General features: G+C 35.4%; 5 protein-coding genes and 1 pseudogene across 7 annotated transcripts; 4 read left to right on the forward strand and 2 right to left on the reverse strand.

Annotated features, from left to right (window-relative positions):
* Positions 1 to 4,748: 4,748 nt before the first annotated feature.
* On the reverse strand, positions 4,749 to 8,803 carry LOC106376610 (autophagy-related protein 18h). 3 transcript variants are annotated; one of them, XM_048744922.1, is made up of 10 exons: positions 8,294 to 8,803; positions 7,649 to 8,071; positions 7,151 to 7,582; positions 6,799 to 7,044; positions 6,020 to 6,715; positions 5,785 to 5,942; positions 5,651 to 5,715; positions 5,366 to 5,577; positions 5,143 to 5,272; positions 4,749 to 5,061 (listed from the first exon to the last, which is right to left on the reverse strand). In XM_048744922.1, the coding sequence occupies exons 1-10, from the start codon at positions 8,486 to 8,488 to the stop codon at positions 5,057 to 5,059; spliced, it is 2,562 nt and encodes an 853-aa protein (XP_048600879.1). In that variant the 5' UTR covers positions 8,489 to 8,803; the 3' UTR covers positions 4,749 to 5,056. The 3 variants fall into 3 exon arrangements, with proteins under 3 accessions (XP_048600879.1, XP_048600880.1, XP_013672157.1); XM_048744923.1 differs by having other exon boundaries at positions 5,143 to 5,577; positions 7,649 to 8,172; XM_013816703.3 differs by having other exon boundaries at positions 5,143 to 5,577; positions 8,294 to 8,802.
* A 5,690-nt stretch (positions 8,804 to 14,493) lies between these two features.
* LOC106373611 lies at positions 14,494 to 25,135 on the forward strand (annotated as a pseudogene).
* A 13,396-nt stretch (positions 25,136 to 38,531) lies between these two features.
* Positions 38,532 to 39,921, forward strand: LOC106376613 (UPF0603 protein At1g54780, chloroplastic). The gene is made up of 3 exons (XM_022700784.2): positions 38,532 to 39,119; positions 39,198 to 39,390; positions 39,581 to 39,921. The coding sequence occupies exons 1-3, from the start codon at positions 38,706 to 38,708 to the stop codon at positions 39,826 to 39,828; spliced, it is 855 nt and encodes a 284-aa protein (XP_022556505.1). The 5' UTR covers positions 38,532 to 38,705; the 3' UTR covers positions 39,829 to 39,921.
* Positions 39,922 to 48,562: 8,641 nt separating this feature from the next.
* LOC106374717 (increased DNA methylation 2-like) lies at positions 48,563 to 50,223 on the reverse strand. Its single transcript, XM_013814680.3, has 3 exons — positions 50,070 to 50,223; positions 49,031 to 49,789; positions 48,563 to 48,958 (listed from the first exon to the last, which is right to left on the reverse strand). Exons 2-3 carry the CDS (start codon positions 49,785 to 49,787, stop codon positions 48,705 to 48,707), a joined length of 1,011 nt encoding a protein of 336 aa, XP_013670134.1. The 5' UTR covers positions 49,788 to 49,789; positions 50,070 to 50,223; the 3' UTR covers positions 48,563 to 48,704.
* A 14,367-nt stretch (positions 50,224 to 64,590) lies between these two features.
* LOC106392979 (alpha-crystallin domain-containing protein 22.3) lies at positions 64,591 to 66,090 on the forward strand. The gene is made up of 3 exons (XM_022700786.2): positions 64,591 to 64,745; positions 65,168 to 65,523; positions 65,601 to 66,090. Exons 1-3 carry the CDS (start codon positions 64,741 to 64,743, stop codon positions 65,846 to 65,848), a joined length of 609 nt encoding a protein of 202 aa, XP_022556507.1. The 5' UTR covers positions 64,591 to 64,740; the 3' UTR covers positions 65,849 to 66,090.
* A 3,917-nt stretch (positions 66,091 to 70,007) lies between these two features.
* LOC106392387 (NADPH-dependent aldehyde reductase 1, chloroplastic) lies at positions 70,008 to 71,561 on the forward strand. The gene is made up of 4 exons (XM_013833203.3): positions 70,008 to 70,188; positions 70,480 to 70,856; positions 70,950 to 71,308; positions 71,397 to 71,561. Exons 1-4 carry the CDS (start codon positions 70,078 to 70,080, stop codon positions 71,417 to 71,419), a joined length of 870 nt encoding a protein of 289 aa, XP_013688657.2. The 5' UTR covers positions 70,008 to 70,077; the 3' UTR covers positions 71,420 to 71,561.
* Positions 71,562 to 72,089: the final 528 nt, after the last annotated feature.

The raw sequence follows: 72,089 nt of genomic DNA on the forward strand, positions 1-72,089 counted from the left end.
AGAAATCGTCGGTGACAATCGAACCAACTTGTCTTCCTACCATTCTTCAGTTGAAACACATCTGTCATTCCATTACAATATGAACAAGACAATCTCCCATGTGTAGTCCATCCTGATAACATCCCATAGGCAGGAAAGTCACTTATGGTCCACAGAAGCATTGCTCGCATCGTAAAATTCGTCTTCATGGAGTAATCATACGTCCTCACCCCTGTTGACCACAAATCTTTAAACTCTTTTATCAGTGGTTGTAGAAAAACATCCAGAGACCTTTTTGGATGTTTCGGACCAGGTATTAATATGGTCAAGAATAGAAAATCCCGTTGCATGCACATCTCCGGTGGCAAGTTGTATGGGGTAAGAAAGACTGGCCACAATGAATATTGTCTCCCTGACATTCCAAATAGACTAAATCTATATGTGCAAAATCCAAGATACACATTTCGGCTATTGCTAGCGAATTCTGGATGTACTTTGTTAAAATGTTTCCAGGCTCTTGCATCTGATGGATGAGTCATCTCACCTTTCGTCTGAGTATGCTCGGCATGACATCTCATCCCTCTAGCAGTCTGCTCAGATTGGTACAATCTTTTCAATCTGTCTGTAATTGGTAGGTACCAGATCCTTTGGTACGGTACCCTGTTACGTCCTCGTCCTTGCGGTTTGAAACGTGGCTTCTTGCATAATCGACATTCTTCTAACTTCTCATCATCTCCCCAGTAGATCATGCAATTATCGATGCAAACGTCTATCATCTCCGAAGGCAACCCAAGACTATAAACCAGTTCTGAATCTCATAATAAGAATCAGCTAACACATTGTCTTTCGGAAAATACTCTTTAAACAAGTCTGCCCATGCATCCATGCAACTTTCAGGTAGATTGTGATCATTTTTAATATTCATCATTCTAGGAGCCAACGACAATTTAGAGAGACCTTCTCTACAACCACCGTAAAGTGGTTGATTCGAAGCATCTAACATTTCATAAAACTTTTTTGCATCTAAGTTAGGTTCTTCAACTTCATCATGAGCTACAAATGCATCAGCTACCATATCATGATATACCATCTACACCTCTTGATGGTAACTATGTTCATTATGCAAATGATCAACCGGTTCATCCTGAAAATTACTATTACTACTACTAGCTTCATTCACATAATCATAACTTTCTCCATGTTGAAACCAGATATAGTAATGTGGCGTGAAACCTCTATTTATTAAATGCTTCCGTACATTTTCACGAGTTGCCAATTTTGAATTGTTTCATTTTCAACAAGGACAAAACATCTTATTGCTTTCCTGAGCGAGCGGTGTAGAATCTGCTTGATGCATAAATGTCTACAGCCCTTAGAGATATTCTTTCGTCACTCTGCCGTTAGTATCTCTGTGCGTATACATCCACTAATTCGACTATATTTCGATCACCCGACATTTTTTTCTCTCTCACGTTTTTAGTTTTTTCTTTCAATTTGGTGTACTTCAAATGAAACACAAATGCCATATTTATAGGAAATTTTTGAAACTGGTAGGTGAAATTTTACTAGGAATTTACGGGGAAATATAGTTAGGTAGCCCAAACAAAAAACATGTTTAAAACTAAAACGTTGGTGCACTCAAGATTTCGACGCTAAATAGACGTAAAATATTTCGTCGTAAATTCCTAGTAATATTTACGTCCACTTTACGACGAAATATGTTTTCCTCGTAAAAACCACGTCAAATTGCGTCTTTTTTACGATGAAATTTATTGTCGTTTTTTTAAGAAGAAATTACGTTGATTTGTTTTTTCCTCGTAAGGTTCTCGTAAATAAGACGTACATTTCCTAGGACTTATTTTCCTCGTTACATTTCGTCGCTAATTTTGTGTTTTCTTGTAGTGATGAGAACCATATGATAAAAAATCTGCAAAAAAAAGATAAATTAGTGAGATGAGACAAAAAAATGAAAAAAACATATAAAGTATGATGTTTTCAAGTTCAAAAGATTAGAGAGAGGTTGAAGAATTTTAGTCAGAATCATTACATTTCCGTTGCAGTCATTTGAGAGAAAGAGAAAGAATGCATGCATTTGTTTATATGGAGACAAAAATTTCTATTTAGGTTAAATATTTTTGATTCAGAAGAACTTCAGGAACCTTGAAGTATCCTGTCTCTAAATATACTACTTGCCCATAAGACTTGTCGTCTAGACCGTAAATTTATACCCTAAACTTTATTAACTAGCCAAATAGAAAGAAAAAAACACTTCATTAAACTTAAAATAAACTTTCAAAGTGTTTAATATACATGAAACTAAACACATATATGTTAAATTTTAATTTTTCAAAAAAAATGCTAAGCTTCCAAAATCTAACCCTAAAAATACAAACCAGTACATTCTGCTTTTTTTGTTGGTCATACGAGGCTACTTATAATTTCACTAGCCTTTTAGGATAGTTTTGCATTTAATTCAAGTTGGGGTATACCTTTGTGTTTAAAATAAAGTTATGGATCATATTTGGCAATTTTCTCTTTTAATTTAATCAGTAAATTTAAAATATTTTATGAAAGATCTATCAAATTTATGGTAAAATTTCCTTTTTTTTTGAAAAAAAGAAATTTCTTAGGATAGTAAAAAATTTATTTTTATCACAAATATAGGGGGTATTCAAAGGTTAAAATTACCAAAATAAATTTCATAAAAAAGGTAAAAAATATCTATACTCTTAATTCCTAAGATAACTAATTTATATTTAGAGTTTAAATCCGAGGGATAGAGTTTGGAATAAAGTATAGAATTTTTTTTCTTAAAAATTATTTAAAATAAAAAATTTAAAATTAGTTTTTTTTAAAAAAAAAAATTGGAATTTCAAAAAATAGTTCGAAAAAGAAGTTTGAATTGGAATTTTGTTTTCCTATTTTAATATTTATTTATATTAATAAAGTAAAAGTATATGAGCCTTTACCGTTTTATAAAATATCCTTTAGTTATTTTCCTATAATGGGTTATTTTGATTAAAAAAACCCATTTAAATCTTTGAAGAGATTTACTCAAATAGATAAACATTAGATTAATGACAATAGCATTGTGCAATTCAGAGAATACAACATGATTGATGTCTGAAGTATTAAAACTTAAACGAAATAATTTTTTCTGTCTCGCCTCTTTTCCCTGCTCTTTGTCTCACCGATATACCTTCTGTTGTGGTCTCCCTCTCTTCACTAACGTCACTGCTCGGTGGTTAAGGATCTGGAGCGGTGGCAGTGCCGGCCCTTGGACCACGTGGAAGAACCGATTGCTTCCGGCCGTTCAATTTATAAAGAAATTTCGGCCACAAATAATTAACATTCCTTTTAGTCAAGTGGTCTAGTGCCTGTGTCTACAGGCTTACCAACACGGGTTCGTACCTCATCATTCACATATCAGCTAATAATTTTGTTTTTCTGTCTTTTTCTTTAAAAAGTGGCCACTTTTTTCTATTTTTGCTAACAACCACTAATTTTTCCGGACCGGCTCTGAGAGGTGGTGAGGTGCGTTATAAGGGTGGGGCTTGGTGGTTCTTCGAGGGTTAACTTCGAGGCATCGCTCAGATCTGGCCAGATCTGCTTTCAATAGAGGATGATTGTGCTTTGGTGGTGGTGATCCGGTCATCGCCGATCCCTCCGGTGTCTGTTAGCTGGTGTCGAAGACAGGTTTCCTCGTTCTCGGTTGGAGGGCTCTCTTCTCTGAGATCTCTACTTCAGATTCATTGCTGTTTCTCACCAGCAATGAGAAACTGATGCATCAAGAGTCGATTTTGGGTCTCAAGCGAGCTCCCTGGCGGTGGTGGTAACTCTCTGTTAGTAGTTTCTCCTTTTTCGTTGGTGCAGGGATTCTTGTGGCTAGAAGGTGTCGCAGTCACGCTTATGAGGAGGGCTGAGTTCTTCTTCTCATCTTAACCAGAGGTGGCGGTCTGGTGAACTGATTAGACTTAGCTTCCATGTTCGATTTTTGGCCAGGCTCTGGTTCTCAGAGTCAGTCGCTCGTGCGGATCAATGTGGTCTTAGTCTGTTGTAGTCCTCATTCCCGGTGACAGCGAGTGTCGCTAGCATCTCTGTAGTAAGGGTTTGGTGTTTCGGTTCTTGCCCTGTGGTGTTACCTCCTTTTATCGTGCAGGGTCTGGTGGAAGTGGCGGGTTTATCATCCATTAGTCTCTCCAAATAAGAGCGGTTTTGGGCTTGATGTTGGGGTGTTGGTGCTGTCGGTGAGGGTCTTATGGGTTGTTAGAGTATCCTGGTACCTTTGAACTTCAGGAGGGAGGAGCAGAGGTGGCTGTCTGCGGTGATTGGTGTCTTGGGTTTCGACAGGCTCTGGCTCGTTGGTTTCGCTGCTTCGGTGCGGCCCATTGTCGTCTGCTGCGAGCTCCGAGTTCTCGCTGGTATCTTTGCTCTCTGCAGGTGATAGGGCTTTGTTGTGAGATCATTTTTTGGAGGCGAGTGTCTAGGCAAGCCAATATTATCGACTCGTGACTCATGTTATAACTGATGCCTTACTATGGAGTTTCTGATCTTGCAAGATGCATACTCTTGGCGACTTTCTCAAGTTTCTCTCGAGTGCTTTCTCTTACATCTTTTGATATCTGTCCTTCAATCGTGTTTTTCATTACTGTATTTTTTTGTTATGTTAATAGTTTCATTTCGGTGTTTGTATTCTCTGCTACAACTATCTCTTTGTATCGTCTGTCACAAACTCAAAAATTGGTAATTCAATCTTAACAATATTTACCAAAAAAAAAAATTATTCTTTTTCATGCCTGTTTTGTTTCTTCTTTTTTTTTCTCTCTTTTTTCCAATGAATGTATAAAGGTACACGTGAATTACAAAGAAACCAAGAAAACAGTCCATACAAATAGAGAGACCGTCGATAACGAATAATCCATTTACAAGCGTTTACAGAAGCAAATGATAAAAGGGAATTGATTTTGAACGTTTTCTTTAGGGTATTAAGATCCATCTGTGAGTAATTTGCAGCGAAAGGGATTCGTAAGCGAACTTCCGTTCTCCATTAAAGATTGGCCATAGTTGAACTAAAAACTCAACCTGCAAATAGAATATCCATCAAAAACTGATGATTCAATTAATTAGAAAATAGAACAGATCAGATAAACAAGCCCTTCTCACCTTCTTCGGAGAAAGCAAAAACACCACCAAGCATGTCGTCATCGTCGTCATCATCATCATCATCATCTAGTTTTCTTTGATCAGATGGAGCATTCTTGTTCTCTGCTTCTTTAGCAGTTTCCTTAAAAAACTGCTCAAAGTTTGGGTAGCCATCATCAACAGGTCCCTCCTCACTTTCGTCCGTAGCATTCATGCTGAGATCAGAAGTTTGGGTAGAACTTACATTTGAAGCTCCGCTTGTCCCGCTGTTGTTTACAATTGTTGTTTCAGCGGGCAGGGAGGCGTTCTTTAGCAACATATGAGCGTCGTCTACAGTATAATCAGTGTCTTTCACAGCAGAAGAAATGGAAACCACTGGTTGTTTGAATGTTACAATTCCGCTATGAGGGTCTTGGTTCGGAGTTAGTGCAAAATGGGAGGAACTACTTCCTCTACCTGCAAAGTTCAGTTATAGGGTTTGAGAAACGTCGACATGCATCTATTAAAGGAAGTTAATTTGATTACCTACCTTTAACTAGCCCAGGATCAGAATAAGAAGAAGAAGAATCTGAATCTCTTTCAACAGGAAATCCTCTGAATGCAAAACAAGGATAAGGGTTATTGACAAACGCAATTCAAAAACATGTGATGCAGTAAGTTTACCTGTTACGCATACTGGAATACACACTGTGAAAATTATCGAACACAGGCAGCAGATCCTTGCGCCTGATATCAACCTCATTTGCAGATACTTTCTCGATTTCCATCTCCCCGTGGTTCAATCCAGCGGAGTCCGGTCGAAACATGGGATAGAAAGATATCTGGATTTTTAGGGGTAATGTTAGCGACATGATGTTTTTTTTTTATTGTAAGGAAATAGCAGACAAGTAAACAGAACCTCTGAGTTCTGCCAGATTGGTTTTCTTCCCGAGTTTATTAGAACCTCTGCATTGGCAACATAAACGTGGTGTTTCTCGAGAGGCTTCGCTAGATCAGAAGCATCAACGCTGTCCTCTGCAACTCTTCCGCATATATTCTCTTCTCTCTCTGGCCAATCTGTTCTCCGGCAGACATCCCAACACTGAACGGGTTCGACTTTCACTCTTAATTCCTCTTCAGCTGCTCCTATTCGCGAACTGCTCTCAGCCTGGTCTCCTCCTCCAAGAGATGGAATGAGTTTGTATTGAACTACATGACCCGATGGAGTGTAAACCAGTAGATAGTCTAAAGCAGGAGCTGACACCTGCGGGACTGCCTGATGGAAAACAGCAGCAAGACAGCCAGAAGGGAAGGACGGTTTTCCTACAACGGAACTGGCAGCATGGAAGAAATTGTTGCATTTGATTCGGCTAACCACAGAAAGAGTTACCGATGCTGGTGGTGGAAACGTAAAATGGGTGGTGCTAAGCGATGGGCTCGACCACCACGGCAGGGACAATGTCGGAGCAAGCGTTGGTCCATCGACATGAGAACTCCGTATCTCAATAACATTTTCTCCTCCAAACGGGGACAGAACATAAATATGGCAAGTACCCTTAGATGACACGATTGCAATCCACTGGCTGTAGCTACTAAAGCAAATATCTTGTATTACCTGTGGGAATACAACAGCAACGTTCACAGTAGCTAACAGAAAAAAATAATAATACAAGAGAATAAGGAATAAGGAAAACATACAGCTGATGTCATGCCACGATGCAGTTTGTAAAGAGGCACATGGGAAGAGCTCCAATCATAGCTTTGGGGACCTGGTCCATTCTTTGAAGGCGATGGCATAATCCGGAAAACGTTAATATTGTTACCGTGGATCGAGGCCGTCACTAATAGAGTGCCACTTTGGTCGAAGCAGAGCGCCGATATTGGACTGGTGTGAGCCCTGAATTGTGCTATAATAGCCCGGGATTCAAAATCCTTGACAATAACCTGATCGACATGATAAGAGAGACATTAACGTTATAACATAATTCACTAGCGATAGAAGACATGATCAGGTTTCATAACTAATGATGCTTTCTCAAGGAAGACTAACCGTTCCAGCAACATCTGAATCTGCAGCAGAAGTTGCGCCCCGACCAACTTTCTGGCCAGGACTGGACGAAAGAGAGGAACCAGGAACGTCATGTTTTAGATCTTGACAGTATTTAGATATAGTCTTGTAACCTTTGTCACCTAAATTAAGTAAACCCGCCGCCAAATGCTTACTAGATTCCATGGCGTATCTCGCCACTAGATTACCACCGCTAGGGGAGGTAGATGGACTGACTCCAGGGGGAGTAACATTCTGAGGGCTAAGGCGACCTATACTAGAGGACAAGGGATTATTGGAAGCATAAGCTAACCATCTAGATCCGACAGCCATTGGTCCATATCCGACATTGACCCCTTGGTTTCCAAGATGAGGAACAGGATATGAGAGGACACTGAACTTGATTTCAAGAGTTAGCGCATCAAAACAGTATATCTGCATCAAAATGCAAAATGAGGTAAGCTATCTACCATATAAAAGAGATAGAACGTAAAAGCTGACCTGTGAACCGAGGCCAACAGCTACAATCCGGGGACTGCATCTGACCATATAGACAGTAGATCGGAATCTCAAAACATGAACATAGTTGTGAGATCTAAGTGAATAGAATCGTACAGCCGTGGGAGATAGGGCAAGAGGATCATCATAACCATTTCTAATAGGAGGAACTGAGCCCTTGGCTTCATCAGCAACTGCTATAAGCATGGGATGCGAAGCACTAAATCCTTCGATTCCTTCACATTTAGCAGGTAAAGGCTGCATCTGTAGAAACGTAACTGGATCATCCCGCCTCGACACAAGTTCGCTGACATCACTTGCATCGTCGATATCAAGGACTTGAAACCCGTTGGCATAACCTAGTAAAAGAAGGTTCTTGAAAGAAGATTCACTTGTATGTAACCTATCGAAGGAAGACCACAGCACCTGCTTGATCAAAGACATGAAAGTTAGGCATCGTTGATCCCATCAAACCGAACTTAACTTGTAGAATCTCAATGCCATGATCATTCTCGTACAAGTCAAACCTATAACAAAAAAAAAAGGTGATATTCCTAAATCTAATCATAAGAACATGAGCCCTATTGGAATTGGAAGAGGAAGATGAATTAATCAGACTTCAATTAAAAGATCAAATTGAGACTAAACCTGATCCTTGAGCTCGTGGGATTCGGGGGAGAGAGAAGCAGCGACGGAAGCGCTAGCTGAGCGCACGCCGGAGGAAGCGGTTCTGATACAGGTTGATATGAATTTTAGGGAATTAGGCAAAAAGCCATTTGTACCGTTTCTCGTCTGATGATTATCTCCGTTGTTGATATTGACCTTGCTGCTCCTGCTCTTCATAATAGTGATAAATAAAATCCTTTTGAAAGAGATTTTAGGTCACCGGAGAGGAGAAAGCGAACGGGAATAAAGCATAAACCGTCGGCAAGGAAGGGATAATAACAAATATTAGATCTTTCAATTCTTGAAACAGTGAAGCCACCCACACCTTTGTTATTAGTCGGATTAGCGGTGGAATTTGTATTATAATTTTTTTTGTTGCTTTTGATGACCTTATTCACGGGGAAGAAGACGAGACCAAGAAGATGAAGTAGTAGAAGAAACTGTTCTTTTTTTTTCGATTTCGTCTTTTTTTTTTCCTCTCTCTCTTTTTTGTTTTCTTCTTTTCTGTCCTGAGGCTTTAGTTTTTGGCCCTGTTCGGAACTACGCTAGGCGCTAGTCGGACGGTCGGCTCACGTCTAGCGAATTAGAGAAAAATCGGGGATTAATCGGGGAGTATGCGGAGCCTAGTTTTTGTACTTTTATTATATTCATATATCGGCATGTTCGTGTTACAACAAGAATCTGATGTCCCCTAGTGGTTTAGTACCTTGTACATTTGTTACGCAATCCGACTTCGACATCCACTCAGTGCATTGTTTATTTTAGCATTATTAATTCTCAGGACAAAATCTCACATCGGCCAGAGAAGAAAAAGAGGTAAAATCTTGCTTCTATATATAGAGACATACATCCTTGAAAAGGGATTAAATCGTTTGGACTTTTTGTAAAGCCCGAGTACTATTATAATAGCTTGGAACTTGGATTTTTTTTAATATTCAATTGGGCCGATTAATAGGAAATTGGGCCGATTAATTGGTTTAATGGGCCGATTAGTCAAGTTTCGATTTTGTGATCCGCCTAGGCTAAAATCGCGGCGGAGAAGGTCTGAGTAGCGATTATGCGGACGCCTAGGCGGCCGCGTTTTTGAATAGAGGTTTTTGGTTATTATTTTTTTATTTTCACTTCGATTTTGTAATATTTCAGAGCGTCGCTGTCAGACGCAAAAAAAAGAGAGTTACTGTCGTGCCGTGTGAAGGGTGTTAGATTGCTAGAGAAGTAACAGTTGAGCAATTTTCGTTGATACTTGTTTTTTACGCGAAATGTTTTGGGCCCAAGCGCATCGAAGACGAGCCATTTATCCAAACTCGTCTCATAATCCATCTTTTACCTGGGATGGGATTGCTTCTCTCCTTGTACGATTCCAGTTCACTAATTCATGCATTCTAAAGCCGCTACGTGTCCGGATTTTTAAAACACATCGTTTTATTTAATTTGGTAAACAATATTTGTAAGCTTCGATTAGAATTGGATTTTATGTTTTGCTTAATAAAGCTTTACTCACTACAAGAAAAAAAAAATTGATATCTGACAATCATATTAAACAGAAGTTTATCGGAACGAGTGTTTCCTATCATTTTTTGACAATCCTAATTTCATCGGAGTTTGGATCTAAAAAATCACCATTTGTTGGAAAATTCTCGGTAAGTTACGATAACATATATTGTCGAAAATTTTCATAGGAAAATCATTTGAATGTACCGATGACTTTTTGTATAATCCACCTCCGGTTTAATTTCTGGCAGCTGAAAATATTTATACAAAAAAAAATTATTTTAATTAAATTATAACAAATATTAAAAAATTTCATATATTTCATTGCATAATAAATGTAAAAATTCAATAACAAAAAAAATCAAAAGGAAAGAACGGATCTCCTGTTGACAATAAATTTGATAAAATTGGTGGTGTATGATGCAACGGTGGTGATAGCGGATGAGAAGTGAGCGGAATGGAAGTAGTGGTAAACAGAGTTGTAGTGGTGATCGTGCAAGGAGTTGTGGTGGCTGGATGCAAAGAAAGAGGGCAAGGAGTTGCAGGCTGCCGGTGAAGAAGTTGCGGCAGCGGCAGCGGCGGTGAAGAAGTTGCGGCAGCGGCAGCGGCGGTGAAGAAGTTGCGGCAGCGGCGGTGAAAAAGTTGCGGCAGTGGCGATGCAAAGAGTTGGGGGAGAGGCCATGAAGGAGTTGCGGTAGTGGCGGTGAAAGATGTGCGGACAGTGGTGGTGCAAGAATTTGTGGCAGTTGCGGTGGAACCAGAAGTTTCACGGTGGTTCTTTTGCACAAGAAAGTAGATCTAAAAAGAAAAGAGAGAAATATTGGGAAGAAGTTTGAAAACCTTTTTTGCAAATAAAAAAAATGGGTAAAAAATAAAAGGAAGATATGAAATTAAATAGATAGTGCTAACAACTCTTCTCCACCACTCGTTTGATATATAGATAAAATTAAAGACGATTAATCAAAAAATAGTTTTATGCTAAAACACAACCATTTTGTCCAGAATCTTTTTTACATTACACGTTTCAGGTTGATCAAATTAAAACAAAAAATTATATATATATATTGTCGATTGCATAACTGTAAATATAGTTAGATTGATAAATCTATTTAATCACTAAACCAAAAAACCTATTTGTATGTCTGTTTGTTTTTAAGATTGTAGATGATAATTCAATTATTCTAAATCTCATTTTAAAAAAAACAGTTGTAAATTAAATTAATTTGTACATAAAATTTTGAATGAACAAGATAAAATACTATTTTGATCATATCTAACTTTTATTTGTGAAGCCTGCTTTCTTGAATATAATTTTCAGTTATCTAAATTAAATAATATTACTACGAATAATTTTAGTTCGTTCATAATAAATAAAACAAAACAAAATTTTTATTTACCTACCATAATATATTTGTTTAACTGGTTCATTGTATATTTAAGGTATATTTAAATTAATATTAAACCAAAACTTAATTTAAAATTATAGAAAACAACAAAACCTCCTTTAGTACACTTTAATGTAGACTCGAATGTCTGTAAAATGAACAACATGAAGACCATTTAAAGCGCTCACAGTATATCAGTACCACAATTTTATAACATAGAGACAACTATTTTTTTTGTTTGGACAACATAAACAAGTATTGTAAACAAGAAAAATATATCTTATTATATATAATCTCTCAAGACCTATAAATTTCTAAAAGACAAAAAAATCATTATCATACACATTTCTTGCAAATGAAATTCTAAAACACAAACCACAAAATTATACAAAAAATAATAATCTAGATCACAAGTAAATTATATCCCGCCGGCGGGCCGATCCTAGTATATTATTATAAAAAGGGTTTCCTTCACTTTTAGGCCATCCACATGGGATTCCATGTCACTAAGTCGGACTCTGTGAAGCCGACACGTGTTTGGGCCGAATGTGGTGGTGCAGCCCGTGAAGATAGAGTTATTCCGTAACCCTAATACCGAAGAGACGAAGAATTGACGTCTTTCTGATATCTATCTCCGGCTGGCTAGCAGCCTCGGTGATTACTTCACTGTCGATAAGCTTCAAACAAGTTCCTTCAATAGCTGTTCCTGCTTTTCTTGACTCTGTTCTAAGCTCCACATGCGTTTCTCCTTCCACCCTTTTCGAATCCCTCATCAAAGAGTTTCCTTTTCGTGCGGAGGTAATGATCTTTCTTCAATATAGTTTCCTGTCCATGATTGGTTTTATTGAAAAGGCTTCCATGTTTTTTTTTGTAATAGAACACCATTAATGGTGACAAGAAATTCACTTATGATGATTGCAACCACATTGCTTCGTTGGTGGCTGGAGCAGAACGCAAGTCTGACGGTGAAGCATTGATTGACACCCAACATGAGCCATCGTTCGATAATCGATTTGAGGACACAATCGACAAGAATCTTGAGGCATTGATCGGTAGTTGGGCACACAAAGACCACCACGAGAGCTTTGCGAATTCAACTGCTACCCCTACAAGAAGGAAGATCTGTGTAGTGCAGTCTGATGAGTATGGAGTATACATAAATGAGGATGGCAATGCACAAGCACTGGATGTGAGGATCATCAATGTTTCTAAGGAAGATATAGAAGCAAAATTGGAGATGGTAGATAATGCCTTGATTGGTAGAGCATTAGCATTATGCGTTAAGTTATCCAATCAACATTTATTAGAAAAACATTTAGAATACATTTACTCAATGTTAGTGCTCTCTAAATGCTCTCTGGTCAAACCTCTCAGATGAAACTTTTAGAATAACATTTACATATATAATTTATAAATTAAGGAAAATATATAATTAGTTCATTTATTTTATTTAATAATATCAAAAAGTTATTTTTATATCAAGAAAATAAATTTTTGATTTCAAAAGTAAATTTACAATAAAAATATTTTTTAAAAAAATAGAAATTTTAATTATAAAATTTATTTTCAAAATAATATTTTTCAGATATAAACATAATTTTGAAATTATTAAATAAAATAAATAAATTATCTTCTTAATTTTATAATTAATTTATTTATATATATATTAGAAATATATTCATTAGCAATAAATATATTATATATTATATACTAATATTTATAATAATTTAAAATAACATATTCATATTTCTCTACCAATCATTCTATTAAACAGTTTAGCTAAAGCATTCAGCTTATGTATCATACTCATTCTATAGCATACTGCTACTGTTTTATCATCTACTCTGCCAATCAAGACCCAAGACAAGAGGGCATTATTTGAGTTTACCACATTAGAAGGGATGTTTTTTAGATGCTTGGAATTAATCCTACACCCCCAAAATGCACCGGATGAGGATACATATAGTAGAGATGAAGTCGAAGTTAGTGAAGAAAATCTGGTAGGATCAGGATAAGATATTTGAAGACTTCTACAACAAAATTGATGTCATATATTACCCTCTTAACAACAGTTTTGCTAGGATAAGCATAACTATGGAGGAACTGGTATAAATCCATTGTGTGCCATCGCTTCTTGTGGATTCGGTCCCTAAGTATTGCAACTGTATCTCTTATTTGAGAGGGTAAAAGTCTCTCTAGGGTGATTTAAGTGATATCAATGAGCAGTGTCATTCAATACTTGGATCTCTACGCTGTTGATTTCTGCTTGGAGGGTGTCAACTTCCCTCTTAGACTTATGGATCACGCGTTCAAAATCATGTGGCTCTACAAGTTAGAGCCTTATCCCCTCGTTGCTTCTGGAACTCATATGCATGTAACTGAAACCCAAGAAAAAAATTTATGTAAGTAAACTAAAAATAAAAATGTAGACGAAATCCTACACCTAGTCTCTCTGAGTCCCCGTCAATGGCGTCAAATTTGATGTGCTCAAATTACCCCAAGAGCAACCTTCTCAAATAAGAGATCCATTGCAGTACTTAAGGATCATATCCACAGAGACTCAATATCTCACACAATAGACTTGAGTTTCAGATCAAGCTAGGTCAAATAATAGAAAGATGTAAATAACAAGAAAATAAATAGTAGGAGTTGTTTGAGACGGAAGAAGGGTTGCTAGACTTAAGGTTTCATTCAGGTTACCAGAACTATAATTTATAGATGCTAAGGTTTGATCCTAGAAATCGATTTCAGTAAGCAAGTAATTCAGCTCTCGCATGCAATTACTAATCAGATGACTAAGTCTTTGTTCTAGCTCTCACATGTTAACAAAGATCGGGGATGATCGATACTATAGAGTGAGTGTCGATCAATGCTTGCTCAGATAAGCATTAATGCTCTAATCGATGTGTTCACTAGGTTAACTAAACCAGCCGTCGCATGCGCCTAAAATAACAATAGGTTAACTAATGATTCATATATTTATCACCTTAGAAATTCTATAGTATTGGCTAATGTTTCATAACCCTAATTAACCCTAAATCTAACAAAGATAACTACTCAAACATATCAAAGTAGAACATAACAATAATCTAAATATAATGCATAGAATAAGGTTAAGAAATCAATGGAGTTCCAATACAAAGCTCTGAACGAGTCTTGAATCTTCTCTCCAAATTACTGAAGACCCTCAAACTGTTTGCTGTAAATAGTAGAAAATAAGAAAGTGTGTGTTGCCTAATATAATGGTAGAGCACATAAATATTAGGTAAGAGTCGGCCAAGGGAAGTCTTGTAATTATGTGGAACTTTGGGCTTAAGTCGGCCCTGAACAAGTCGGACCATCTACGCGGGTTGCTGTTGATCGACGACAATAGATGTTTGTCGATCGACACTCTATCCGAATATTTACTCTGGCTGGTTTCTGAACAACTACGAGTTTCTTCTATCGTTAGCTCCAAAATGCTCTGTAATCACCACATTTATCTAAAACATACCTAGACAAGTAAGGACTCTAAACAGACTATAAAAAGACTCCAAAACATAATAAATAGAATCTAAAACAACTATATACCATGGCTAAAAACTGGTAAAATCCATGGTATATCATTTGTTCTAGAGCGAACTTGCAAATTTTTTGCCTTACCGACTGGTGATGAGGATTAACTTGCAGAATTTTTATCTTCGGGTCAATACCAGGAATATCCACATGGGACCATGTAATAACCTGTATAAAGAAATGACATCTGGCCATGAGAAGACCGGTTTGATTAGGTAATAGTCAATACTTTGTGGAAGAGAGTGAAAGCTCTTTATGAGTACATACATGAAGGTTATAAATCAGTTAAATATGGTATCTCTTGTTACTCTTGCCTCCTACATCTCTGTCTACTGGTTAATTATGGTATCTCTTGTTACTCTTTGTCTACCGGTTAAATATTACAGACAGTTCTTCTAGCGATAATTCCAAATGTCTTATGAGGATTCACGTCTAACTGTATTACCCTGAACCGTCCTATAAGATCCACACTTGCCAGTACTCTTTGTTCTTTGTTAAAGATCTCTTAAGCATTTTTCTCCAATAATCATATAATTATGTTTGTTCTGAGACTTGAAACTAAGATTTCATAGTATATAATCATTAATTAATTTTTAGTCAAACTATTGGACTAAATGGCATTACTAACTACCAAGTATAATAATCAGTAATATAATTATTCCAAACAAACTTTATTAACCGGACGAAAACATATCTTTGTCAATTGTATATAGAAATTTGAATTGTTTAAAAACCTTCATATCATAAGTTCATAACATATTCTTACTGTTCAATTTTTTTTTCTTTTTGGAATTTTCGGCACACATTTGCGTTTTGTTTGCAACAAATATTCTGTGCCCCTATATTTGAAAAATACTTTCAGTAAAGACTAGCTTACAAATTAGCAATAAAATAAAACAGCATACGTCTTACCCTTATCGCTTCTCTATATACTACCCCACTGGATTCTTTCCAACAACTGTAATTTGTCTTACTCAAAACATTCAGCAGGAAAGTTAGAACCCACAAATAGAAATGGGAAATGGATCTTGCTCCTGAAAGTTCACTTATTGAGAAAGAAAATCAAGACTCATCGGCTACAACTATAACTCTATTCCTCACTACTTTGTAGCTGTGGCTGGTCCTTCGTTTTTGGCTCAGCTGTGAGTTATAACGTCTTATTAAATCTGTAATCTGTTTCATTTTATTTACGTATATATCAGTTGATTCTTGAAAAACCGTTTCACAAATTTGGCAGATAGGATACTCATCACCCGTTCAGTCCGACTTAACCAACGACTTGAATCTATCTGTGGCAGAGGTAACATAATCAGTGTGTTTGGATTGTGATAACTGATAAGTATCTATGATCCGTTGTGAAGAGCTAACGGATTGATGAAGAACTAATAAAAAATTAGAGGTAATTACAGATAATATGGGTTGACAAAAAATTACATATTATATGGCGGAGAAACTGACAGTATCAGATTTTCTAAGGATCTAAACCGTAATTCTGAAAACAAATCCAGATTAGCTAATCGATAAATTAACTATGTATGTCTAAAAATGATTACAACCTTAGTTCCATTTTTCCAACCAAGTTTTAACTTTTTAATTTTATTTCCTTTTCTTTTTTATATTTTATGAATTTATTTATTTTATTTAAATAAAATTATAATTTATTTTGATCATGTAATGAACTATATTTTTAATATGTTTTCATATTTTTCTATTTTGGATAAATAATTTAAAACGAACCAACCTTTTAAATAAATATTATGAACAACGTATGGTTGAATAAGTTTTATGAACAAAATAATATACCATGTATTAGTATTTTATGAAAAACATTGATCATAACGATATTCCATCACAATCTCAAGACATAGTCGTATCTACATTTATCAATTTGCAATATGATTTATCATTTTATTGGACTTCACATATCCATTTATAAGTAGCTTGTCCACTCACTTTCTATCTACATATCAATAGGAACCAAACAACCCAGCGATGATCCACCGTGACCCACGATTTCCGTCCATTTTCCTAACGCTTATGTAGAAAAACTATATATACGTATGAATAGTATCTAGTATATTGTGATGAACCAGAAATTGAAAAATTTCTTATGTAACTTTGAATCAAAAGTGTGTATTTGTGTAATCTTTTCGACTTTAAACCGTAACTCATCTAACACTTTGAAAGCATCCCAACGCACTGAAGATGTCATGAAATTTCAAATTGATTGTCTTGTATTTCTATTCACTTTGTATATATTTTACAAGATCAGTTTGGGTTAGCTCTGGCTTGTTTAGAATTTTGTCAGTAGTATCAACCATTTAATCCGATTTACTCCACATTTCATTGATCACCCGTTTGTCGGAATAATAATACAAATATTGTATCATGATGTGCCATATCAGTTGGCCATAATACTTTGAAAGCAAAACTTACCTAAATGCTTACAACTTTGTGAATGAATTCAATAACGCCACTATTAACTAAGTAATTTTAATAAGGGTATTGAATAGTATCTAGTAGATTGTGATGTTGAAAATGTCTTATGTAAAAGGTTAAAGATTGAGATAGTACGGATGAAAATGAAAATGACATTAAGGGTTTGAATGTTTAAATCCGCATGCACCGCCCCGCAGTTAACAGTAACAAAAATCTTTACATATACCATATATCTATACGTTTTTATAACTGTTAGAACCGCACCGCAAATGTACCGCTCAATCCGCTGTTACAACTCCGAGCCTAAGTATTGAGGGAACTATATTATTCATAGCTAAGTGATCTCACGACTAAACACATGATCAAGAATTCGATTGAATCTTCTAGTCGGATACTTGATGTCTCAGCTTTGAATGTTTCAAAATACTTGCAGTATTCGCTCTTCGGTTCGATTCTGACAGTTGGGGCAATGATTGGCACAGCTATGAGTGGACGAATTTCCGATTTGATTGGCAGACGAGGTGTAAATTACATTTTTTTTCTTACATAAAAAAAGATATAATACATATATTTGTTAAGTTGGTAAACAATCTCCATCTTTATTAGACAATGGGTTTCTCGGAGATGTTTTGCAGTCTTGGTTGGTTAGTAATCTGTCTTTCTAAGGTATCTTCGTCTCCCTCTTTTTTTAAAAATGTATTTGAAGAACAAATATATGTTGTTTGTTTTTTAATTAGGTTACAATTTGTCTTGACGTTGGAAGATTCTTGGTCGGTTACGGGATGGGCATTCTTTCGTTTGTGGTAAAATATATTAACCTTACCAACTTGAATAATGAATATTTAGTGGTTGTGTATTGTATAAACAATCATTAATGAATCATACGCCCTTTGTGTTTTCAAAAATTTAAACGGATGATGAAAGTGTTGGACATTAACTTTGTAAGATTAGGGACTTATTGATCTACAATGAATGAACTTTTAAGTTCTATACCAAACATTGACATTCTACACTTGACATATTAGATAGGAAATTATATGGTGAAATTTATAATTCCAGATTCGTTGGTTGGTAACCGAGTTAGAATTGTATCCAACATGTCATTCTATGATCCAGCAATATGTTGAATCGTTCATATACCATAAATATTGTTGAAAATTGTTGATATACCAAAATATTTTGAATTGATCTCTTCAATAGATTTAGTGTTTCTTAACTAATGATCAGGTGCCTGTATATATAGCTGAAATTACTCCTAAGGATCTTCAAGGTTGCTTTACAACTGTTCATCAGGTTAAATACAATTGAATTTCTCTTTAAACAAATACTAAATTTACAAAATATCTCCACTTGTAAAAGGTATTCTTTAAATATTTCACTGTCTTATTATATTGCTGAAATGTCAATAAATTATCTATAAGTTTTTTAAAATATGCAGTTAATGATATGTTTGGGTGTCTCCATAACATATCTACTAGGCTCTTTTGTTGGTTGGCGAATATTGGCTTTGATAGGTAATATACATATAAACATAATATTGATAAAGTAAACTTTCTAAAATAAGTATATCTTACCAGTAATACATGTCATTAATTCATGTTTAATACCCTAGGTATGATACCATGTGTTGTACAAATGATGGGATTAATTTTCATTCCAGAATCACCGAGATGGTTGGTAAGTAATTTGTTACCTATACTAAAAAAATCTTAGTGCATGTGATATAACAAATGATAATGAGGTAATCATACGGTTCCTATAGTTACCTAATAATATACTAATTTTATGTCATAATGTTTGGAAAAGGGTTTTGTGGTTTTGATAAACGAATGGTAGTAATTGTTTGCAAGTATTTTCAGGCAAAAGTTGGCAGATGGGAAGAATTTGAAATTGTATTGCAACGATTAAGAGGAGAATCTGCAGACATTTCTTATGAATCTAGTGAGATCAAAGTAAAACATCACTAATTCTAGTTTCTTGAACTATATTTTTTTGATAAATGTTTTTTAAAATGTGTAACATTCTTGGTTTTTTGAAGGAGTATACATGCAGACTGTCACAAATTTCAGAAGATGGTATATTTGATTTGTTCCAAGAGCAGTACTCAAAATCTCTACTTGTAAGTTAAACAAGTCAATAATTTTATATGGTTGAATGTCCGATAATCTATGATATTCCATGATGAAATGTCAAATGAGTTTAGATGGGAGTTGGTTTAATGGTATTGCAACAATTTGGAGGTGTTAATGGAATTGTCTTTTACGCCAGCTCTATTTTCGTATTTGCGGGTACATACACAGATAATATTAATGTACACACACAAGATTAAACTTAAATGTAAGTAATCATTTTAATTTTATTTTCAGGGGTTTCTTCCAAAATTGGAATGATTGCAATGGTTATTGTACAGGTAAGTTTTTATTTATTTATTTGTTTTCATTGTTTTACTCTTATCAGTAAAAAAATGTCTTTCTCAACATTAAAAATTTAAATATTTGGAATGGTAATCTAATAGAATAATATTTTTAAAACTTAAAATCATCAAAAATAAAATACCATTAGCCAGAAAATGGTAGCATTTGTTTAAAAAAAAAAAATTAATACTGAAAAAAAAATTATTTCGGATATCAATCCACATTTTCGTTATTTAAAAAATATTGACACACAAGAAGAAATGTTTTTTTGCACATAACAATAAAAAATGGTAATGAACCAACAACCAAATTGTTGTATCCATCGCAACCAAATTATCTGTGGTTGATCCTATTTAATTATTTTCAGATACCGATGACAACTATAGGCGTAATTCTGATGGATAAATCAGGCAGACGACCACTACTTCTTGTAATAAATAATTTTTTACATATTTATTCTAGGTTATTCCTCTAATTTATATCTACACAATTCAGATTTCTGCTGTGGGCACATTTATCGGGTGTTTACTCGTCGCCTTATCATTTTATTTACAGGTTCTCTCCTCTTTAAAATACATAATTTTATATATCATAAAGCTTTATATAATGTTAATGAAAAAAATTCCCCAAATCAAATAAGGTTATCCAATTGATTTGTACATTGGAATATTTTTTCATCAGCTGTAAACCAAAATTTTGTTGGTTCTTTTGGGTTGGTAACCGAATGGATATCAACTATGAACTTGGATAAGGATTGAATCGAACACGGACTCATTTTTATTAAAGAGTGTTTTGATCTTATTCTAAGATTTGGATTACACGAAATCTCTTTATGTGATAATATATAGTCTCATTTCTGTTCTATGCTACGATACAATAATAAAAATAGAATTTTAGTGTTTATATATGTTTCTTCAAAGACTTTTAATGATCTTTAAACAATTAATATTATTTCTTTCTAACAATTAGTTTTTAATTTTTTGTTCATATTCTCATTTTCTAAAATCCACAACTCATTATATTGAGTACTGAGGGTTGCAATTGTTAGCACTAACAATTGAAATGATTAGCCAATAGTTATTATTGTTAATACCAACAGTTGTAATAGTTAGCCAAAAGTCACAAAGGTCATCACCAACGTTTTTAATCACCTACGGGTTCAATAGTTTATTATCACCAATGGTTTCAAAGATTCATCACTAATGGTTAGAATCACAAATAGATAGAATTGTTCATACAATGCTTCACTTAAACGGTTGCAAAGATTCACTTAAATCTCCAACAATCCTCCATCATTTAAGTGTAATCACATATTCACTAAATAATTATGACATATATTAAACTTATGCATAAATAAAAATGATCTAAGAATAGAGTTTTCATCTTAGTGTATTACACATTCCAAATGTCTGAGAATCATGATGACATGCAGATTATACCTTCTCAACCCATTTGGGCACATGAAAATAACACACACAAATTTCCCCACAATTCTAAGTGTTTGCTCGACACTAATATAAGTTGTGTCCCTATCCGTTCATGAGTGATGAGTATATACAAATTCAAGTCTCATGTTAATGAACCGGCATCACTTCACACTCATAGGTAGTAAGGTACTTTTATTCATGCACCTACAAATGACTTTTTCAAAGTATCTATTAAGAAAAACTTTTCAACATATCTTTTTTCTTGTAGATCCAAGTACATACCTTGGGATGATATAAACATGTGCTTCAATCTTTAAGTATAGGCTTTACACATTGAATTCAGCCTCTAATATTGTATTAGAGGGGAAATTATTTTCTCACAATGAAAGATTGAAAATGGAATTTACTCTCATCCCTTTAACATACATAGTTACGAAGTCCCTAGCTAATCATTTCGTCAAATGATCTTGTATATTTCGTTAAGACCGAAAAAATTATGATATTGTATATTGACTCTGCCTATTTACCGGAATTTATAATGCTATAAATTCATATTCCATAGTAAAAAATTTCATGAAAGTTTACTTCTTTAAAATCCATGAAATTAATGGCACGGAAGTAAAACACTCAACCACTTGTAGAAGAATGATGTTATATGTTAGCAATCCAACTTGCATTTGAATACCCTTCTACCACCAAAGAAAAATTTACCTATGACAAACCATACTTTATGGTTTCTTTTAATTACTTAGGACCCGTCTTAAGGCTTTCTATTATTGATTACTAAGATTACAGTGTATCTATTAAACATCCATGTAACATAAGCTATATTTGGCCTAGTGCTCGTCATAGTATGTATTTAGGAATCATCAATTGTAAATACTTAAGATGTGATATTGCTTGTTTTGTGTATAGCGCAAGCTTCACACCCGTATCCATGGGAGTGCTCTCACAATTGAACCTCTTAAGAACTTTCTAAGTGTAATGAGATTGTACCAAAGATACTTCTTTACTTTTATGTATGATTCAAATTTCAAGAATCACATCCACTTCTCCAATGTCTTTCATTGCAAAACTTGATGGCAATAATGCTTTTGTAAGCTCTGCTTGTCTAAAGTCAGCACCAATGATCAACATTTCATAACATATAAGCAAATTATTATTCCATTATCAGATTCATAATTGTTATATAAACATTTCTTCTACTGGTTTAACTTAACCACTTGATATGACAAACTCATGAACCATTTAATGTCACTATCTAGGTGCTTTCTTTAGCTCATACAATGACTTGATCAAACTATATACTTAATGCTCAATACAAGGAACAATAAAATCTTAGGTTTCTTCATATGCACCTCTTTCTGAGCAATTAATCTATTTCCCATGGGCGCGATCCATAACATTGTCCATGAACAATATGTTGTACAATCATGATGACTCAGCCTCTATCGTCATTCACTTGAATCCATACGGATCAACATCATGCATGATGCAAGTAGCATCATTCTGGTAACATTACATTTGAACCCTTTCGAAACTTTTGCACCCTTTTGGTAAAGTTATGTTCACACCCTTATGGTGATGACACGTTTACACCCTCTCGGTGAAAACACGTTAACACCTCTTTGGTCACGACATGTTTGCAAATTGCACCCATTTGGCCACGAATTGTTTGCACATCTTCGTCCATGACATGTTTGCAACTCTTCCGTCAAGACTAGTTCGCAGGCCTTGGGTGTCTACATGTTAACACCCATTTGATTCCAACTCGTTTGCACCGCTTCGTTGATGACTTGTTCGCACCCATTTGGTGACAATACATTTGTACCCTTCCGGTGAACCATATGGTTTATTAATGTTTGCTAAAAATATAATAACATTATAGAAGAGATATTAGCAACTAGAGTATAAGTATCAGCTTAATCGATATCTTCTCTTAGTTTAAACCATTGAATAATTGATCGAATCTTAGTGTCAATTGTTCCATCAACTTTTTCATCTTCTTTTTAAAGATCATCTTGAAGCCTAAAGGCTGCAACATAGTAGATGATTCGATATATAAGATCCAAATATTGTTTCCATGATTGAGTTAATCATATCATTTATTGCTTCTTTATAGAGAGCGGACATACTGAGACTTTTGAGAATTTAGCCATTATATATATAATCGTCATTCTCCGTTTGATCTTCCTTGTTACATCTTATTTTTCATCTTTGAAAGTTTACTCTCTCTCGAGCATTTCTAACTTTCCAAAATTTGATGTTATCTCTCACAAATAAAAAATCATAGTTCACAAGAATATGCTCTTTAAGATTGTTGGTTATTTTTGTTGGTAACCAAATGGATGTGGACTATGAACTTGGATAAGGATTGAATCACGTACGAGGTCACTTTTCTTAAAGACTATTTTGACCCTATTTTAAGATTTTGGCTACACAAAATCCTCATGTAAGATAAGAGAATCAAAATATCATTCTTGTTATAGGCTAAGATACAAGAAAACAAATAAAGATTTAGTGCTTATAGGTGTTTCTTCAAAGATTTTTGATGATCTTTGAGCATTGAATCCCTATTTGTTTCTACCAATTTTTTTTTTATTTCTTTCTTATTCTAAGTTTTCAATGCCAAAACTCATTATATAGAGTACCAAGGATGCAATTGGTTAGTACCGACAATTGCAATGTCTAGCCAAAAGTTATAACTGTTAATATCAACAATTGAAATGGTTATCTAAAAATCACATTGGTTCATCACCAAAAACTTTAATTATCAATGGTTGTAATGATTTATCACAAAATGATGCAACGGTTCATCAATAATAGATACAATCACAAACAGTTGCAATCCTTCACTTAAACAGATGCAAACTTTCACTTAAACGGTTGCAAGGATTCAATTAAATCTTCAAATATAACTATATCAAATTTTGTGTATATAATTGCCTCATATTGTTTTATTGTTCCATATTTCTACTTTTTATTTCATGTTATTTTAATATCTATCTTGGCTCTGAGTTTAGTGCCTAGAAAAGTATTAAGGATTATTTTACTCGTTTGTTTTTTGTGAAACATTTTACTCGTTTGTTAATATAAATAATTGTAGCATATTTCAACGCTAATTATGTATATATGTATGTAATTATGTATATCATAAAATGCCGGCTCACCGCTTAACCAGAAAAATAAAATGTGAGCTCACCAAATTGTAGGGTGGAAGGACGTTTAGTGGATGGGCTTCATATATAGCACTCGTTGGCGTTCTGGTAAGTTTTTAATCCGAAACATTATTTATTGTTAGTTTTAAAAAAGTTATTCATAGTTTCAAAAGATATGATGTTATTTTCCATTTTCCCGTCAGGTGTATACAGGTTCATTTTAGCTAGGGTTGGGTGGGATACCTTGGGTCATTATGTCAGAGGTAAATAACTTCATGAAAAATTTTGTCGTGTTGATTAGTATAGTAGAGTTCCTTGTTGTGTGGTTTAAGTATATATATTTTTCATTGCCGTATGATTTTGATTGCTTTATTGAAACTTATTCCTTAATATACAAGTTAAATAAGATATACTCTATGCTTTCCTTATATTACAGTTGTTGTTTGATTTAGTTGAAATTAGATATTTGAAATTCCATTTTATGTCAAGATATTTCCAATTGATATAAAAGGATCAGCAGGAAGTCTTGTGACTGTTGTTAGCTGGGTTGGATCTTGGATAATATCCTTTGCATTTAACTTCCTAATGAATTGGAGTCCTGCAGGTACAAGTTTTCTTCCAATTTTACTTCTTTTGTTTCAGCCAATTTTCACTCTATATTTAAATATGAAATGTATTTCCAAATTATTTTCAGGAACATTTTATGTTTTTGCTACAATTTAAGGGGTTGCTGTTATATTTGTAGCAAAACTCGTACCAGAAACCAAAAGTCGAACGCTTGAGGAAATTCAGTCTTCTATTAATTATGTAACATTGTAATGTTTAGATTGTTGATTACAAAGACAATAATTATTAAAAACTAATGTTTAGATATGATATTTTATTTCTTTTGTATTTGAACATGAAACTGTTACAATTTCTTAGCCCATCTCCAATGTATTTTGATATATTTTCCTCTCAAATAGAGAATTTCTATAATAGAACTTAGAGTTTGGTGCAATGTATTTCTGTAAAATAACATTACTCTAACGTAAATTACATACCATGGATTTTACCAGTTTTCAGTCACAGTATATAAGTGTGTTAAAATTTATTTATTATCATTTGGAGTCTTTTTAGAGTCTTTTTAGAGTTTTTACAGGTTCATGCATGTTTTGCAGCAATGTGATAATTATGGAACATTTTGGAGATAAAGACAGAAGAAACTCATAACTGTTCATCAAACCAGCCATAGTCGACATTCAGCCATAGTCGACATTCAGAGTCAAACGTCGATCGACAAACATCACTTGTCGTCAATCGACAGCGAAGCGCGAGAGCTGGCCGCTTGTTCATGACCGACTTGAAGCCCAAGTTCCACATAATTACAAAACTACCAATGGCCGACTTTGTCCTAATATTTATGTGCTCTGACATTGTATTGGGAAAACACGCTTTCTTATTTTCTGTTCTACACAGCATAAGGTTTTTTAAGGTTTTTAGTAGTTTGGATAGAAGATCCAAGACTCCTTCAGAGCTTTGGAACTCCAGGTTTTATACCTTATTCTATCTATGCATTTTATTCAGACAATTGATATGTTCTGCTTTGTTATGTCTGAGTAGTTTACTCTGTTAGATTTATGGTTATTAGGGTTATGAAAGATTAGCCAAAACTATAGAATTGCTAAGATGGTAATTAAACAACCTTTATAAAATTGCTATTAATGCATGTGTTCTAGAGTAACTAACTAGGACCGCGATTTTAGGATTGTGGACAACTACGCCAGTAGGTTCTGTACCATAATAGATTCTCTTGAGCTAGGATTTCTAGAAACAAGTGACAGCTGATTTTGTTAAGACTAGGGAACATATCGATCAGCTCGCTAATGCTTGTCTAAGGTAGCATCGATCGATGCTAACTCAATAGCATCGATCAACGCTCAATATGTATCAACAAGTGACAGTTGAGATATTGGACTTAGTCAACACATATGATATGCAACGGAAGCTGGACATCTTATGCATTACTCTTTCATAAAGACTACTCTGTGTTTTCCTTGAGGACAAGAAAAATGGTAAGTCTGGGCGAGTTGATATACCATGGGTTTTACCCACTTTTAGCCATGGTATATTAGTGTTTTAGGACATAATTATTTGTTTTGGAGTCTTTTAGCATATTTACAGGTTCAGAAGTGTTTTGGAGGAAAGTGGTGATTTTGGTGCATTTTGGAGATAAAAGGAGAAGAAGCCCGTAGCTGAACATCGAACTAGTCTGGAGGTCGACATTCAAAGATAAACATTGATCAATGCACATCATGTGCCGTCGATCGACACCAAAGCGCGCAAGACCCGATTAGGTTTCCAGCCGACTTAAATCCCAAGTCATAAACATTTACAGAAATACCCCTGGCCGATTTTAACCGAATATTTATGTGCTCTGGCATTATTCTAGGCGACACACGCTTTCATACTTTCTTACTTTTCACAGCAAACAATACTTAGGGTTTTTAGTAGTTTGGAGAGAACATCCAAGACTCCTTCAGAGATTTGTATTGGAACTCAATATTTCTAACTCCATTCTATTTATGCAATGTATTCAGTTATAAGTTATGATTTATTTTGTTATGTCTGAGTAATTCACTTGTTAGATTTAGGGATCAAATAGGTTATGAGGGATTAGCCCAAAATATAGAATTGCTAAGGTGATAAATATCCTTCGAGGAATTGTTATTAATGCTTGTGTTCTGGAGTAGCTAACTAGAACCTTGAACTTAGGATAATGGACAACTACGACGGTAGGTTCTGCACCAAAATGGATTTCCTTGAGCTAGGATTTCTAGGAACAAGAGACAGCTGATTTAGATAATACTAGTGAACCTATCGATCAACTCGCCAATGGTTGCCTAAGAGAACGTCGATCGACGCTCTTACCATAGCATCGATCAACGTTCGATCCGTATCAACAAGCGTCAGCTGAGATATTGGACTTAGTCAATAGGATTGATTCAACAGCGAAAGCTGGAATACTTTCTCATAAGAAATTGATTTCTAGGATTGACAACCTAAGTATTATATATCTCTATAATCATGATTACCTGAATAGAAACCCTAGATCTAGGGCTTTCTCATATTTTTTACAAACCTCAAACTAACCAACTGAACAGCTGCGTTATTCGCCTTGCTTGCTTATTTATTGTTTTAATAATTTACCTAGCTAATCATTGCTGATTAGGATCTATTGTGTTCTCTAGCTCCTTGTGGATTCGATCCCTAAGTACTACAACTGAACCTCTTATTTGGGAGAGAAAAAGTCACTGCTTAAGGTAATTTGAGTGATATCATTAGGGTGATTTAACTAGTTCTTCATCTATTTGTTCTTATTGCTAAGTATAGGAATTATCACCCTAACTTAGATCTTAGGATTGATTAGCGCAAGCAAGATCTTGGTCTGTTACGTGAATGAAACTAGAATGATCTAATTGTCTAGATACATACAAGGGTTAATCTAGGTGGTTAGAGAACACATCAAACTCATTCTCTAAATCTTGTTAGAAGTAGTATCGAACGACACTTCCTACAAAGTACCGAATGACAGTCTCCAAGGACTCACATACGAGAGTTAGATTCCTTGGTCTAGCATTAGATAATCTCTACATAAGAAAGTTTCAAGATTATAATTCAAGTTTGACTTTGAGAACATATCTTTTAATAAACCCAAAATAACTTATTTAGTTTATATATCTATCATACAAGAGTTCACCTAAGTCTAGCTTCATCTCATCTTGATAACTTAAAACACTTAATTCTCTATTTATTGTTTTCTACTATTACTGTCTAGCTTTATTTCAAAACAATGTCTATTTTGTAATCTTAGAGCCTATGTGCATTTGATCCATAAGTACTAAAACATAACTTCTTATTTGAGAGAGTAAGTTTCTCTAGGGTTAATGTGACCATATCAACTTCCCATAGAATTTTGCTATTACAAAGCCATTTTTATCAATCAGAATATACCACAACTTCAATTTTGAAACCGATTTGGTTTGGTAATGTTAGTGTGTGATAGACCATGGATTTGACCCATTTTCGTCCATGGTTTATAGGTGTTTTTACTATCTATTATTATATTATAGAGTCTATTTATTATATTTAGAAGATCATGAGTGATTTGGAGATAAGTGATGATTTTGGAGCATTTTGGAGATATTTGGAGCAGCACCCGAGATGACCATCGAGCTCGACCATCAGTCAATATTGGAGGAGGAATACCGATCGATGTTCACACTTGAACATCGATCGATAGCGAAGCGCACATAAATCCCGTTTGGTTACAGCCGACTTGAAGCCCAAGTCTTCACCAATTTACAAGATTACCCCTGATGAGTTTTAACCTAACTATATAAGCTTTGCCACCATGTTAGAGGCAAAGTGTGCTTTTCTGTGTTTTTAGTTTTATTACTTTCAGCAAAAGGTTTTAGGATTGTGATAGATTGGAGAGAAGATCTAAAGTTATAATTTGTGATTGGAACTCCATTAACATCTATTTTACTATTCTATGAAGTTTTCTACCCTAATTGCTTTTATGAATTGTTTAGCCATGTCTGAGTAGTTCCACTGTTAGATTTAGGGTTTAAATAGGTTATGAGGGATTAGCCCAAACTATAGATTTCTGAGTTGTGGTAACTGTGTCATTAGGATTGTTCATTAATGCATGTTTCTAGATTAGCTACCTAGAACTTGCCCTAGGATTGATAGATAAAAGCGAGAGCTTCATTCAAGTGAGCTTAGTAAGCTTTATTCAATCCGCGCATAAAGCTTAACTAGAAGAGCGTCGATCGATATTCATATTGGATAATCGATCGACTGAGCGAAAGGTGTATCGATTGATATCCCTATAGGATTATCGATTGACACTGCTATTGATCGAACACATTTGTTTGGGTCATTATATCTAGTTAATAGACGATTTCAAACATGCGATAGCTGATGGACTTGTTGAATTGACAGTTGAGCTTTACATTATCATGCATGCAACTCATTAGGCATGTGTAGGATTATAATTCTAACTTTCCTGAATAGAAACCCTAAGTCTAGCTATTTCCTTTTAAGCACAAAAACATCAACCAATCAATCGAGCAATTACTTGCTCAACCAAAAGTGCAAATTTACATTTTAAATCTTAAAAAATTCCTACTTAACAAATCATATTAGATCAATTAAGTTCCCTAGCTCCCTGTGAATTCGATCCCTTAGTACTACAACTAGACCTCTTATTTCAGAGAGTATAAATCACTCCTTAGGGTAATTTGAGTGATATCAACTTTGGCGCCGTTGCCGGGGAGCTTTGATCGCCTATTGATTTAATTTTTTGTTAAGTTTCTGACATAAAATTTTTTCTTGGATTTTCAGGTACATGCCCAGCAGTACTAGAAGCAACAAGGAAACTCAACTACTTTTCTCACCAGATCCTGCAAGCTTGGAGCGTTCAATCCACAAAGAAGCACGCTCCTCATCGATCGATAACACCACTTGTTCATCGATCCATTTCTGTCAACCACCGTCGAACCAGACAATAGTCTCGTCGACCGATACTCTCTCACCACTATCGACCGAAGACACTCATCATCCGTCAACCGACATCTTCCATCCGACATCGATCGATACTTCAATCCGAACATCTATCGATACTGAGCCGCGAGACATGATTGCTACTTTGATACTTGTACGATATGACAGAGGAAACCTGCATGAACAGGAGGGTCATCTGCGTAATGCAGCAGGTCAGAGGATAGATGCTCAGGGGGCTGAAATCCCTGAGTCCGATACTGACGCTACAAGAGCCACTCTACCAGTAGATGAGGCTGCTCGAAACATAACGTTGGCTGACTACAACCGTCCAGATCAGTTCTACACCAACCAATCAACCATTCGTCCTCCCACTATTCAGAGGGATTTCGAGTTGAAGCCACAGTACTACATACTCGTGGGACAGACACCCTACTATGGGTTATATCACGAGCATCCTATGGACCATCTGGAGAGGTTCGAGGATCTTATATCTGCTATTAAAGTCGAGGGAGTCTCTAAAGACTACCTCCTGTGCAAGCTCTTCAAGTACTCACTTGCTGTAGATGCTTCGCATTAGCTTAAGCAGTTACCACCAGGATCTCTGAAATCCAGGGCGCCATCAGGAATGCATTCTTATGCAATTTCTTCAATGAAGCGCGTGTTGAAGACTTGAGGAGCAAGATTGCTACATTCACTCAAGAGCCTGCAGAGTCATTCAAAAGCTCTTGGATTAGATTCAAGTCTTATCAGAGAGACTGTCTACACCATGGATTCAATGAAGTACAGCTGCTCAGTACTTTCTACAGAGGCATCGCGGTGCAGTACCAGATGGGTCTTGATGCTTCGCAATGGGAACTTCAACACCAGGAATCCAGAGGAGGCAGTGCAGGTTATTGAAAACTTAGCATCTAGCAGTAGTACCAAGAACACTGACTTTGAGAGGAAGAAATCTGCCACCATCCTTAGGAATGATCAGATGGATGAGGTGAAGGCAAAGCTGGACAGTGTTCACAAGCTTCTCAGGAAGCAGGTCTGATTGGTTGAAGAAGTAGAGGCTGTAGGCACAGTGGGTAGAGCAGAGGAAGCAGATGTGAACTTCATCAGTGGAACTGGATTCCAAAATTCGGGGAACCAGGGAGGAAACAAAAACTCTTATGGAAATAGGGGTAACTTCAACCAGAGTTCGCAGCACCAGAAACCCTACAACAACAACTACAACAACAACAGGGGTTATGGAAGCCCTTACTACCAGAAGCCACCACCGCCAACTCAAGAGAGCAAGATTGAGGAGATGCTTGATAGAGTCCTAGAGGGACATCAGCGCATGATAGTGGACTTCAATGGGTAGATTGATTATGTCTACACCAACCTGAACACAAAGTTTGAAACTTTGAGCACTCATGTGAAGAAGCTAGAGATGCAGGTTGTTCAGACAGGAGAAGCTGTTTAGAGGCAGGGAGCCTTAACAAAAGGGGTAGAAGATGATGTGATGAGACACCACGTGAATGCCATCTTTGGGGATGATTTCTGGCAAGTGGTGAAGGAAGAGAAGCTTCAAGAAGGAGATTTCGAAATAGAAAGTCTGATGAGTTTCGCCGGATCACATTGGTGTCGATCGACGCCAAGCCACGAACATCGATCGACAGAGGTCATCCAAAATCGATCGACGTCCTCTCCTGGACATCGCTCGACAACACCTACAGAATCAACCGCATCTTGCAAAGCCGTGAGGATCATGACTCATGAGGAGTTCGCAGCAAAACACCCACATCCGCCCAGCCATGTCTACGTAAACATCGATCGACATTCTGACCCCACCATCGATCGACAACAAAAGACTGTCATCGATCGACAACCTCAAGCTCCCATCGATCGACAGCACCTATTATGTACCGAGTGCAGATGCCAATGATAGATGTTGCACGTCTTAATGCACACAGGCCCAAACCCAAACCTTCAAAAAACATACCGGAGACCGTCAGGACACCTTTAGATGATGGAGTGGATCGTATGGATGTTGATAGGGTTCCTAAGGGAAGAGCCCTAAGGAAAAGAAAGGAAAAGTGGTGAAACATCTGAAGAGGAGGGCTAATGAAAAGGAAAAGGAATGTTTCCGGAAAAGAGTCTTCAGGATTCCTCTAGATAAGCCATTAGATGAAGCTTATTATATCCACAGATTGTGGATGTTCTTCAGAGAAACTAGAGAGACAGAAGAAGACATTAGGAGAATGTTATGTGAAGCTAGAGAAAAGATGAGGATGAAGATTACATTGAAGAATAAGAGTGATCCTGGGCAATTTGCAATACCTTGCACGGTGAAGGGTATTGAATTCCCACATGCCTTGTGCGACACAGGAGCATCAGTCAGCATCCTACCTAGGGTTATGGCAGACCATCTGGGTCTGCAAGTGGAGCCTCCACAGAAATTATTCACTTTTGTGGATTGTTCCCAGAGGAACTCAGGAGGAATTGTGAGAGACCTAGAGGTGCAGATTGGTAATGCCCTAGTTCCAGTAGATTTCCACGTCTTGGACATCAAGCTGAACTGGAACTCTTCTCTATTACTTGGGAGAGCCTTCTTGTCAACAGTGGGAGCAGTGTGCAACTTGCAAACCAACCAGTTGTGTCTAACACTCATCAATCCTAATGCCCACTACGACCCCATCCCAGTCAAGAATCCACAGACGACCTCCAGAAGAATCAATGATCCAAGAATCATTGCAGCTTGCCACTGTGGAGCCGAGTACGAGACAGAATACTCAGCGTCGATCAAAACTCACACTGCAACATCGATTGACAATGCCCATCAGAAATCGACCGACACCCCAAAGAAAGAATCGGTCGACAGTAGTCAAGGAGAATGGGAAAACGACTACTATATTCCCACTATGGCAACACACACCATGCATACAGAGGAGTATGATGAAGATTATGAGTAAGAACGAGCTATAGAGCAAAGAGCGACTCTTGACGAGGAAGATAGACTTCTCCATCATTCCTCTTGGAAAAAGAAGTCGCCATCGATCGACAGATACAGTTCAACATCGATCGACACTCAACCTCACCAACCAAACCACCTTCGAGCATCGACCGACAACACCTACTTTCCATCGATCGACACTAACGTCGACGCTACCAGAGACAGAGATTACTCAATTGGCAGTTGGGCAGATATTTGCTATCACGAGAGCTACGCAGTAGAGACAGCATACCGTGATCAAGGAGATGATGAACTTAATGAGGGTTTCACATTCAAGGAGTTTCTCAACATGCAAAGACGCGATGAAACAGATCAGAATCGAGCAGCAGCTGCTTGGGAAAGAACACGTTTCAGCCATCCGATCGACAGGGAGAGCCGTCCATCGATTGACACCAATCAGTCACAATCGATCGACATCAACAATACAACATCGATCGACATCCGTCCAAAACCAAAAACCACTGTAAGCGAAAAAGATAAATCTGATAACCAGTATCTAACTCCATACGAATTTGGTATTTTCAGGGACCTAGATGGCTACGCAAGAGCAATACACGGACATACACTGCACGTATCTCGAGAGGACATCGCAGACATCATTCAGACAGCTAATGGAGCAGACAACCTGTTCATACATCAACGCAACATTCTAGAACACCAACAGAAAGAGTCCTATGACACAGCTAGCGGCATAGACAAAAGCTTCAAACAAAGGACTCGCCATCCAACTCAACCATCGATCGACGTTGACGTCCCAACATCGGTCGACAGAAGGCCAGAATTCGGCAGAAGAGCTTTCGATCTTTTGGGTACCAGGAGATTCTACTGGGAAGAGAAGGATGAGTATGGAATATACAGAGATGATCAGGGATACGCCAGAGATCTAGATGGACACACCATTCGTGTTCACAACAGAGATTTCAGAAGACTTCTGGAACGAGCTTCAAGAGATGAGCCAAGCTGCATATGTCTTCCTGAACATGCTAGCTCATTCACACAGACCAAGCTGGTACCAGAGATCTACACTAAGGACGAGATCAATGAGATGTTCTATGGAGTCTGTGGAGAACACGAGAATAACAAAGAAGCCTTCCAGATGAAATTTGATGGTGTCTACTATCCACTGAATGATAGTATCAGCTGGCTGACAAATTGCATGGAGGAGATGAAGCAAGACATAGCCAGAATTCAGAGCACGACCGACGTTGCTTGACCTACATCGATCGACAACCGCTTACACACATCGATCGAGAGTCGCTTACGCACATCGATCGACAACCGCATACCAGCATCGGTCGACGACAATCCACCACACCCACATTCGATAAAGTCTCAACCAGATTTTTACACCAGGGCAGAGATAGATCAGATAGTATAAGGGATCTACAGAGCTCTGGAATCTACAGAAGAGAGGCTTGATGGGAGATGTGATGACATCTATTTCCCAATGGATCTTAGCATTAGTGCTTTGACCTCAAAGATAGAATCTATTCAAGGGGAATTGGTGGAGATTTAGATTTACATTCCCTGTCGACCAGAAGCATCACCATCGATAGACAGACGCAACAACAAATCGACCAACATTCATCAACAGATATCGGTCGACAAAGCATCAAACCGAGGGAGGCTAGTACAAAAGATAACATCCAACATGTCTGATACACACAACCATGGAGAGGAGATCTCAGCTGACACATACCCCAGACTTATGAGACATCAGTTCAATCTGGAGAGTCTTGGAGATAGATTGCAGAAGATATAAGATGCAACTACAATAATGAAGGACAAATGGCGCAGAGGAGATGAAGCAATGAGAGACTTCACTGGTACATGGTTCAACAAGCGCAAAGAAGATATGGAGACTTGTTTCCCAACAAGTGCCAACTTTCAACATCACTAGCCCAATCACCTCCAAAGTCAAGCTAAATTACTATAACAAATCGCTGACTGGGAGGCAACCCACTATTAGGTAATATTTATTTAGTTTTTATTAATATATTATTTATGTTGGCTTTTATTTATTGCAGGTTATAAAAAAAACAGATCCGAGTAGACGATTGCCCTTAGTATCGACCGATGAGACATTGTCGACATCGATCGACAGAACAGCACCTACATCGACCGAAATCAACATCCTTACATCGGTCGACATCCATTCTGGTCTGGTATATCGTTATAACTCATTACATTGAGTACTTATGATTTATTATCACCATAACTCCGACTGAATTTACACTGGGACAGTGTAGTTTATGTTTGGGGGAGGTTTACTGATATTAGTTTATTTATGAATTATAAAAATATATTTTCAACATAAATTTTTTATTGAGTCAAGAAGTGGATAATGAACTTATTAGATTTTTGCTTGTTATCTAACCACTCTATAGCACCATTCTAGACTTACTGATTGCAGATAGTACTAAAGATACTAAAGTGGATCAACTTGTCAACTATGTTACACTTGCTGAGATTGTTTCAAGAAACCAAAGCTGACCTCCAACACTAAACTTGACACAACTGCTTGTCTTGGGGCTTGGTATACATGGGATCGGATTTTCAAACAAGTCTGGAAGATAAAACCTTGTGTAGATAGATTTATCACCCTCTCTCTCTCTATTTTTGAAATATAAAAAAAATAATAATAATAATAATAATATTTATATATTAGAGATTTATTTAGGAAGAAATTCGAACAGGACTTGGTGGCTACAACCATTAAAGCTTGCTTCATATGAATTCTATAGGTAAAAGATTAGAACATGACTTGGTGGCTACAACCATTAAGGCTTGCTTCACAAATAATCCAATGATATAGGTCAAAAAGAAGTGAACAGGACTTGGTGGCAACCACCATTAAGGCTTGATTCATGGAAGCATGTCCAATCTTGGTCAATGATATTGCAAATATAAGCAGACTTTGACTAGGAGAGAAATTAGTTGAGAGAGAGAGGATATGAACTAATGTTTACCTTCAGGTCCAGATGCTTGTTTGAAATTCCTTGCATCATGTGATCGATACTCTAAGGTAAAGCCTACACTTTTATTTATGCTAAGAAATGAGGTTGGTAGAGGGGAATGTCAGACAAGCTTTGCTAAGTTGTTGGCTAGATGAATTTGGTTGCTAAGCTAGAATATGGTATGAAGTGCTTTTGTGATTAGGACCTCTTAGATGTGGATTGCAATATTGTAGAGGTGATGATTCTAAGTTTTAAATCACGTGAGTCCCTGCTGTTTTCAAACTTCTTTCATAGAGACTGTCTGTTTGTTTTGCTTGAGGACAAGCAAAAAGGTAAGTCTGGGGGAGTTGATAGACCATGGATTTGACCCATTTCGTCCATGGTTTATAGGTGTTTTTACTATATATTAATATTGTAGAGGTGATGATTCTAAGTTTTAAATCACGTGAGTCCCTGCTGTTTTCAAGTGTGAACATCGATCGATAGCGAAGCGCGCAGAAAGCCCGTTTGGTCACAGCCGACTTGAAGCCCAAGTCTTCACCAATTTACAAGATTACCCCTGACGAGTTTTAACCTAATTATATAACTTTGCCACCATGTTAGAGGCAAAGTGTATTTTTCTGTGTTTTTAGTTTTATTACTTTCAGCAAAAGGTTTTAGGATTGTGATAGATTGGAGAGAAGATCCAAAGTTATAATTTGGGATTGGAACTCCATTAATATCTATTTTACTATTCTATGAAGTTTTCTAACCTAATTACTTTCATGAATTGCTTGGCCATGTCTGATTAGTTCCACTGTAAGATTTAGGGTTTAAATAGGTTATGAGGGATTAGCCCCAACTAGAGATTGCTGAGTTGTGGTAATTGTCATTAGGATTGTTCATTAATGCATGTTTCTAGATTAGCAACCTAGAACTTGCCCTAAGATTGATAGATAAAAGCGAGAGCTTCATTCTCATCCTGAAAACATTCTAACTGAGCTAAGTTTCTTGCTAAGAGTAAGGCGAGAGCTGATCTAGTGAGCTTAGTAAGATTTATTCAACCCGCGCATAAATCTTATCTAGAAGCGCGTCGATCGATATTCATAATGGATAATCGATCGACGGAGCGAAAGGTGTATCGATCGATAATCCTATATCGATCGACACTGCTATTGATCGAACACATTTGTTTGGGTCATTAGATCTAGTTAATAGACGAGTTCAAACATGCGATAGATGATGGACTTGTTGAATTGACAGTTGAGTTTTACATTATCATACATGCATGCAACTCATTAGGTATCTATAGAATTATAATTCCAAGTTTCTTGAATAGAAACCCTAAGTCTAGCTATTTCCTTTTAAGCACCAAAACCTCAACCAATCAATCGAGCAATTACTTGCTCAACCAAAACTGCAAATTTACATTTAAATCTTAAAAACTTTCTACTTAACAAATCATATTAGATCCATTAGGTTTTCTAACTCCCTGTGAATTCGATCCTTAAGTACTACAACTCGACCTCTTATTTGAGAGAGTATAAATCACTCTTTAGGGTAATTTGAGTGATATCAGTGTGATATGGTGTGTTCATCATACATCACTAAATACAATATGGATTCAACAGGTGATGGTCTTTGGTTTGGAATTTTATGAAATTCATGCGTTGGATAAGGTGTCAGAGGGCCGGCCCAATTAATAATTGGGCCCTGTGCTGATTTAAAAAAATTTTAAACTCATCAAATCTGTAAAGTAAGATCCTAACATGTTATTAACACACCATATCACACTAACATTACCAAACCCACTCAAAATATTTTTTAAAGTTAGAGATAGTTGAGTACAACATAACATGTTATCTCGGTGAGTAACCGAGTGAGTTTTTCTCAGTGAGCCAACATAGTGGTGGTTACTGACATAAGTGGTAGTTTGCGATATAAGAAGTTATTAGCCAAACGAGAAGATCTGGATATGAAGTCGAGCAAGGACATATCATGTTTTGAATCTACTAATGGTAAACAAGGTCACATTTTTCAATCAGAAAAATCAAACTCAATGCAAAGATGTATCTTGACGAACATTCAGAAATTTTTACGAAAGCTTTGGTTTTTTTAGGTTATGTGTTAGTATGATTTTTTCTAACCAAAAGTTGATGGAGAACACATGATTTGCATTAGAGAAATGTCAATTACATGGAAAGAAAATAATTGATTGAATGTTAAGGCTACATTTCAAAAATCAGCATTAAATTCAATTTTAATGTTATACTTTTTCACTATAAATGGCAAATATATGTGCTTCTGTAATAATTTATTGTTTGGAAATTTTGTACAGTATATTGGTAATCTCTAATGTTTATTAATGAAGTTTGTTTGTTTGCCGTAAATTTTTATAGAATATCAATGATATTTTGTTACTTTAAATATTGTTTAAAGTCTTTTATATTTGCATTGTTTATACAACTATCTCTAAATTTAAATGTCTGTTATATGAAAGTTAAGTAGCCATAGGAATACACTGCTTGTGTTGCACAAAAAAAAAGGAATAGTGTTGAGAAAAAGACCAAAATAGCATTAAATCAAGTTTTTGTTTCCAAACTAGCACTTAATGCCAAAAGTCACAAAAATAGCATTCAAGGGGTGGGGTTTAGGGTTTAGAGTTTAGGGTTTAGGGTTTAGAGTTTAGGTTTTAGGGTTTAGACTTGAGAACTGAGGTTTTGGGGATAAGATTTCAAATTTTGAAAAATAAAAAAATTTAAATTTTTCAAAAAATAAAATGCTATTTTGGTCATTTTAGTGTTTTATTTTTTATTTTTTTTTTGGACATCTTATATTTTAATTTATGATTTTATATGGATTGTCGCTTGTTAAGAATGAAACGCCACGTTGCCACATAGTTGCAAACAAAGAACAAAAAAATGTGGTTGACCTTAGCCAGCGAATAGAACATTATCCAGAAATCTAACATTTCCACCAATCCTTCACTTCCTTGGCGATCCAAACAAACACAAGAAAATGCAAGAAAATCTCCATCTCTGAGTACACTCTTTCTCTAGAAAATGGAGACCATTCTCTCTCCTCGTTGTCTATCTCCTCCTCTCATTCCAAAACTATCATCTTCTCATCAATCCAAACATGCTACTTCTTCTTCTTTGGCTCTCTCGAATCCCACCGTCTTGGGCCCGAAACACCTTTCCACTCGGTTTAGTGCTAAACCAGAATCTTGGTTAACAGATGCAAAGCAAGGACTAGCTGCTTTATCTCTTTCTCTGGCTCTTACTTTCTCACCTGTTGGCACTGCCTTAGCCTCTGAGTTCAATATTCTCAACGATGGTCCACCCAAAGAAACTTACGTTGTGGACGACGCTGGTGTTCTTAGTCGAGTTACGAGATCAGATCTGAAGAAACTCTTGTCTGATCTTGAATACAGAAAGAAACTCCGACTCAATTTCATCACTGTCCGGAAGCTCACTGTGAGTTTCGTTTTATAATATAAAAAATTATTTGTGTGAACAGAAAGTTGAACCGAAACTGGTCTGCGTAAATTGCAGAGTAAAGCAGATGCGTTTGAGTATGCAGACCAGGTTCTGGAGAAATGGTATCCTTCGATTGAAGAAGGCAACAATAAGGGTATTGTTGTTTTGATTACTAGCCAGAAGGAAGGGGCAATTACTGGTGGTCCTGCCTTCATTGAAGCTGTAGGTGAAAAGATTCTTGATGCTACCGTCTCGGAAAATCTTCCTGGTACGTTTTCCTCCCGGTCTGGTATAGAGTATGCCGCACTGTTAGAATTTCAGTATAGAGCTGCTGAGACTAAGGGTCTTCAATCTTGATTTTGATTGGGTTTAGAAATAATAGTAACTAAAATCTTACCCATTATTTTTAGTCTCGGTCGTTTGTACTGGACGTGATGAGTTTTTATATGATGGTACAGTACTAGCCACAGACGAAAAATACAATGAAGCAATATACAGCAGTGCAAAACGGTTGGTTGCAGCAATAGACGGTCTCCCAGACCCCGGTGGTCCAGAAGTGAAGGATAACAAGAGAGAATCAAATTTCAAAACGAAAGAAGAAACCGAAGAGAAGAGAGGACAGTTCAGTCTTGTCGTTGGAGGTTTGCTTGTAATTGCCTTTGTTGTTCCCATGGCTCAGTACTATGCTTATGTATCCAAGAAGTAGTGTATTGGCTCACTTTCGTATATACCAAACTTGGCCAGGTCATAATATTGCTACCAACCCGGTTGAATCATGATTTGTTTTTGTTATGGTTTATTGGTATATCGGTTTATTTGAGCAATATATTTAAGTACACAATATGACAACAAAAACGAAATAATGAATGAAACCAACCAATAGGAACATCATTTTAATTTTATGCTTAGAAGAAATGGCATTCGATTTGACAACGGTGGGTCGGAATACTTCCCGGTTAATATTTGATTTCAAACGAAATGGTTTGCGGGCTTCAGTATAATTCATTCCCAATTTACGAACTCAGAACAATTTTGCATGTTTTGGCCGTTACAGCTTTAGTTTGTCCATATGAAATGCGGCTATCGTAATTTTGTGGCGCTCCTCCGACTCCGCAACATACCATTATTAGATTTTCGAAACCTGAAACAGAAGAAACTTGTTGCTAAACCAAAATAACAAACATTTTTCAATGAATAAACAAATTTCAAATTCACACTAAAAACGAAAAAATTCTTACTGAATAGGGAATATTTAGCAATGAGACTGAATTTGACAGAGAAGATATCAATGTAATTACATTTAAATTAAGTAAATGAGCTTGAAATTTGTTGAAATACTTCTCTACAGTCTTAATAAAGGATCATTCAGCCTATTATCGTGTATGGTATCAGAGCTATCTTAAACCTAAAGCGCCATCAAACTCTTTTCAAAAATTTCTTCGATTCATCATGTTAGGCGACTCAAAATCACCGGCTCTTAGCAATGAAATAGCATACCACGGTGTTTCTGAAACCAGTAGCAAGAAGAAACGGTTGTAGTTGAGCATACAAGTTTCAGGACGTACAGAGCTTTACGCATCTTGCATACTTTCGTTGGATTGTTGGAGTCTGAGAATCCAGGAGGTTGACACATGAAAACTTCCTCCTTGAGGTGACCTTGGAGAAATGTTGTGTTGACATCTATCTGTGTAACAGACCACGAGTTATTGACTGCGAGACCAACCATAATTCTAATTATGGTAGGTTTAATAACCGGGCTGAAAGTATTTGTGAAGTCAATCCAATGTTGATGACGTTAACCCTTTGCGTCATTCCTAGGCATTGAAGCGATGCTTACTAAATATGGGCTGCATCTAATGCAATGAAAGTATGTTACGGATCTCATAACAAGAACAAACATGCTTCACTCCAAACCTGTCTCCACACCAATGGCATCCTCGACAAAGTTAACACTTCAGTCGGGTTCAGCTCTCTCAGATTCTCATGAGTACAGACGGGATGTTGGCACCCTCCAATACCTTGCGCTAACACAACCAGACATCTCCTATGCAGTGAACCGGCTGTCTCAATTCATGCACAGACCCACGACAGATCACTGGAATGCTGTAAAGTGAGTGGTCTGCTACCTCTCAGGGACCCTAGGCCATGATATCTACCTCCGCAAACTGCAACACGCTCCTCTCCATGCTTTCTCCGACGCTGACTGGATAGGAGACTCAGACGACTATGTCTCAACTAATAGATACATCATATTTCTCGGGCAGCAGCCTGTTTCATGGGCATCAAAAAAACAAAAAGGCGTTGCTAGATCCTCAACAGAGGTAGAATACAGAGGTGTTGCCAACACTTCAGCAGAGCTGCGATGGATATCATCCTTACTCACAAAGATTGGTGTTCACATTCCCACAACACCAACATTGTATAGCGATAACATCGGTGCTACGTATCTCTGCCAAAATCCAGTCTTCCACTCAAGAATAAAGCATATCGTCATTAATTATCACTTCGTCTGTGGAAAAATTCAACAACGGCAGCTTCCTGTAGCCCATGTTTCCACTCATGAACACCATCTAGACACTTCGAAGCATGATTGTTGTCACTCAGAGTCTCATCATCTTGAGGGAGCATGTAAGCCAATAAGTATATATGATAGGGACCAGTGTGTAATTATAATAAGTATAGTATACCCTAACATGTACTCTGTATAAATACTTCTATACAGTTTTAATAAAGGATCATTCATCCTATTATCTTATAAGCCATGTAATGTGCTAAAATTAATCTTCAAACTACACTCTCAAATAAGAGATTCGTTGTAGTACTTGAGGATCGAATCCACAAAGAATCAATACTTTACACAATAGATTATCGGTTTCAGACTAAGCTACATAAGTAATAGAAAACAAATAATAAAACAGTAAAGAGATTGGTTTGTAAACGATAGGGAAATACACTAGATCTAGGGATATCAAACAAGAGATTCAAAAATACAAACAATGGTGCCAAGAGTTTATAAGGTTCAATTCTATAACTCGAATATCTAAAGTAAGTTATCCAACTCTCTTTGCGATAAAATATCAGATGTCTAACTCTAATCAAATGCCAACTCTCATTGCGTATCCGATGAATCAAACAAGCGATAAACCATATTTGGATATTTTCAACTAAGATCGTAGACCAACTCTCGTTGCAACTAACAACTTAGCTCAACATGATTAGGTTCAGATATTGATTACACTCTCGTATCTCACAATGATCCTATGATTCTAGATTCGACTTAGCAATTCTAGAAACTAGTATGAATAACAATCCTGGTGTAGAATATGATGAATAACCCTAGCAATCATTGATTATCTCTTTGACACTAAGATCATGAAATCCCTAAATCTAACAGGAGATGAATCAACAGGAGTTCTGAGAAGACTCTGAAAGAGTTTTTATCTTCTCTCCAATCTAGAAAAAAGTTTAGCTGTGAACAACTCCTTTACAATAGATAATCTATACTATTAAAGCAGAATACAAATATGATTATGCCCTTGATTATTTATGTTATTTACAATGGCATGCCATTCATAAATGTAAATCTTTTTTTTTATTTTTTTTTAAATCTCCCATAACGGATATTTTCCTATAATTATGGCATTTTCTTATCCTTTAATCAATTGTTTAATTCTTAAAAAAAGTTTTAGGCAACAATCCATATCATTAAATGCGACTGATTTTGGAACATAAATATTCTACATATAATTTTCCGAATTATGGTTATAAAAATTTTTACATTTAAAAAAAAATAAATCCGGAAATATTCAAACAAGTAAATAAAATATATATTTTACCTTTAATAAATCTATCATAGTTTGGATACGATTTGAGTCCAATACGCTGAATTTTATTTTTCATATTAAACGTTTTAGTAAATGGGATTTGAGTTCGATTTAAATTTTGCAAAAATTAATAATTATTTTCACAAAATTAACATTTTAGATATTGATCATCCAAAATATATAAAACAACTATTAAATAATGTATTTTTAAATTAACTATTAAATTAATGTTACAAGACACACTATATAAAATTAAAGTACAAATTTTACGTTATAAAATTAAATATTTAATGTAAACAATTTCGCGCTTTTAAAACTCGGGTCAAAATCTAGTATAGGTTAAAACACGTTCTAGGGTCAGGGAGATTTGGGGCCAAACTGCAATACTTGAATCTTCAAAACTCGTCATACATTTGCCCCCTGTCGTTCGACGCTGGTCACAAAGTTGAATTTTCAACAGCTTCTGCTCGCACGTCAGAGAGACCACCTTTCAGTAAAACGAGCATAAATTTTGATCCAGGATTTTGATAGACCTCAAACCGATGACATTGGAAAGCTAACTCAAAGTTCTATCTTGTGTAAAAATATGAACTCAATCTCACCGTTGGAAGTCTTCCGTACGTTGCTATACTTTTGACATATCTGTTCAGTTCTGCATATGTCAAATGGGTCCAGAATCTCCAAAGTTTCCAAAACGTACCTAAACCTTTAAATGACCTATAAGAGAGATATATGCAGAAACGAAACCAGAATAAGACTACATGTTTACTCAGAAACCTGTTGGGGTAAGAGTCCATGTGTCCTTTGATCGATATCTCCAAGATGTTGCCTACACATTTATATGTAGAAATGAGGTCGGTAGAGGGGTATGTCAGGCAGAATTAGCTGAGCTGTGGGCTGGATGGTTTGGTTGCTAAGCTAACGTCTAGTACATGGAATTGCCCTTGAAGTTGCTACTAATTTGATGTGGCTTGCATCATTACACAAGTGAAAGTAGTAAGTTTAAAATTGTGTGAGTCCCTGCTGCTTTCAAACCTCTTTCACATACTATTACATTTTGTGTGAGGAGAAGCAAAATGATAAGTTTGGAGAAGTTGATATACCATGGATTTTACCATTTTTAGACCTTGGTATTGACCTATTTAGAGTCTAATATATGTGTTTGGAGTCTGTTTTAGAGTATTTTCAGGTCTATGTACGTTTTGGAGAACTTTGGTGATTCTGGAACTTTTTGAGGTGTTGAACTGCACGGATGCGTCAGAAGTTTATCTATGGATGGAGACATTCCCACGGTGAAATTGCATCCATATTTTGACACACGATATAGTTTTAGTTAGATTTCCAATGCCACCGGTTTGAGGTCAATCAGCATCCTATAGCATATGTTATGATCGTTTTACTGAAGAGTGTATGTCTGACTCGCGATAGGAAGCTGTCGAGGATTAGAAGGAGTGTCGATCAACAACACAGCCTTGGTATCGCTCGACACAGATTCCAGAATATGGGCCGAGCCTTTTTCATGACCGACTTGGGCCCAGAAGTCACCACTTATTACCAAAATGCCCATTGACGACTCTAAACCTATGTGTTTTCTAAGCCAATGTTGATGGCTACGCTTTCTATTGCTTTTTTATTCATTGTTTTAGGTTTGTAGAGATGATAAATTCTCCTTCAGATTTTGGTTAGAACTCCTTTGGTTTTATCATTGATTTCTTATCTATTATTTATTCAGACTAAAATTTATGTTATTGCTTGCATGTCTAAGTAATCATCTTGTTAGAATTAGGGATTTCATGAGCTTAATATCAAACTGATAATCTGTTAGGATTGCTAGGGTTTCTTACTGATTTATACATGTAGCTTGTAATAGTACGATCTAGAGTAATTGGAATAGCAAGACAGTGTGACTAATTATTTGAACCTAGAATCATATGAAAATTGAGAGGCACAGAAGTGCAATTGATTGACGGAACCCGAACCTTGAGTGAATTAGATACCTAGGCGCATACAACAGTTGATCTAGGATTTAATTGAATATTATTGATTTACCGTTAATGCTTGTCTCAAGTAGTATCGATCGGCACTAAACCGGTGGTATCGATCAATACTCATTCTTTGTTTGCATGCTACAACTGGAACATAGGATTTAGGCATCTGATTTGTAATTGCATACGTGAGCTGGATTACGTGCTATTTAATTCAAGTTCTAGAATTGAACCTATAAAAATTTTAGCATCCTTGATTGTAGTTTTGAATCTCTTCACTGACAAACCCCAAGATCTAACGTTTCTTTCTTATAACAAACTGTTTGGTCTACTACTGCTTTTAATATTGATTGCCTAGCTTAATCTTTTTTTCTAAAAGTTTGTTGTGTACCCACGCTCTTTGTGGATTGAAACCCTAGGTACTTCAATTGAACCTCTTATTTTGAGAGAATAAAGTTGTTCACAGGGTAATTTGAATGATATCAGTAGGCGAATAATGGGGTCATAGTAAATGTTCATACCCCTCGCTTCTAGCTTTGTGTAATCATCCCTTTGAAGTAGAATAATGGGATCGCAATAAATTTTCTTATCCCTCTGCCTCTCAAGGAATCGTCTCCATATATATTTTTTTTTTTGCTTTTTCAAGATGCAAAAAAGAGAAGAGAGAAGAATCAGAAATACACAAACTTTTACCTTCTAGACTTGCAAAAGGAATCCGATCCATTGTATACCAAATCCCAAGACAAATGATTAGAATTGATTAGGTTGGAGGTCGACTTCGGTTCTTCCATAAATTCTCAGCAAGTGTTGTGAGTGTGTTGTTGTGGACATTTGTATACTCGTTTAGACCTCCCACCGTTTTCCGTTATTGGTCCCAGGAGTTTAGACGCACTGCCTTTAGTTTGAAATACCAATACAACCATATTCATCACTTCTACTTACAGTCTTGCGCAATGTGGAAATAGAAAAGGGACGGACTGAGTAAATGAGTTATTCAGTGAATCAGTTCTACACCAATCTCTTTGCATGAACTCTATACTACTCAATGCGAAACGAGAACTGGCTAGCCACTAACAATCAAACAGTCAACTATACTTTAATAACAAACAACGTAATGAACTCACTCATCAACACACATAGATTTATATTTGGGTGATCTAGACCTCTAATCAATGAGTTCCCCAACCCAACTGCCCAAACAACCTGTGGTCTTATGTTGCTTCACCACTCTCCGCCCAACCGACGTTTTTCCAACATGCCTTCTCTCAACCGGCACTTGCCCAACCAGCACTCGCCCAACCAGTGTTTGCTAATCCGGCACTTGCCAAACCGGCGCTCGCCCAACCGACATTACCTCTTGTCTCATCTACAGCGTCATAGCGCCGTACAATCTTATCAACTTTCAATCCTACACAAATTTATTCTTATCATCATTCATTGTTTTCAACTTCCATTCATACAGACTGGCCAACGCCACCCGTTCTTGGTGTTACACACAACTCAACTTGCACACACATCATTCATATTCAAGTTCAATACATTCATCTATCAATCTATCATTCAATTCTTTTTAGCAACTTAGCTCAGACAATACAATCATGTCAAGCAATCACAACAAACAATCAAGAAACAATCAATCAATCTCTCACAACAACCAAATCAGTCCGATGTCTTGTTAAACAGTATGAGCGTTCTATCAACCTAATAGCAAACAAAACTAACCAATTTTAATTCAACCACAAACATGATAAAAGAACATCAGAACAAAATAGGTTCGAAACACCTCACATGGATCTATATCATAACAGATCTGAAGATAAGGGAACAAGGGACAAGCGACAAACAACCACACGGCCTCAATGGTGACTTGTGAGCGACAGCCGTTAGCTCCTTCGGTGGCGCACACAGTGATCTGTTGGGAGATGCAGGAATGATGAGGGAAGAGAGAGAAGGGAGAAGGGAGAAAGTTTTGAAGGCTAGGACTTCTAGTCTCCAAAAAATTTCTACAGGGCTTCGATTTGGTTTTCTGATGGGATAAAAAAAAAGATGGAACCCTTATATTTATAAGAAAATGGAAAGGGAACCAAGATTTATATTAATAGGCCATGCAACACATCAAAGCACAAATAACAAAATAAATCCTCTCGCGACCCTTCGTGAAGATGCCGTCAAAGACTACTCTCTTTTTGTCAATATGCATGAAGGTCTGGGTCTGTTGAGACTTCGACCAGAGATTCACTTAGATTATGACGGTGACAGACAAGCTTTCTTGGGAACAAAGGCGAGACTTACAGAGGATTGTTAGAGCAGGGCCGGCTTTTACGACTATAGGATTCGAAAGATCTGATTTCCCCCTTTTCAGATCTACGGCGATTATTTCATGGCAACGGCGCGTGATTTGGTGAGAGACCTCCTATAATGTGGATCTTCATTCCTGTACGGCAGTAAGACTTCTAGAGGAGAGGTGTGTCTGGTGGACTTGGTGGATGAAGCGTGGTGTCTGTTGGAGGAGAGACGTGAGAGACTTGAGAGACAACACGCTTCAAGGTTCTCGAGGACGGAGTTGTCAACCGGAGGCTCGTTACAACAGCTTGGACTACGCATCTTTTCAAGCGTAATGCAGGTAAGCCAAATTTGTTTTCCGTCGGCCCGGTCAACATTTCTGTTCGGGTGATGTATCCAGGTTATGGGTTTGAAACAAGACAATGATTTCCAATGGTACGGTTTGTAACCGGGATGCGCCGTAAGATGTTGTTATGCAATCTGGTTTGTGTCTTGGTGTGGGCTGTTTCCACTCAGGTGGAGTCAAATGGTGGTGGTAGTTTAAAGTGTGGTGATAGTTGGTTTGGCAGAGTAATAGTAGTAGGTTTAGTGATCTCTTATCGATTCAGTTTTTTCGCAGTGCATCTTGAGGGTCCGATTGGCCATGCCTTGTCTTTGTTGGGTTGTATCTGGGCTTCTAGGAGTAAGTGGGCGCGAAGCGTGTCTCATATGAATCCAAAGGTTGTGTGAATCGAGTAGCGGTTCTTCTTGTCGGGTGAAGAAGTTGCAAGGTATGGATTCTTGGATGGTATCGTTTTGTGTGCGTGTGTAGCAGCGATAATCATGGTTTAGGAAGTGGAGATTATCGAGTGGTGGGCTATGGCAGCATCGGCAATTCCCGATCATTGACCTTTACAAAGATTTTAAATTTTCTAAATTTACTTTTTGACTAATTTAAGCTATGGTCTTTTTGTTTTGATGTTGTAAGTCGTCCCGACATGGGTTATAGTTACCGCATTTATGTTAGTTCTTGTGTTTGGAGATTGGTCACTTATCTACCGGTTTATGTTTTAGGTTACCAGGTGTAGGTTTTAGGTGCCGTCTTCACGTGGAATAAACGTTTATGTGTTCTTGAAATAAAATATTTTTCCAGTAAAAAAATCTTAATACAGCATGTACGTATCGGGCTTTCTCTTAAACCAATTTTTTTTGAATATGGGTTTTGGGCCGTTATAAGTTCACTCTTTTTGTTTGTTTTCAGCAGAGCATTCTGGTCCGCTGTGGATACAAAGAAGAATCTTAACCGAATATATCAGAAACACAAGTTTCTTGTAGTCAGGAAATTTATGTTTGTTGACCTATGGACATATTTATCGTTTACTAGATTTGGTTTATCTGTATCCAGACAATTTAACGGTTGCATAGACTAATAAAACTTACAAAAAGCAACCAGTACATAACTAAGCCATAAGCCAAAACCAAAAAGTGATGATTCCATACAGCTATCAGGGTTACACAGTTTGCTTCTGCAACTTCTTCATTACAGTCCCTTCAAATATCCCATCTGTTCCAAAGCTGCCGGTAAACTCCTGCGGATGGACAGGACCAGGGAGGTGAAATGAGACAGAAAATTGACCGGGTGGGCAAAGGTTATGCGTCTTCATCTTAAACACCTGAGAATAACGATGAACTTGCTTCTCTCCTGTTGTAGTAACTCCTCTAACTAGTACTCTTCCATTGTCTTCTACTTCACAGCTAAAATGCCCTGAAATAAATACACCAGTTAGAGAAAAAAACAGGTTTATTGGAATGAAAACATTAGTAGAAAGCGACTCACTTTCATCTCTTTTCACACCAGGAAGCGATACACGGAAGAGATAAGCGTCAGCACATTCACCGATATCCATTAGTCCCATCATCTGTGCAGCCTGAGCATCAGCTATTATTACCCCATTTGCTTCAAGCGTCGGTTCTGATTCATCATGGTTACCAGGTCCTCCTTCCAAACAAGTGCCCAACGTTTCCAAGGGCTCATCATCAACCTCAGTTACATCAATGTTAAGGCTCAAAGTAAAGCTCTGCAATCCCGTGAGCAGCTTAAACCGGTCAACACAGTCTTCTCTCATACAAGAAGTATCTGGATCGTTGATGAACACAATGCTCTTGATAAGCTTATACTGATTCCTAATACGAGATTCAGGATGCAGTTTAAAGGGATAGAGATCTCTGAAAAGAGGGAAATCCACATTAGAAGCTTTGCGTTTTTCGTTAAAGTATCGGCTTAGGACTTTCCGATTGAAGACTAACGATGGATCTGCGTTGCGGAGAACGTAGTAATATACACGTTCTAGCTCAGCTCGTTTCATTAATGAAGCACTTAGCTCCTCTTTTGTTGGGAGATTCGAGGACGCTTGAATCTGAAATGCTGATTGCTTTCTCTTGTTCCCATCATCGTCATGTAAATGTGGTCCGAAGTAATTTCCTATGACGAAATGCAAGAGAAATAACTTGTCGTCTTCAGTGTCCAGTGAAATCAACACTTTTTCTTGTTCTGACTTCTCAGCGAAGACGGGTTCACGCCCTGTACCACTCATATCTACAAAACATACACATAATAAAAGATCGAATCTTTATTCATTTATGAAAAAGATCAAATCTTTCCAATAACGTTGATGTACAATTACAATCTTGGTAGAACGAGAAAATTAAAAGTCATAAGCATGCAGGAAGAAATTGTAATTCTGGTTTAATAACTGCATAAATTAGTTTTAATTTCGTATAAAATGAGTAAATTTTTAGCATACTTATAGAAATCGAAGCAGCATAAACACGATTTGTGAATAAATAATCGAAAAATGGGATCAAAAGTAACAAACCTTTAGTGTTCTACAAAGTAAATTGGACGAATGTGTTTATTTTATTGTTCGTTGTCTCTCATCAGAAGAACAGATAGAGAGCGACTGCAAACGCTTCAGATATTATTGTGGTAAAAGTTTGGGTTGGGTTTACTCATCTTACCTAGAGATGTTGCCGCGTGCTTTTCCACTTGATTAAATAATGTTTAATCTATTTTTAACTAGATTTTGACTCGTATGCGGAAATTTATCTTGATATATATATATTTGATTTTTCAATTTATAAAAGATAAATTAAATGACTGGTTGATTAAATTAAATTATTTAATATTTTATGAATGTTAATATATCTATTTAAAAAATATTTGTTGGAATATATTTTTATTTTCAATTTATATGTCTTTCAATTTATTTTATATAACAAATAAATCCACATTTACAACATTTTAAAAAAGAGTAAAATCTTAGAAATATATACTATTAGAGTTAGAAATGGAAAATGAGGATTTCACGTGATATAAGTAAATATATTTATTTTTTGCTAAAAAAATTGGTTTGACTGGTGACCATTTTGGAAACAAGAAGAACGAATAAGAAAGAAACGTAGAAGAACAAAATTAGAGAATGAAAAAGAATGATTGTTCCATCCCATATTTACTAAGAAATAACTTTGTTCTTTATTTCTCTATAGAAAAATGAATAGTAGGGAATAAGAAGGTAAAATTATTTCTTGTGAATAGTAATTTTTTTAGGAATGTTAGGGAATGCATTATTCCTCGTCGTTTTTTGGTCACCATTTATACCGTGTAATATAAGTAAGTTGCTTCTTTATTAAGATGTTTACAGTATTTTGTAAGATATGACGTGATTTCTAAGTTATTATTGTTTTGTATTAACATTTGTGACACCATCTTCATATATTCTTTGACTATACTATTAATTAATGCAAAAGTTGATCTTCACATATTGATTTGAATATATCACTTCCAAATTCATTAAACCGTTTTAAATACTATCTAGATATTGATCCGCGTAACCGCGCGGATGTTATTTTCAATTTTACATGCATATATATTTATTTTAGATCATTAGTGGTATATATTTTTAATTTTAATCATATATTTAAATGTTTATGTAACTATTTCAAATACAATAATTTATAGTTTACATGTTGTAAATAACCAATTGTTTAAAACCGTCACATGTATTTGTTGTTTCTTATTATATATTTGTCTTATTGTATTTGTATTTAGTTATTAAACAAAATAATTTGTGCATGAAAAAACCATATTTAAAATTATTTTATAATTAATTTATGTTAAATTCTTACCCGCCCTTCAAAACTGGATTTCTTTTTAGCAATATTTTTTATGTTTATTAATTTTACATAATATATTATTATATATACAAAAGTCTAAGATATGTTAATTTTTATACATGTATTATACATTCTGCTAATGTTAAGTCGTTCTATTATCATATTAGATTTGTTAACATAAAAATTTTATATTTATGAAAAATACAATTTATCATATTTAGTTAATTATAAAATTTTAACATGATTGATTTTGATGATAAAATAGATAAAAGTAAGATATAAATTTTATTTTTAATTTTATAAACAATAACTGAATATATATTAATGGATAATAATATTTCATTGCTAATTACAAAATTTTTGAAAATATTTACATAATTGTTTTTTAAAATTAAGATATTGTTAAATTATTTAGATCAACATAATAATTTTTTTAATATGATTGATTGTGATTATATAACAGATAAAAATATGATAGAATATTTATTTTTCATTTTATAAACGATAACTGAATATTAATGTATAATAATATTTCAAAACTAATTACGAAATTAGTGATTTCAAAGGTTTTCTAGGTCCAAAGACTAATCACTACGAGGCTCGCAAGATCTGCGTTTCTTACCACTTAAGGCGCCCCAGGTGGCCAATCACATTTTTATAAAATAAATTTCCCTTTCTTTTTTTTTTATCTAGAAAAGATATATTTTCCTTCCTTTATTTCGAAATTAGCTTTTACCTTTTCAAAAAGATATATTTTTATTTAAGTTTTAGTTTATCAATTTTATTTTTAATACATATTAATATAACCAATAAAATTTATTTAACATAAAAAATTGTTTATCTTATTAATTGACTCAAGTTTTTTAAAAGGTTTTTTTTAAATCATTCTCTACAAAATTATAATTTAAATAAAAATTCAATTTATTAATATATATTTAAAGTTATAAGATATAAATATAGCATGCCACACATTAAATTATCTTCTGGATCTGCCTGTGTGCAAAAACATAGTTATACAAAGTTAATTATAAATGAGCCCACTAATTATATATCGAGCTAAATTTTACTAAGGTAAACTGATTTTCTTGTTACCCAACCACTACAAGAAAACATATTTTTTACGAGGGCAATATTCCTTGTTAATTCGTCGTAAAAGGGGTGTTACGACGAATTAACATCGAAAACCGTTTCGTTGTTAAACGTCCGTCGTAACGGAGGTTTCGTCGTAAACATGTGGCAACGTTTATGAGGAAATCTTTCCTCGTAAAACGGAAGGAAACATTTCGTCGTAAACAAGATGTAACATTTCGTTGTAAAGTACTCGTTCTATTTCGATGTACACTCCATATAACATCTACGAGGATTTTACAATGCTGCCGATGTAAGCTCCAAGTAAACCTTACGACGATGTTACGAGGATTTCGTTGTAAATTCCATGTAAAGTTTACAACGAATTTACATAGTTTCTTACCATTTAATATTAAATTAAAATTAAAAAAAAATTATTTAATATTCGAAATTTTAAAATTTTAAGTATAAAATGAAATATGAAAATCAAAACATATTTTTAAAAAACTATTTAAAAGTCATAACATAATATTTAAATTCATAATACAAAACGAAAAAAAAAGCAACTACATAATATCGAAGTAGTCGGTGGCGGTGCTCGGTTGAGAACAGTCTGGATCGGCATCTTCAGGATTCCGTATTGGCATCCCATTGGCATCCCGAGAGCTTCTCGTCTCTCATTTAATGTTCTCTGTATAGTCGGATTTCCCACCGCCATCACGTCCAGCAGATCTTCAAGAGAGTCTAAACGATCCCGCTTGCTATCCATCCGAGCTCTCATTCGAGAGTTCTCTTCATCCCGTCTCGAAGCGTATGACGAAGTTGCTAAGGCAACTTTGTTAACAGAACCTATGCCCAGTGTCCGTCTCTTCTTTCTAGGAGCCATCTATAAAACATATTAATATAGTTAAATTTTATTAAATAGTTAAATTTATTTAAATAAATTTATAAAGTTTTACCGCTTCGGAGATCATGTCGACCTCTTCGGTGGTCAGTTTGACGGGTAATCCATCGGGAGACTGCTGGGTTAATTGCGTCTCCCGCTATTCAACCCGAGAAGCCATTGCGTTGAAGAGTTTCTCGGATGCCGGATCCACAAAAATCCCGTCTGATGTGGCATGAGTCATCTTGACTAGATCAGACAGAGATGGTAAGACTCCCGTCGTCTCATACTACAAAGAAAAAAAAAAAAATTAAATATTAAAAATTAAAATTAAAATTAGTTAAGGAATTCAAAATAAATATTAGAAACAAACTTACAGCTTCTAGACGGATTCCAGCGTGAGACTTTTGTCCGGTTCTTTGAACCATGGGCAAATGACCATCTTTGTCCTTCGTTCTTCGGGAAGCGGAGCACGAGTTGGCCTTACAGATCGAAGAGGGTAGCTTCCAAAAGGGGATGTGATCATCCCATACATACTTCGTGAGCTCGGTGGGCTTTCCGTCATAACCGTAGATATCCCACTTGTCCTTCCAATCGGAGACAGTGTTGCAAAGGCGGGTCTTTGCCTTTGCAACGAATTCTCTCTTCACCCTGTCGGTGATTCCCAAGGACCAGTGCCATCTTTTCTGAAACAAACAAAATTTTGAAAAAATTAAAATAAATATTTAATTAGATGTTTAAAAAAATATATTACCGCAAAACATTTAGACCAAGTCGTCTTAACGGGGTCTGGAGTCTTGCTCCAATTCGGGTAGGGTCCGTCGTAGTAGCCCTTGATCGTCTCTGACACGTTCCGGCCAACACGGTTGCTGGCCCCAAACCTGAAAAGAGAACCTAATTGTTAAATAAAGAAATAATTTAAAATTTAATGTACTAAAAGATAATAAGTTACCAATAAGTTCCAGGCGGTCTATCGGGATCCAGAACATCCAAGCCCTCTCGTCCAAGCTGGGCGAGCAAATCATCCACTGTATATCTCGCGTATGGGGCAGATGGAGGCACACGCAAATCTGGAGGATCTGCACCTGCAGGGACAGGCTGAGGTGCAGCGGCTGGAGGAGGAGGTGGTGGAGGCATATGAGGTGCAGGAGGAGGAGGACTCCAAGAAACTCTCTGGGATGTCTGAGAGTCCAGAACTGCCTCGGAAGATGATGGACCGAAAGATGTCCAGACACCATCACGAAACATCTGAGAGTAAGTATGTGCTGCTGGCTTTATTCTAGGACCCATCTAAATTTAAAACAAAATTACAGCTAGTTTTATCAATAACGACATAATTAAAAATATAATTTTGATACCAAACTAATCACCTAAACTAATTACCTATACTAACCAGTTAAACTAATTATCTATACTAATCACTTAAACTAATTACCTATACTAACCACCTAAAACTAAACAATTTTTTCTAAAAAAAAATTTAGAGAGAGGGAGAGGTTACCTTAGAGGAGTGGAGAGGGATTTGGGAGGAATGAACGAGCAAAGCTCGTTCTGAGGCGTCGCCTATATAAAAGAAAAGGTATTCCTCGTAAATTCATTGTAAAGTTACGACGAAGTTACCAGACCCGCTTTTTTTCATTTACGACGAAATTACTAGGCCCGCTTTTTTCATTTACGATGAATTTACCAGGCCGTGTTTTTAAAGTTACGACGAATTTAAGTGGACCAGGTTATGACGAATTTACCAGGCCCGTATTTTTGTTTACGTTGACTTTACGAGTCTTAACCCTAAACCCCGAAACCTGAAAACCTAAACCCCAAAGTTACCTATCGTATAACATCATCTTTCTTCTTTACATCTTCTACCTCTTTATCCAACTTAAACCCTAAACTCCAAATTAATTTTTTAAACAAAAAAAAAAAACATATGGTATAAAACAACATATGTTACACATACATTTAAATGATAAAATGATAAAAAAACTATTTGATACACATACATTAAAATGAGAAAATGAAAAAAAAAACAACATTTGTTACATAGATTACATCATTCTGAATCGTTTTCGTTCTCATCAAGATCAGTACAATGATCATCGTCGCTTCCATCGAACTCGTCTTCACATGCTTCATCTGTCACATCTTCGGGAAGATCTTCATATTATTGGTTTTCCGGATCGATTAGAAGAATTTCATTAAGTTGTTGATCAGGTGCATCAACTTCATTGATAGTGTCTTCTTCTTGCAAAGGTGGTTCTTCTCCAGCAACAATTCGTCCACCAGGTGTAATTTTTATAACAGCTAACCAGTTTATCCCAGAACTGCGAATGTGATGGTATGGAAGGAAGCTAAATTGCTCGGCTTGAGAAGCTAGGATGAAAGGCTCGAACTTGTTGTATCATCTTCCAGAATTGACATCCACAACACCAAATTTGTTAACCCGAACACCTCGGTTAAAAATGGGTTTGAACCATTCACATTTGAAGAGGACGCATTTTAGCTTCAATAACCCCGAAAATTCGACTTCAATAATCTCCTGCATGATCCTGTAAAAGTCTGTTTCGCCTTTCACACATATTATGTAGTTACTTGTTGTCCGATGTCTCCCATACTCGTATGTGTGAAAGGTAAAACCTCATGTGAAATACATAGGTGATGTGGTGACCTTTGCTACTGGACCTTGGACCAAATCGTGAAACCATACAGAGTAATATGGATCGTCATACTCAACCTACAAAAAGCATCACCGTTAAAATTATCTTATATCATCACTGTTAAAATGAGATATATATATACCTATGATTTTAACCACTTGACAAAGTGCTTATCTTTCTGTACGTCAACCTCAGCTGAGGATAGTCCTGGTATTGCTTCTTCAACTTGAGATACAAACATGTTGCAAATAAAATGAATGCATTAGAGCATATATAATTAAAAATTTTCATATAATTAACATTCACAAGAATAGTTACCTCTCAAAGGAACGGATTACTGCATCCTCGCAGTTGAGACAAATATAAGTGTGGGCACTATGCTTATCTTCTTCACATGATCACCATACTTATTTCAGTTTACCACCAAACCGTCCAATTTGTCAGAAAATGTCAGGAACACCATCAACTGCATATGATGTCGGTACTCATCATCATATCTTCTAGGTTCTCTTTTTCTCGTACGAACAGTTGGAGAAAAGTAGTATGATGTGAAGTTAGATGTTTCTGCTGTCAAACTCCCATCAACTATTGAACCTTCGACCTTTGCAAGATTTCTTGCTTTTCCCTTCAAATGTTTCATGGAACGCTCATACGGATACATCCATCCGTTCTGAACAGGTCAACGAAGCAATGCTTCATACGGGAGGTGGACAACTAGATGCTCCATAATGTCAAAAAAATGGTGGAAATGTCTTCTCCAGATTGCACAATATGATCGGAATGTTCTCATGAAGTTGTTCAATGACTTCTTCCTTGAACGTACGTGTGCTAAGATCTCTGAAGAATGCTCTGATGGCTGTATATTGCAAAAGTAACCCAATTAATAACATTTCATAACATATGTACATATATTATAAATTAATATTTACCTGCAATTGCTTCATGTACATTTGTTGGAAAGAGCTCGGCAAAAGTAAATGGAAGTAGTCGTTGCATAAACACATGACAATCATGACTCTTCATTCCTGAGAATATTTGACCTCGTTCAACACATCTTTACATATTAGAAACATAACCATCAGGGAACTTAACTTCTAATGCAACCCAGTCAAACAAAGTTGTTTTGGCTTCTGATGACAACTGAAAGATAGGAACATGAACATTTCCATTGCTCTTGATATATAACTCACTTCTTGAGAAAATATCCGGTAAGTCCATCCTTGACTTCTTGTTATCTTTTGTCTTCCCAGGGATGTTCAGTATTGTATTCATGATGTTGTCAAAAAAGTTTTTCTCTATATGCATCACATCAAGGTTGTGACGTAAAAGAAGATCCTTCCAGTAAGGCAGCTCCCAAAATATACTCTTCTTATGCCAATTGTGCGCCACACCATACCCATCAGACATATTTCTAGGAACCAGTTTCCTCCACACTTAACTGTTTCATGAGCTCCGTAATAATCAATGTCCGCTTCGATCTGTTGGCCGATGAGATATGGAGGAGGACTGTCTCTGACAACTCTTTTGTACCTAAACAATTTCTTATTTCTTCTGTACGGATGAGAAATGGGAAGAAAGCGACGATGACAATCAAACCAACAACTCTTCCTACCATTCTTCAGTTGAAAAGCATCCATCGATCCAAGACAATATGGACAGGATAATCTTCCATGTGTTGTCCAACCAGACAACATCCCATAAGCAAGAAAGTCACTTATCGTCCACAGCAGAACTGCTCGCATCGTAAAATTGTTTTTCAACGAACAATCATACGCCCTCACCCCTTATGACCACAACTCCTTTAGCTCTTGTATCAATGGTTGAAGAAAAACATCTAGCGACCGTTTTGGATGCTTCGGCCCAGGGATTAATATGGTTAAGAATAGAAATTCTTGTTCCATACACATTTCCGGCGACAGATTGTACGGCGTAAGAATGACTGGCCTCAAAGAATATTGTCTCGGCCTCAAAGAATATTGTCTCCGAGACATTCCGAATTGACTAAATCTATCAGTGCATAACCCAAGATAGACATTCCGAATATTTCTACTGAAATTTGGGTGTACCTTGTTGAAATATTTCCACGCTCTTGCATCTGATGGATGAGCGACCTGGCCATCCCTCTAGACATGTTCGGCATGCCAACTCATCAAAGCAGCAGTCCTCTCAGATTGATATAACCTTTTCAACCTGTCTGTAATTGGTAGGTACCACATCCTTTGGTACGGTAACCTATTCCTCCCACGTTCTTGCGGTTTGAATCATAGTTTCTTGCAGCATCGACACTCTTCTAGCTTCTCATCATCTTTCCAGTAGATCATGCAGTTGTCGATGCAAACATCTATCATCTCCGAAGGCAACCCAAGACTATAACCAATTTCTGAATTTCATAATAAGATTTAGCAGATACGTTGTCTTCTGGGAAATACTCTTTAAACAACTCCGCCCATGCATCCATGCAATTCTCAGGTAAATTATGATCCGTTTTAATATTCATCATCCTAGCTGCTAGAGACAATTTAGAGAGACCTTCTCTACAGCCAGTGTAGATTGGTTAAATTGCAGCATCTAGTATTTCATAAAACTTTTTTGCATCCAAATTAGGTTCTTCTACATTTCCAGTTCCATCAGCTATTGTTGTAGTTGTTTCTAAAAATGCATCAGTAATCATGTCTTGAACCTATCATGATCTACCATCTGCTTCTCTTGATGGTAATTATATTCATTATGCAAATGATTTGGTTCTTCATTATTACCAGCATCCTCAAAATTATTATTACTACTACTAGCTTCATTTCCACCACAACCCTCTCCGTGTTGATACCAAATATAATATTGTGGTATAAATCTCGGGTTTACTAAATGCTTCCACACAGTTTCACTACGTGCAAATTTTGAATTTTTGCATTTCCAACAAGGGCAGAGCATCTTACCGCTTTCCTGCGTGATCGGTGTAGAGCTCGCCTGGTACATGAATATTTCTAGCCCGCTCAGAAATGCATTCGTCACTCTCCCTTCCGAATCTTTATGGGAATACATCCAACTCCGTAACTCGTAAATATTACCGTTATCCACCATTTTTTTTGGAAATTTTTTTGGGGAATTTTTTTTTTAGATTTTTTTTGGGGAATTTTGTTTTCCTCAGAATTTTTGTTCTTTGTTTTCGTTTGTGTGTTGGGAGAGAGTGAGTTGTGAGAAATGACATATATATAGAAAAAAATTCGAGTTTGGTAGGTGAAGTATAACAAGGATTTTACTAGGAAAATTTTACTAGGGTTTTACATCTCTGTTACATCAGTTTTACAACGAGTTTCACCAATAAATAACGGTAACATGTGTCGTCGTAATATCCTCGTAAATTTACGACGAATATTGTTTGCCACGTACTTTCGTCGTAAATTTACAAAGTATTTACGACGAAACATTATACGTGTACGTTACAACGAATTTCAATTTCGTCGTAACATCCTCGTAAATTACTTGTAAGTTTACGAGGAATGATTTTCCTCGTAATTTTTCGTCTTTACGGAAACGTTTTATCGCAGTGAACATATTAACCATAACACCACATATATTAAAAAAAATATAGCACTGCACACATGTAGAGTATTCTGAAAACTATATTAAAATGCCACAGCATTCATACACATCTAAAGACCCGGTTCGAGCAACCAAATGTACAGTCAAATTCGAACCATAATATAAACCAGACAATTATTGCAATGCTTAAACCCAATTTTCGTTACAAAATTGAAGTAATAATTTAACTAAACCTATGAAAATAAGATTCTGTGACTAAGCGAGCGAGTTGGTTAACATATTGTAAAGATTGCCTAAATTTATTGTTAAGATACTATTAATTAATAAATAATATATTTAATAAAAAATGAAGAATGGACCAATTTTTAAAAATCATACATGAAAAATATTGTGCCTTCTATTTTAATAGAATTGATTTTATGTTTAATCAAACCATAATATTTTAAAATAAAAATTTACCGGCCCATTGGTAAACTCTTGTGTTCCTTAAATTCGAGAGAATTTCTTGTTAACAAATTTTAAAAACTGCTTATATCATATAATATATTTCGTTTTACACAGAAATTATATAAAAAAATTGATTTTAATTTTAGTTTATGTATATGATGTCAAACTTTTTTTTATTTTGGAATATGCTTTTTCAAAGATTATTATGTTGCATTTATTCTTCAATTATTAAATATCATAAAAATACTGTAGATACTATTTTATTAGTAGCTAAATAAAATGCTGATACTGTTTAAATTTTCAGAAAATGTGTCCATTTTCAAATTTAAATTAAGACTAAAAATAATTTTATTCATTATTTAGTAGGATCGTTATATAAATATATAAAAGTTATATTCACTAGATAATCGAACCTAATAATACATCAAATTAAATTAGAGTTTTTTGTTAATGTAGAACAAATTAAATAATATACATAATTTTGGGGCTATAATGATCACCAAAATAAACTATCTGTCACTCACTTATTTTCAACTTATCATGTCAATATTCTTAGATATATTACTTGTTTATGTGTTTTAATTAATTTAATATAAGTAAATTTACTGAATTTCTACCATGTAAAATGTAATTACCATTTACAAATTTATAGATTTTTCATTTTAAAATTGTATATTTTTAATCTTTTCAAATCCACCTAAAACCAAATTGTAAGTTCATCATGAATTTAAAAATCATAAAACCTCTTACATAGTATTTGAACACAAATTTTAAATAATGGAATGAAGAACACTAAACTTAGTTTGAGTTTTTTTCCATTGAAATATGCTTATATTAAACAAAAATATGAAAACCCAAGCTTATAAGAAACAAATTATTGACACTATAGATTCAAGAAAACGTTTCACATATATTAGAAATATTTTTAAAAAATGTTACAGATCTGTTTAATTTGGATTATTCAACGTTACACACAACTAGACAGACCAATTTATAATCTTCTAGTTAAGTCAAAACAAAATAAAAAACAATCTAGATTGTTTCTTCTCTCCGGTTCTAGGAAGACAAACGATATTTGTTTTTTAAGCTCTACTAGACCCTGATCCGCGCGCCAGCGCGGATATGAATTTTTAGTTTTTAATTATTTATTTTATTAAATGATGTATTTGTAATATTCGTTCATATTATATTCATTAAGTAAATATTTTTTTTTGCATCTTAAACTATCTATTTTTTACGAATGTGTGATATCATATAAAAATATAAAAAAATGAGTATAGAGTCAATTAGATAATTTTAAAAACATAAATTTTTCTTTCGTGTGCGATATCATATAAATAATGATCCGCCCACTTAACAAAAATCATGATTATTTTATGTGTAATTTTTTTATTTTGACAATTTCCTTAAAACTATATTAAATTTTACATATTTTAATTAGAATATTTTTAATACCTTTATTTTTTTATTTGAAATGCAACTCAATATTTTTTTAACAATTATAACAAAATATTTAAAAAATATTTTTAGAATTTGTTTGAAAAATATGAAAATTACATTTTAAATTAAAATTATCCTAAAATATGATAAGTTTTGATGTAAACGAAAACTCAAATTATGTCAAAATAATGATATTCAATGATAATAACAATTTTAATTGATTATTTTTACAAAAATATTGTTTGAAAGAAAATTCATTTATCTTTCAAATATAAAATGAAATATTATAATTAAATAATAAAAAATTTAAATAAAAACCATAAATTTAGCAAATGACAACTGAGTTATATTATGCTAAAAATTTCTTTCTAACAATTTATCAAATGACAAATGAGTTATGAGCAAATAATACCATATAATTTTTAAAAACATAGTCTTTCTTAAATATTTTTTGAATAAATAATTATTTTTAAATTTAATCAACTGAAAATAATATCCGTACAATTGTGTGAGTCAAATTCTAGTTTTATTGATGCATGTTATATATTAGTGCTGCATGTTTTAGGTAACATTTTAATGATGCACGTTTTTAAAAATCTCCATTATTAAAATTATGCACGTAAGGATAACTCATGAGTTTTTTTGGTTGTTTAAATGACATTATGTCCAAATTTATTTAAGGATATTTCATTAAGGTAACTGAAAAAGACAAACAATAAATAGGAAGTTTAAATTCATTTAAGCATATTTCATTAATGTAACTGAAAAGACAAGTAATAAATTAGGCAGTTTTATTCGTTTTAGGATATTTCATAAATGCAACTGAAAAAGACAAAAAAAAAAAAAAAGAGTTTAATTAATGAAGTAAGAACATTTTCAAATGGGTACTTCTCTTTTAATAATATAGATGAAACGCACACAAAGCTAATTAACCTTATGACCCTTTGCATTTATACTCACAATCACAATATCTTCTTTCAAATATTTTGATCAAGCCACATCTTCTTATTTGCCCGCTGGCCAGTTCTTCCAAGATACTTAGGGTACGACGGATTACCCCGCTACCACCCGCAAACGCAACTTTTGCAGTTGGTAGAAGTTGTTGGCATTTTAAAACAATCATTCAAACCACTCTAAACCTCATAAATTCAAAAGCTAGTTCCAGCTAACTTTTGCGGCTGCGGGCGGTTGCGGAACGATAGATTTTTCTTTTTTTTAAAACAATATAAGTACAAAAATAAAAATATTCGATAAAAATTTTAAATTGGAATTATAAAAATACTAAAATATATCTATTATATTTTAATTAATATTATAAAATTTTAAAATAAAAATATTTCTATAATTTAAAAAAAAATAAAACTATAACTTTCTAAAAATAATTTTTATATTTATTATAATATTATGATTTTTGATATTTTTATAATTATATAAAATGTAAATATTGTTAATTTATTATTTAACCGCTGATGTGTTTGGTAGTTAATTAGTCAAAAGTATCCCGCAAACGCACCAATTTCTAACCGAAGAACCAGTCGTACAAATCTCTTAAAACCGCTAGAAACCGCAACCACCCGCATTCACAAAACTTCCGCATCCGCAACCGCTGCGTTTGAACCAGTCAGACCCTTAGTGGTTGTCCACGTCATACATCTTTGACGACTTCTCTTTTTCTTGTCAGCTTGAGTAACACATCTTGTTCAAGCGCTGTTCATTTGTCTTCATTGATTCCACGAATGATATGTCTCATTCGTGCCTTCCAGTGTATGAATTCCGTTCATCTAACATGATAGTTTTTTGAATTGTCATTAAATCATTCATTGTTTCGATAGCTTTCACAGGACCTCAACCTATAGGTAGATAAATCAATCCAACGAGGTGACCCGCTCTAATGCTAAATGAAAAACCAAACTTACAGGAAACAACCGACTCAGACAATAGATTCAAGAATACATTTCACTTGTATTAGAATTATTTTTAAAAATCCTTACAAATCTGCTTAATCAGGATTAGTCAACGTCACATATGATTTAAGACAGACCAATTTCTAATCTTATCAGTAATTCAAAACGAAAATACTCTAGCTCTATAAACAAAAACAATCTATGTTTCTTAAGCTCTATGAAACACAAACATACCTAACCCTAACATCCTACATATATACTCACAAACGCAAAATCTTCTTTCCAATATTGTGATCAAACAAAATCTTCTTGTTTGCTAGCTTGGCCAAGTCTTCCAAGATACTTAGTCTTTAATCACGTCAAATATATTTTAACGACTTCCCTCTTTTTTCTCAACTCGAGTAACACAGCTGTCTGCTTGTGTGACTAACAGCTTCATCATAGAAGAAAAACTGAAACTAGCACATTAGCCGACGCACATGAGAAAGCATATAATTTTCCATTACAATAAAGCCACTCTAGTCTTTAAAATAATTGAAAGGAACCTTCGATTGAAAATCCACAACATACTAACCCACAACCAACATCGAACAACAAAACGAGGTTAAACAAAATCTCAAACCCTAAACACAATGAATACCAAGCAGTTAGGAACAGTCAAACAGAAATAAGATCATATAACTCTAGAGAGATGCTGATAAACAAGCTTTATATTCATAAACAGGCCCAATTACAGGGCATCCTACTTAAATTTCGATCATGGACATTGATCCACCACGGCTAGTTCTAGAGCATCATCAACCGCCGTTATGCAGACTGATAAAAAACAGAAGTAGACAAATAGTATAAACCATCGACACCCTTATCTGTCAATCTGAAACAAATGCCCTTTCATGATACAAGAAAGAGAAAGACTAAAGCAAGAAGCAAGGATTTCGTTTCAATTTATAAATCTATTAATTTACACAAAAAAGTTACCAAAAAAAAATTTGGTTATCAAAAAATTTGAATTTTATTGTTTTTTTTTTTTAACGCTGGATAATTATACTATTACAATTATGAGAAATAATACAGACGATTCTACAACCGATAATTCTACCTGTCGCATGAGGATTCACGCCCGAATGAATCACCAGAACCATATTGTTTTATCTTTGCACCTTTTTGTACGGATTCACTTTTGGCTGCATAATATTCGAATAACTTTGATATACAAGTGGGCTATTACATTAAAATTTATCCGAAACAAATTTATATACAAGTGGGCTATTACATTAAAATTTATGTGAAACAAATTTACGGGCCAATTGATAAAGATTACAGTTAATTAGCACAGAAGCAGTTGAAAGAAAAGAAGTTAAAAAAAAAAAAAGGAAAACAAAACGCAAGAAGCTCCTCGAAGAGTTCTCCGGCGACTTCTGAAAAAAAAACGTCTCCGATGAGGTAAACTGAGTGATATCCTTTGATAAAAGCCTCAATTTTGTTTCTGCCCATGTGTCTGTATATTCTTTTGTGTATCCTTTTTTGTCTGTACAATTACAAAATAAGTTTGTTTGCCACTTCCATGGTAGGTCTTATCATTAATTGAAAAATATCGAGTTGATTGGCCAAAAAGCTTCGAGCTTTGATGAAATACTTGTTTGCCCAAAACCCTAAAAATTGGATTAAAGAACATTAAGAAAATGTATGATTTTCACAGAATTTCGTGGTAAAAGTTGTTGTTGATAAACTTCGGGAAGGTCTAATCGAAGTATTTAGGTCATAGTCATCTTGAAAACTCTCAGTTCAAGTAGCATATTTTTCAATGTTTCAAGATTCAGTTATAGAGTGTGTCTGGGTTTATTAATGGAATTGTTCTACTTCAGGTCTTCTTCATGTGCTCAAAACGGGATGAGAGAGAGCAACGGTTTTCCACAAGTTCTTGAAGTTGCTCCGTTGAACAGTCTGCCTTACGTCGGTCCATTAAATGGCAATTCATCCATGTCTGGTAACAAGGCCAACGAGACTGCAGAGAAAACAGGACCTCCAGCAATGATATTTCTACCTTCTGAATCAGCTCCAGAGTTTTATAGCCTTATCTCTCAGTCAAAAACCGGAGTTGCCCTCACGGGAAGTGCAGCCATGGGGAAGATCGGACCAACTATTGGTTTGGTGGATATTGCTGAATCCGATGACTCTTACTATTTTCGTGTTTCCCTCCCTGGTGTTTCAAGAGATGAAAGTAAGTCTCAAAACCTTTTGCAGAAGAATACATCTGATATATACTTGTTCATGAGGTGCTTTATCTGTAACGTACAGAGGAGTTCAGCTGCGAAATAGAACCAGACGGTAAGATTCTGATCAAAGGAGCAACAACGACGGGAGAGAAGACAGTGTGCAAACACAATCAGGTGTTCAAGATGCTATCACAAAACTTATGCCCTCCAGGCCACTTCACCATCTCTTTCCAGCTTCCGGGTCCCGTGAGCAACGAAGATTTCAGCGGTAATTTTGGTGCAGATGGTGTTCTTGAGGGAGTAGTGAAGAAGCTCTACTACGAAGACTGAAAAACATCCAAGTATTGCTATTAGGAAGATGGTTGATTAGTGTATGCCTGACCGATTCTGCACCGCAGGTCATAGAATTTGTGCCTAAAAGGTCATTTTACTCTTCGAAGTGTGTTGAATCGTTGTCTAGAGACAAATATTTGTTAGTACGCCTACTTCTCTACAAACAACTCTTAGGTATTTTGTGTCTTTGAACTTGTTGACTTGTCGTGTTCAAGTAAGTGGTTGGTTAAATACTCTTATATGGTTGGTTTTAATATGTTATCAAAGCAAGGAAATAATCTGATTTAACTTGGCCTCTTCACGGTTGTGTAAATAAAAGACTTGTTAATGAAAGAAACACAACTTGAACATTCTTCGATTCATAACATGTCAACACAAATATGGGAAGACTTGTACGTCTTCTGTTACGAGTCTTCACGGAATACACAAACATCATTAGCTCAGAAGACCAAACAAAAGACAACTTAACAATAACCCCCATTACAACCCCAACCATAAACTTATGAACTTTGCCTGTCCACTTGAGAAGTTTCCACCTGGAGAGCTTGTGGTTAACACAACCATCCACTATCAATCCATCATGAGCACTGTTTGGCTCGGCCTTGCACTTAGAGAGAATTGAACCCAGAATTGGGGGTTCATTCGATCACTTTTCAACCAAATTGCCACTGTAAACTAATGAAAATAGCTTACAACATCTGAAGTATATTATTCTTTGTGGTGTCGAGTGACACCACTACCCAACACGTAGGTCCTGGAGATTGAGAAGATCGACCATATCAAGATTATGGAAACATGAAGATCAAGAAGAATAGGAAGTTAACATTTGTCTGACATATTAGGTTAGATGATTCACTATATAAACTAAGCATATTGGAACTTATTTCTCATGAGAGTCTAATAATACTTCTTCCAATTCACAAACTCTCAGTAACTTTTCAATAACCGTGGAGGGACTGAACCAGGAGTAACCATTCCAGCTGTGGTGTGGTTTGTACATGGCTCATCTTCGAGCTTGTCCGCTATCTCATTGCCACACAATCAGCCTTGAAGAAGATTATCCTCCTCTACAACATTACAGACGATCTACTATTAGAAAGATTGCGTAGGGGTTATTGGTTGTTGTATTTTAATGGATTTGAAAATCCGAACTAAATCTAGTGTTATTGGTTCTATGATTTTCAAATCTGTATTAAAATCATGTGTTATTGGTTTAATGATTTATAAATTTTGTATCAAATCAAGTGTTATTCAATCGCACGGATTTACTAATATATTTGATTTTATAATGGATTTGAATGAATTTGTTTGGATTTTTTAGTTAAGAATACAAAGACTCAAATCCGAGGGAAAACCTTCGGATTTGCATATTTTACTTGGATTTATAAATACTATATGGATTTCTAAATCAATCAAAATATATAAACCAATAACACCTTCTGCATCTACTAATTTTAACAAGAAAATAATGTTATTTCTTTATAATATAGAAAATACGAGGTAGGATTACGAACGTGAATATTTCATTTTCATGTACGACTTTTACAAATACACAGTACAATTAGACTATAAGAGAGAAGTAGAGAGCGTACGGTTGCAGATAACATTAGTAGAAATCAAGGAGTATGAGAAAACGAATGATGTTGAAACTTGAAAGAGACAGGCATCTTGGTAGTGATTAGGACCATTCTGCTTCACAGAATATATATTCTTGTTCTTAGGTGTTATTGGTTTATATATTTTGATTGATTTAGAAATCCCTATAGTATTTATAAATCCAAGTAAAATATGCAAATCCAGAGGTTTTCCCTCGGATTTGAGTCTTTGTATTTTTAACTAAAAAATCCAAACAAATTAGTAAATCCGTACGATTGAATAACACTTGATTTGATACAGAATTTATGAATCATTAAACCAATAACACATGATTTTAATACAGATTTGAAAATCATAGAACAAATAACACTAGATTTAGTTCGGATTTTCAAATCCATTAAAATACAACAACCAATAACCCCTACTTAAAATATCTGGGTAACAAAAACATAAATCAGTCTACGGTCTGGGCAAAACATCCATAACTGAAAACCCGAACCAGATCAAACTGATATATCTAAAACTAAAATCTGACGAACTCTCAAGTACCCAATTTTTTTTTATATTTTTATGTTCAAAATAACCGAACGAAACCGAAAACCAAATTAAACCAAGAATCGAATGGATACCAAAATATATGTATTTATAATTAAAAAATCTATTATCAATATCTAAAAGTAATTTTTAAACTAATTTTTTATAAAGTATCCAAACTACTCAAGGGATTCAAATATTTTTATTTGAAATATCTAAAGCAATTAGAATGATCCAAATTTTTATTCAAATCATCTTAATTATTTATTTTTTTATCTAAAATACTTGATATAATATCCAAATTACCAGAATTATCCAAAATAACCAGTGGGAACTGAATTTTGGAGTGTTTTCAGGTTCTTAGTTTTAGTATCTGAACCGAACACGAACCGTAAATAAGTTACGTTGTACGTAAAATACTTAACTGAACTGAAGTAACATCCGAAATGCTCAAGCTTAAATATTTGTAAGAGACTAGGATGACTATGGTAAATGCAAGGAGAATAAATTCTGTTGGGACTCTACCCTTTTTGTTTATTACATCTCGACGTGTAAACACTTGACACAGATCAAGGTTCGTTTTGCCGCAAGAGAACGGGGTTTCAAGCGCATCCTCCTTATGTGTGAGGCATGCACGGTAAAAATACAATTAGAACAAAAGAAAAATATATAATCGAGTTGAACCGAATAATTATATTTTACATCTATAATAACACTTAGAGATAATTATATTTTAACATATTGCTATTTCTTTTTATATATAAACTACTGTTTTTATATAAGAAAAAACAGTCATTTCTATTTTTCATTGTACATAGAATGGTATTATACAAGGATACACTGAAACAAAATCAATATCTATTATGCAGGTTCCTTATTTTAAATCAAAATAGTAAATATATTAAAATAGTTTTTTTCAAAAAATATATTAAAAATAGTATTAGGAGATAAAATGTGAATTTACCATTATTATAAAGTAGGTCACAATATGTTTTAGGCTCTGTTCAAAAACGCGGCCGCCTAGCCGCTTAGGCGTCCGCATAATCGCTACTCAGACCCTCTCCGCCACGATTTTAACCTAGGCGGATCACAAAATCGAAACTTGACTAATCGGCCCATTAAGCCAATTAATCGGCCCAATTGAATATTAAAAAAAATCCAAGTTCCAAGCTATTATAATAGTACTCGGGCTTTACAAGAAGTCCAAATGATTTATCCCTTTTCAAGGATGTATGTCTCTATATATAGAAGCAAGATTTTACTTCTTTTTCTTCTCTGGCCGATGTGGGACTTTGTCCTGAGAATTAATAATGCTAAAATAAACAATGCACTGAGTGGATGTCGAAGTCGGGTTGCGTAACAAATGTACAAGGTACTAAACCACTAGGAGACATCAGATTCTTGTTGTAACACGAACATGCCGATATATATAAACATATGAATATAATAAAAGTACAAAAACTAGGCCCCGCATACTCCCCGATTAATCCCCGATTTTTCTCTAACTCGCTAGGCGTGAGCCGGCCGCCCGACTAGCGCCTAGCGTAGTTCCGAACAGGGGTTTTAGGTAACCTAAATTTGTCCATCTATAACATCTAAAACTTGGTTATAGATAATGTATTAAACTAAGTTTGTATCTTAAAACAGACCAACATTATTCACTAACTTAAGTTGTTAGATTCTGACCAAAATACAGAATTTTTTTATTGCAAGTTCAAAAGATGTCAATTTATGATAGTATTTAATGAAAATGAAACAAATTAGAATTAACTGAATGCAATATTGATCCTACTCTTATCTCTGTCCGGTCAAAGAAATCTCTTCGAATAAGAAGGGGAAACTGTTTTTGTCCATCTCATACGGATCACCGTTTACCACAAATCCAACTCTATTCAACAACACGTGTATCCTCGTCTACCCACGTCAGGCACCTCACTCGTGACGTGGCGGATCCTGTACAATAACATGCTGATTCAATGTATCGTGTAGATTTGTGCGCATGTATATATGGCCATGGACGGGTTGTATCGACTGGTCACTTCTACCTGAAAAGAGAGAGAACTCGAATATTATCTCAACTTGTGTACGTAAGAGCGATGGCGTCTGAAAGACAAAAACAAGGAGGAGTACAACCTGGCAAAGAACACGTCATGGACCCAACTCCACAATTCTCTAGTTCAGACTACCAACCCTCCAACAAGCTTCGTGTAATTATTCTCTCAATTTTTTATACCAATGATTGAGAAAAATCCGTGTTGCAATCATGAATAAATCAGTAAATTCTTTTACGTGTGATATTCGTTTTCTGATCATATATGCATCGATAGATATGATATCATTACATATATACAAATTTGATCTTGGTTGGTATTTAGTCCTTCAGCTACATAAATTTGAATAACCCGACGTTCGGATCTGTACTTCACATGCCCTACTTAGTAATTTTGTAATGACTTTATTAATCTAATTTGTAAGTTCTATAATAAATGTACATACAGGGAAAGGTGGCCCTGATAACGGGCGGAGACTCGGGGATTGGTAGAGCCGTGAGTTACTGTTTTGCTCTTGAAGGTGCCACAGTTGCCTTCACGTACGTCAAGGGCCAAGAGGAAAAGGACGCACAAGAGACTCTACAAATGTTGAAGGAAGCAAAAACCTCGGAGGCTAAGGACCCGATTGCAATTCCAACGGATTTAGGATTCGATGAGAACTGCAAGAGGGTTGTAGACGAGGTTGTTAATGCGTTTGGACGCATCGATGTCTTGATCAATAACGCAGTGGAGCAGTACGAAAGCAATTCCATTGAAGAGATCGATGAGCCTAGGCTGGAACGTGTCTTCCGTACAAACATCTTTTCTTATTTCTTTCTCACAAGGTGAATCGAATCATTGAGATGTCTGCCTTTTGTTTTTATAAAGTCACACGTGTGATGGTAATTAATTGATTATTTTTACTTATTGGTCGATAGGCATGCGTTGAAGCATATGAAGGAAGGAAGCAGCATAATAAACACAACATCCGTGAACGCCTACAAGGGACACGCATCGCTTCTCGACTACACGGCTACAAAAGGAGCGATTGTGGCGTTTACTCGAGGTCTTGCACTTCAGCTTGCTGAGAAAGGGATCCGTGTTAATGGTGTAGCACCTGGTCCTATATGGACCCCCCTTATCCCAGCTTCGTTTAATGAGGAGAAGATTAAGAATTTCGGGACTGAAGTCCCGATGAAACGAGCCGGCCAGCCCATTGAGGTGGCACCATCCTACGTTTTCCTGGCTTGTAACCATTGCTCATCTTACTTCACAGGCCAAGTTCTTCACCCTAACGGTAATTCAATTCATTGATCATTTGTTTCCATACAATTTTGGGAATTATGTTTTAACTCTTTTCTGTTTTAATTGTTTAATTTGTGAAGGAGGTGCTATTGTGAATGCCTAAGGATTGGTTCGACCGTCTTTAAACGACAATGGGTCAACTGGCCTTTTGTTAGTTGTGTGTTTGTAATGTTTAAAGTTGGTACGTTTTGTAGTCTGCTGGAAGTAGTAGCAAAAAGTGTTAAAATAAAGATGATGTTAAAATTTTTGCCTTTGCAGTCTTAACACTAAAACATAAAAGACCTATTACGACATACATCAACAAAATCATTCAATCCAGTTCTGCCTTTCCATTCATATTATTTGGTTTCTAGGTAGAGATCCCGCGCGGATGAGAATGGATGAGAATGTCGGGAAAATAATAAAATTTAATTTACATTGTACAGGATGAGAATGTCGGGAAAATAATCAAATTTAATTTACATTTTTGTTTATAATTTCCGTTAGACATTATAACAAAAATGTACAATTTGCAATGTTTGATCATAAGCATATAGTACGTATAAGAAGATTTGGATTGTGATATATATTTTCCTAGGACACGGTTGGACAGTATTATTGATACGGACCAGGATTGGTTGCAAACTAAATGGGTCAGAAGAAATGATGAGCTGGTGAACTAATCTTTGACCTTATCTATGTCGAAAAAAATATTATGGCCCTATTCCATCCAATTCATTTTTGAGTAAGATTAAAAAAACTATTGCTCATCTCCCATGTGGAGACCAAAAATC

Source organism: Brassica napus, chromosome C1 (genome assembly GCF_020379485.1).
Source record: "Brassica napus cultivar Da-Ae chromosome C1, Da-Ae, whole genome shotgun sequence".
Lineage (NCBI taxonomy): Eukaryota > Viridiplantae > Streptophyta > Magnoliopsida > Brassicales > Brassicaceae > Brassica > Brassica napus.

Coding starts and splice junctions, on each gene's coding strand:
- LOC106392979 (XM_022700786.2), top strand. Junction 65,524..65,600: donor TGGTGTTTCAAGAGATGAAA/GTAAGTCTCAAA, acceptor TGTAACGTACAG/AGGAGTTCAGCTGCGAAATA.
- LOC106376613 (XM_022700784.2), top strand. CDS start 38,706: ATGGAGACCATTCTCTCTCCTCGTTGTCTATCTCCTCCTCTCATTCCA. Junction 39,120..39,197: donor TCACTGTCCGGAAGCTCACT/GTGAGTTTCGTT, acceptor CGTAAATTGCAG/AGTAAAGCAGATGCGTTTGA. Junction 39,391..39,580: donor CGTCTCGGAAAATCTTCCTG/GTACGTTTTCCT, acceptor ATGATGGTACAG/TACTAGCCACAGACGAAAAA.
- LOC106376610 (XM_013816703.3), bottom strand. CDS start 8,488: ATGAAGAGCAGGAGCAGCAAGGTCAATATCAACAACGGAGATAATCAT. Junction 7,583..7,648: donor CTGTTGGCCTCGGTTCACAG/GTCAGCTTTTAC, acceptor ATTTTGATGCAG/ATATACTGTTTTGATGCGCT. Junction 6,716..6,798: donor ATCGTGGCATGACATCAGCT/GTATGTTTTCCT, acceptor GTATTCCCACAG/GTAATACAAGATATTTGCTT.
- LOC106392387 (XM_013833203.3), top strand. CDS start 70,078: ATGGCGTCTGAAAGACAAAAACAAGGAGGAGTACAACCTGGCAAAGAA. Junction 70,189..70,479: donor AACCCTCCAACAAGCTTCGT/GTAATTATTCTC, acceptor ATGTACATACAG/GGAAAGGTGGCCCTGATAAC. Junction 70,857..70,949: donor TCTTATTTCTTTCTCACAAG/GTGAATCGAATC, acceptor ATTGGTCGATAG/GCATGCGTTGAAGCATATGA.
- LOC106374717 (XM_013814680.3), bottom strand. CDS start 49,787: ATGAGTGGTACAGGGCGTGAACCCGTCTTCGCTGAGAAGTCAGAACAA. Junction 48,959..49,030: donor TGGTGTGAAAAGAGATGAAA/GTGAGTCGCTTT, acceptor TATTTATTTCAG/GGCATTTTAGCTGTGAAGTA.